This window comes from Leiobunum rupestre, chromosome 6 (genome assembly GCF_980474605.1).
Source record: "Leiobunum rupestre chromosome 6, qqLeiRupe1.1.hap1, whole genome shotgun sequence".
NCBI classification, from domain to species: Eukaryota; Metazoa; Arthropoda; class Arachnida; order Opiliones; family Sclerosomatidae; genus Leiobunum; species Leiobunum rupestre.
In genome coordinates, this window is record NC_143389.1 from 26,830,457 (window position 1) to 26,902,545 (window position 72,089).

General features: G+C 36.8%; 2 protein-coding genes across 5 annotated transcripts; one reads left to right on the forward strand and one right to left on the reverse strand.

Annotated features, from left to right (window-relative positions):
• Nucleotides 1-24,035: 24,035 nt before the first annotated feature.
• LOC149940537 (uncharacterized) lies at nucleotides 24,036-58,519 on the forward strand. 4 transcript variants are annotated; one of them, XM_090177546.1, is made up of 8 exons: nucleotides 24,036-24,251; nucleotides 27,220-28,124; nucleotides 32,903-33,063; nucleotides 41,347-41,520; nucleotides 52,909-52,944; nucleotides 53,511-53,603; nucleotides 57,453-57,555; nucleotides 57,918-58,519. In XM_090177546.1, exons 2-8 carry the CDS (start codon nucleotides 27,293-27,295, stop codon nucleotides 58,253-58,255), a joined length of 1,737 nt encoding a protein of 578 aa, XP_090033672.1. In that variant the 5' UTR covers nucleotides 24,036-24,251; nucleotides 27,220-27,292; the 3' UTR covers nucleotides 58,256-58,519. The 4 variants fall into 4 exon arrangements, with proteins under 4 accessions (XP_090033672.1, XP_090033674.1, XP_090033673.1 ...); XM_090177548.1 differs by having other exon boundaries at nucleotides 27,272-28,124; XM_090177547.1 differs by having other exon boundaries at nucleotides 24,041-24,086.
• A 3,872-nt stretch (nucleotides 58,520-62,391) lies between these two features.
• On the reverse strand, nucleotides 62,392-65,277 carry LOC149940538 (uncharacterized). Its single transcript, XM_090179295.1, has 5 exons — nucleotides 64,291-65,277; nucleotides 63,723-64,159; nucleotides 63,140-63,477; nucleotides 62,789-63,085; nucleotides 62,392-62,522 (listed from the first exon to the last, which is right to left on the reverse strand). Exons 1-5 carry the CDS (start codon nucleotides 65,275-65,277, stop codon nucleotides 62,392-62,394), a joined length of 2,190 nt encoding a protein of 729 aa, XP_090035421.1.
• Nucleotides 65,278-72,089: the final 6,812 nt, after the last annotated feature.

Genomic DNA, 72,089 nt, shown 5'->3' on the forward strand with positions numbered 1-72,089 from the left:
CGATTTCGTTAAGGAAGTTCTCAGAGTTAGGGTCAGACGCCATGATACCTTTATATAGACCAGAGTTAGCTAATAATCGTATTTTCGTTAAGCAGCGTTCAGACTATGTGAAAATATTACGTTTGCGTTGATCGTGTCGGTTCTTTCGATTTCTTACACCGTTCAGACTTCTCAACAGAGACTTCAAATTTTCGCGCGTGTCGTTTACATTTTTTCATTTTGTTGCGGACTGCCTAGATGACGTCTCGGTTTAAAGCTCAAAACGTTAAAAGCAGACAATTAGCCGTATGCCTCATCAGCGCTGACTCTAGGCAGTGGCGACCTTTAGAACCATTGAAATACTATCAGAGGTGGATAAAAAATTATTTCAATTTTTCCGCCGTTATTACTGAGCTCTGATTGGATGAACAATCACCTTTTATTTTAATTTCCGTGCAAGGTTGGTTCCTTTCTCAACAGTGAAATGAACGAACCGACGCGACCAACATAACCGAAATGACACGACCGATGCTAACGTAATATTTTCACATAGTCTGAGCGCTGCTAAACAGAAATAAATTTGTCTATCAATTCGAAATAGGTGGACCTCATCTGGTCTATCAGGGTTTTTGCTTCAGTTTCCCGTTTTCCCCGTTGTACTTGTTACCACAATATGTTTTAATCTCCTGTTAGGGATAAATTTATGTTTCCGTAAAGCTAATGGTTCGCTGTTACGGTCAGGTACTGCAAATAAAGACGATTCCGCGAATTTAGTAGCTTCTTCCCAAATAGAATCAAAACGTTCAGAGTTTCTACACTCTCCTTAGGTCTTAACAGTTAAGCTTGGCAAATGGCAACGGCTTCCGTAAAAATAACTTTGTAACTTTGTAAATATTTCGACAGGGAATTTGTTACACCTAATACTTCGTCTAATGCAATGACTAATTTTAAGTTGTTAAAGTTATCTAATTGGGATATATACCCATGACACTCGGCAGCCTCGTCGCGTTTTCCGTTTTCAATCACATTCTCTAAAGTTAAAACTACGGAATCGAGTCTATTTCTAAAATAGTGAATCCCCTTTTTTTGCTCCCTCATCGAGTGTTGCAGCCTTGTGGCATTTTCAGTATATCGTAGACTAGATCTATTTGGGAGTTTTCAAAATATTCACTTCTAATGACCGAATTGCTTTGAAAGTTGTAAATGGCTTGAACCAAACCAAGTAATTCCCTAATTGTCAATATTTCGGAGCAACAGTCAACCAAATCTAAATTTAAGCGGTGGGCGTAGCAACGAACGTACGGACAATGGGCACCTACTGCTTCTTCTACTTTCACCTTTACTCCTTTTACATGTCCTCTCATTACACTAGCCCCAACATAAGTCTGTGCAACACAATTCTCTATTTTGAAGCCGCATTCATTTATAATTGCCAAGCTGATACTCTTGGAATCAAACTTGTGTAAATCTGTGAAAACTAGAAATCGTTCTACGACACCTATTTCTACTTGAGTATATCGAATACAAAACTTAATTGGTCTACTCCCGCATTGTGCCGAGTTTCGTCAGCTTTTACAGAGTGGAATCCACCGGATTCATTGACCTCTTGAACAATAATTTTTTTCACTAAACTTGCCTTTGGTAGTGTACTCAGGTAATATTGATTTCGAGTATAGGTGGTTCAAAAGATAACGTTTTGTAAGGGCCATTTAGGACTATTGGAAATTGAAATTGAATGGAATTTTTTTTAGAGGGCTAGATGACCAATTTAAAAAAAAATGAATATCATTTTCGGTCACATTTGGAGGACCGAGTGGGTATTTTTTTAAACTTTTAGAGGCCCCTTAAATAGGCCTAAAATTTTTCAACATAGGCACGTGCCTACTTGTGCCTACTGCTGGCGGGGGCACTGATGGAGAGGTTTCAATATTGATTTTAAATATTATCCGTTAGTTCCGGATACTCCTCCTCTTCCATTGCATAACCCACAAACTCATGAGATTTACTATTCCACAAGACTTTTTCTAAAACTTTGACCTCGTCAAAAATTGTGATTCCCTTACCTGTAGGAACTGGTTCACCTTTTGCCTTCTTATCTGCTCTGTGTGTATCGTATTTTATCTTTTGTTCGGAGAAAAAGGCATCATTAATCCCAGGTGAGTTATTCAATTTTCTGGTTTTGTCTCGCAAAGTTGATACGGAAGGCAGGTCCAAAATCTTGAATGATTTTGAAGCTTAATAAGCAACTTCACTCCTGCTGACAACGGCTAAAGCCGTCCTTATAGTGACGGTGCTCCATTTATGTTTTTGGCACTTTTCAGAGATTGTTTTGCTCAGTAAAGAATTCCTTTTGGTCAGCCAAATGTTAAGCATTAGCATCCCTAAACCAATTAAAACCATGCATCCATTAAAAGTTCTTTACTGCACTCTTCCGATGATTCAATAGTTCCTTCTAGCTCCTTGCTGAGGACGGAGTTTCCATTAATGATTTCTATTATTTTAGTTAGTTCTTCAGAACTTACATCATTTAGCTCTACACCACGAGGTTTTACTTTTTTCTGCAGTTTTGAAACCTGAAATCTTGAAGTTAATTTTTTTCATTCGAGACAAGCGAATATTTTTACTAATAGGAGTTAAAAATTTAATTGGTAGTTACTCGAAGTTCTCTGCCTTTTAAATTTCCTATTTGGGGATTCCAGAGCTTTGCGTTTCCTTGTTATGGCTATATTGTTCGTTATATATTCACAATTGGTTCTTCATCACTGCACTGCCAATATACTTCACATTTGTCAGATTGATATCGCTGAAATGGATTTTCATTTGATAATACTCCTTTGGGTAATATGAATTTACTGTTCTCAACTTTTTGTACATATAACCCGGGACAAAATACACGACCTAAATGTCCATAAATTAATTTTAATGCTTTAATTAACTGTTCTTGGTTCATATTTCCTTCAATGTCTTGAATGCTGAATTTCATAGTTGATTTAAATAGTACTGAGAAGTTACACGTTCCATTTAACTGTATTATCATTTTAATTGGATCTTCTCCGAAACATAAATATTCGCTTGATAATCCAATGATATTTTCCTTAGAAATGACCATTACAATCTTCTTTTACCTAAAATTATTATTTTATAATTTTATGTCTATTTATTTAAAATAAAAAGCAAAACCCTTACCTCAGATAAAGATCGGCTTGGAAATCAGATACAATAATTTCGGAAATACTTGTACCAGCCAAAACTAGTTAGATGTTTCTACAGTTTGTGAACTTTAATCGGCCTTAAAATATTGTCTCAATGTTTCTGTACTGGTACTAATATTTTGCTTAAAACGTACCAAAGAATAAAAACAAAATGCATTGGGTACTTTTTCTTGAACTAGTTTTTTTTCGAAGGCTTAAGGTCAATTTTTAATTTTTGCTTGGATTTTAGGAGTTGGTTTTAAAATTAAAAAAAAAAACATTTATTTTTTGGTACCCCTTTGTCTAACAAATTTAAGTTGCATTGCGTACTTGCATTATTTGTACGTTTTTCAACAATTTCGATTTCATAATTGTTTTCAAAAGCTCACAGTCACGGCCATTTTTTGTTGTTTCCACCAAACATCGTCAGGTGGCAATGATAACTATTCGACACGGCGGCGATATCTGAAAAGAGGCTTTAAAGGGATGGTCGCGTAAGGAAAACGCGTCCAATGTGGAAAATATAGCGGTCTGATAACTTCGGTACTTTTACTTCTGATAAATCTCAATTTCCCAACGTAAAAAAAGACCACATTATTTGGGTAAGAGCGCTATGATTAGGGAAATTCCACTATTAACAACGAAATACGTAATATCAAAACATACCACGCACTTAAATATACCTCTCCTCGTAAGAGTTTTCCGGTGATATATTTTATTTTTAGTAGAGCGACATGAAACTCTATGGCACAGCGGTAAACAATCCGCCTGTTTAAAATACGACCCGGGTACGATTCCTGGCTACGACCGTATTTTATATTATAATAATTAATTACCTCTCCGAGGGGACAAAGTCCCCTAGGAGGGGTTATACAACGACCGTGTCTGTCTGTGGGTCTGTGGGTGGGTCTGTGGGTCTGTGGGTCTGTCAGGCCTGCGAACGCGTTCGCATTTTCGGTGCAAAGTGTAATCACTGCGTACGCAGTTTCTCGAGATCTCTGCGTTCGCAGTTGCTACTAATTAGGGAACAAAGTCGAAAAACCGTGTTTGCAAAACCATCGTGGGACGGTGAGCGTTAACGGATTAATTTGCAGTCGGGGTTGGTTTGGTGGTTTTTTTTTCGTCAACGTCCGCCGTCACGACAGGTTTAATTCAGTAGTTTGGCTATTTCGCTATTGTAATGTTTATGTGTAGGGTGGTAATGTTGTGTTATTGTTATGACGTTTGTGGGTGTTGAGTTTGTGGCGTGTATGTACGGGTGGTAACTCTCCAACTCTTTCTTATTGACTTTTGGGACGGACCGAGTGCTGAGTGTAATGCTACCTCTCAACATCCAATGGCAGGGTTTCCACCAATTGTTCACGGTATTCGTCTTAGTATCAATTTGCGATCGCATCGGGCGGGTTTCGAACCCGAGACCGCCTGTTTGACAGGCGGACGTTCTACTACAGAACCACCGACACTTATTACGTTTCATTGAAAATTAGACCTTCAGCTTTATCGAAAGCGTATTTAATAGAGCATGAAATTTTGGTTTAATTGAAATAGAGCAAGATTTCGTGAAAGATTTAAATTATTGCATCGAAGAAATTCTAATTTAGCGATTTCTCATTTGATTAAAAACAAATGCGTCACCCAGGTTTCGAACCCGGGCCGTTCAGTTAGGCAGTCGAGCGCTCTACCACAGAACCAACGATAACTTCAAGCTATACTGCAAATAAGACACTCATTGTAAGCATAATAGTTAACAAAGTTTTTTACGAATGAAATTGTGAAGGCCTAATGTGGTTTTTTTACGAAAAAATTATAAAGACTTAATCTTGTTTAATATAATAAGTTGCTTTATTTCAATTTGGTACTTTTGTTTACTGTTTTTTTAATGAATGGAGTTAAAGATTTTTTTCTTCTATTATTTGACGTTTTATTTTAATGAATGGAGTTTAAGATTGTTTCTTCTATTATTTGATGTTTTATTTTTGCGGTTGTATATTTGTTTTATCTTTTATTCTTTTAAAATTATTTACTTCTTCCGCAAAATGGTTCATTTTTTGGAGGAACCTTTTTACTTATTTTTTGTGTATTAATGTTTTGAGAACCTTTACGTTTGGGAAAGGATAATTTTTGACGGAACCTTCAAAGTGTATACGTCGCATTTTCAAAAAATTTAATGGTCAAATCTTGTTTTAGCGCAGTCAGCAGATAAGATAAAGGGTAGAACCCGTTAGTTTTTTGTAATTTATTTAGTTTTTTCAGTCGTATATTCTTATCTATTAGGTTTAGCGTATTGGTTTTCAAGCTTAATAATTCATTTATTAACAACATATCGAGTTGGTCTGGTTTTCAACTCGGTCGTAATTTATTTTAAACGTTTTCTCGGCTGATTAAGATGTTTAATGCAGTTCATCAATTGGGTTCGTTTGTGTTTATTTATAAAGAACCCTAACTATTCCCTCTACGGTCATTTATTGATATACGTTTAGTCAAGTGGCTTTCTGTGCTTTGTGAATGGTAAGTTTTTCGCTTCTTGTTAATAAGTTTTTTGTTGGTGTGGATATTTGGATATCTACGATTCCTAATGCAGTCATTGATATCCTGGGTGTGCGAGTCATTATATGATATTGGAAATTGGACGGTTTTGGTCTTTTTCTTGCGGTATGTGTCACAACGTCAACAGGTTCCGACAGTCTACGAGTCGTCCACTACCAGATATCTACGGTATCTTGATCGGGCGAACGTTGAAATAAAATGAGCGTTAACTATGCGGCAAGTATTTCGTAAGCGACAAAAATACAAATACCCTCTGTAGATATTTCTTCCATTAAAATTGGCTTCGTATTATATTTAACTGCTAAACTTGTACCGTAAATAGGGTTAAAGTCAATTGTGCATTGTTTTAGTACGTCTAACTCACTGTTGTAACTACTTAATTTATAATATTCTGAATAAATTAATCTCGGTTGTTTCGTCTCAATTATTTTAATTCAAATTAAAATTTTATACCGGGCGGGATTGAACCGGGATTACGTTATTAGTAAATAACTCTGAATTGGGGAGATATAACTTTGAGGGTCATCTCGAGAAATTAATACCGCTAGTTGTATTTTAATTTTGACTGTGTTGAGCTTTTGGGCGGTATTGTTGGCTTTAATTATCATTTTTTCGTGTGAAGTGGTGTAAAGAAGGTTTTCTGTGTTGTTATATCGTAAGCGATAAAAATACACATACCCTCTGTAGATATTTATTTTATTAAAGTTTGCTTCGTATTACATTTAACTGATAAAATTATTCTGTAAATAGGGTTAAATTCAATTGTGCGTTGTTCTAGTTCGTCTAACTCCCTGTTGTAACTACTTAATTTATAATATTCTGAACAAATTAATCTCGGTTGTTTTGTTTCAATTATTTTAATTCAAATTAAAATTTTATACCGGGCGGGATTGAACCGGGATTACGTTATTAGTAAATAACTCTGAATTGGGGAGATATAACTTAGAAGGTCATCTCGAGAAATTAATACCACTAGGGACAATGCTTCCGAGGAGAGGTATATTTTGGCTTGCCAACTTGTTTTATTTTAATTTTATTAAAAAATATTAAAAATATTATAACATTCATTAACGTTAATACGTTTATAAAAGCGTAAAGAAAAATATCGTTATAACGGCAAGCGCGTCTTTGGTTGTGTGGTAGTTCACATCGCGAACACCGCATTAGTTTTTATTCAATAGACAAGCCACAACATTTGAATTTCTTCTACGCAATAATTGAAATCGAACACGAAATCTAGTTATATTTAAATAAGAACGAACATGTAAAACTCGATTAATATCCGCTCCCGCTGAAGCTGAATTTCTAATTTGCAGGGAAGCGTAATAATCTTCGATTGTTCTATGGTAGAACACTCGCGTGTATAGCAGGAGGGCCCGGGTCCAGATCTTACCCGATGCTCTCGCAAATTGATAATAAAACGTATACCGTTAAAATTTGATGGAAGCCCTGGCATTTGAATGCTAAGACGTTTAAAGTAACACCAAGTGCTCGGTTCGTCTAAATAGTCAATAATTATAGTAGCAGAAAAATAGTAGAAACACGCACCAACATACACCATAATACACTCAAACAACCCATCCAAACTACACTCACAAAGACTCCAACATACGTCACCAAACAAAATCACAATACCCAATGGAAGCAAGATCAGTTTTTGGAAAACACAATTTCAAAAACTGCGAACGCGGTTTTCACACTTTGGCTCGATATATACTGCGAACGCGTTTCCACAGCCAGACAGACACACACAGACACGGTGATTGTAAAACCTCTACTAGAGAATATAAGTTCCTCGGAGAGGTAAAAACTGAACAATCTGAGGCTTCAAGGGTTAACGCACACAAAATAATTTACTTATTTCGTGGCCAAAATGCGAAATACCAGGAAAGTAAATTATCTGGTAAAAATTAAAGTCGTGGCAAGCATTTTTACGAATCTTGGCGTTTTCCCTTTCTCTAAGACTTTCCCATGAAGCGCAAATGCAAGCTGGAAGACATACACGCCAAACGAACTCAACCAGCCTCTCCGCTTACCATCCCCGCCTCGAAATTGTCCCTCTGACGCCCTCTCACTTGTTAGTAAAGAAAGACAGTCGTAGAACACGGCCCTATAGCCGTGAAGGATCTCGTTCGTGTTCGTTCGGTCAGACAGAGAAACACTCAAAACGTCGCCGATTGTAATATGATAACAGCGAAAGTTATCCCCAACGAGAAGCCCCCTACGACCCTTACCCCGCTCTAGAACCGAGTCCACAAAAGCCCGACCCCACTACGTTTAATTCCAGTGATTTCTCCCAGCCAAATACGGAAAGATATCTCCAAACCCTCTCTCTCGGGTTACAGGGTTAACTTTTTCTGCGAACGGAGCGTTGCTGCCATCTGTCAGCCAACCGAGGTAGCTTCTCCATTATTATCCGAGCTAGCTGCGAATGCGGCCGCGGCGGAATGGCCCTATCCTAAAAATTTCTTTAACTATACATAAGTTAACGAAATTAAAAAGCTATGGAAATAGCCGACGACCTACCACCATTTTTCCATGTCCACCAAAGACTATTAGGCCCTTATTTTGTTGGAGTTCAAATTGTATTTTAGCTGCCTAAATATCGAACTTAAGTCTCATAAAAGAATGCACAGGCAGTCTCCATAAAAGGTCTAAACGGAACGGTTTTATTGAGCTTTGGTAACAACAAAGAAAAATTCTGCTATATACAAAATGTGTGGGTGTGAACAAAGTTCACCGAGTTAGAGGATAGAGGGAAAAATAACAAAAACACAAAAGAAAAAACCAAGGAGGATTAATACATCGGGACAAACAAGCATATATATTTCCAACATTCCCGCTTTTTCCCGTGTTTCATTTATTCTCGTAAACCGATTGCGTAATTACAAAGTTCCATCTTATGACGCTCTACCGGTTTTGATAAAGCGTCTGCTATCATGTCTTCTGATGCCATCCAATGTACTTTGGTGTCTCCTCTTTTTATCGCTTCGCGTATAAAGTGATGTCTCACGTCTATGTGTTTGGTTTTGGCGTGATAAACACTGTTTTTGATAATTCAACTGCGCCCTTGTTGTCGCACAAAATAGCGATAGGACCATTAGCTCCTTGAATCTGTAGTTCAGTGAGACCTCGCCGAAGCCAAATTCCCTCGGTACACGCCGCTGTTAATGCCATGTATTCTGCCTCGGTTGTCGATAGTGCTGGGGTAGGCTGTTTCTTAGAGTTCCATGAAATTGCGCCTCCGGCCAATACGAACACGTATCCTGTGATAGATTTTTTATCATTTATACAATTGGCGTAGTCGGAATCTGTGTATCCTAAAAGTTCGGAGTTTCCTGACTTCGAAAATGTTAATTTATAGCCCGCTGTACCACGTAGGTATCTCAATAGACGTTTTGCAGCATTCCAGTGTGGCTTCCCTGGATTAGAACAATATTGGCTTAGGACTCCAACCGCGTGAGCTATATCCGGTCGAGTGGCCAAAGCTGCGTAAAGCATCTTTCCAATGAGTGACTGATATGGGCAATTTTCCATATCGGCGATTTCTTTTGCGGTCGACGGTTCCATTAGTTTTAATAGGGTTGTATTTTTGTCTAACGGCGTAAGGACTGGTTTGCTATCGTGCATATTGTATGCCTTCAATATGTCTTCTACGTAGGTTGACTGGTCCATCGTAATCGTCCCATTTTTACGATCACGTAAGATGCGAATGTCAAGGATATAATGCGCTTCTCCAAGGTCTATCATTTCGAAATTCTTTCGTAGTTCGGATTGTAGCCATGACTTCGCGATCTTGTCGTTAGAGAAAATAAGCAAGTCGTCGACGTACACCGCTACCATGAGCACTCTGTTATTTTCAATTTGATAGTAGACGCAACAGTCAAACGTTGCGCATTTTAGGCCAATGTTTTGTAGCATCCCATCTAACTTTGCGTACCAGGCTCTACCAGCCTGTTTCAAGCCATATAAGGCCTTTTTTAGCTAATATACCAAGAAATTACCGTTAGGGTCCCTTTTTTCATAGCCTTTTTGTTGTCTCACATATATCTCATCTTCTATATCGCCGTTTAAGTACGCTGTTACCACGTCCATTTGATCCACGTCCCAATCGAACAATGTTGCCAATGCTAGCAGTAAACGCAGCGTAGTGTATTTTACCACTGGTGAGAAAGTTTCTGTATAATCAATTCCGTCTTTCTGGAAACAACCCTGAACTACTAATCTCGCTTTATATCGTTTTACCGAACCATCAGCGTTTCGTTTGATTCTATAAACCCATTTACTTCCGATGGCTGTACGACCTTCTGGTAGTTGAACCAGTTCGTACGTGCCATTCTTTATTATGGAGTCGTACTCGTCTTTCATCGATTTCTTCCACATGTTAGCGTCGAAGTTTTGAATCGCTTCTTCGTATGAACTGGGTTCATTTCCACCGAGATTTTTTTCTTCGTTCGCGATTAGTATATAGTCGCTAAAAGACACAAGAGGGAGCGATTCTTCTCGTTTCTCTAAGGTATCAATGAAATCACCTGTTGCTTTGGCGTAGTCGGTATATTCATCTCGACCATAACGAATCGGGGACCTTCGGTTCCGTATCGGATACCTTCTCTGTTCAGGATGACGCTGTTCATCGTCTTGAATGTTATTTCCTTGGTCTTGACGAATTTAATTTCTCGGTTCGCCTTCTTGTATGAAGACCTCTATATTTTCACGTTCATCGTTGACCAAGACAGGATGTTCAGCCATACCAACCTCCTCTGGTTGTACGATAGGTAACGCTGCAACGGCTTCAGCTGCTGCGTCAGTTATCGGTATTTCTTCTATGAAGAATGATCCGGTATCTTCCTTTGGTTCGAGTGATCTCGCCATCTGAATTTCTACGAAAGTAACATCTCTTGAAACAGTAAATTGCAATGTTCTCGGATTTATCAGTCGATATCCTTTTGTCGTGGAACTGTAGCCGACGAACATTAGTTCAGTTGACTTTACGTCCCATTTCTTCCTTTTTTCTTTAGGGATGTGCGCGAACGCTCTGCATCCAAAAACCTTCAAACTTTTTAAATCTGGTCTTTCACCACTCCACGCTTCGTAAGGTGTTTTCTCCTTAACCGCTACCGTAGGTGCCCGGTTCTTTAGGTAGCAGGCGGTGTTGACTGCTTCTGCCCAAAATATCTTTGGTAAATTAGCGTCAACCAACATTGCTCGAGCTCTTTCAACTAACGTTCTATTTGTTCGTTCCGCTACACCGTTCTGTTCTGGGCAATATGGTACCGTTGTTTGATGTATAATTCCTTCAGATTTGAGAAAATCTTCCATCTTGGCGTTAACGTACTCCGTTCCATTGTCCGTCCTTAACTTCTTGATGTTTCTTCCACTCTCTTTTTCAACTTGTACTTTGAACTCTTTGAAAATTACAAGCACTTCTGTTTTCGCATTAAGAAAATAGACAAAAGTCATCGGTGTTAAGTCATCTATCAAACAGAACATATATCTGGCCCCACCGATCGAGTTTTCCGTCATGGGTCCACATAAATCAGAGTGAAGTAGTTCTAGTACGCTTTGTGCGCAATGTACTTTCTTCTTAGGAAACGCGGTTCTGTGTTGCTTTCCCATGATACAAGGTACGCAAACACTTTCTTCTGGAATTGACGAATATTCTGTTCCGTCCGCCATTCCTTTCAAGCGACGCATTCCTCCAATGCTTAAATGTCCAAGCCGTTGATGCCAGATTTTGAAGGTCAACTTTTCAGACACGTAACAAATCTTCTCCCAGGCGATATCCAACTGATAAAGGCCGTTGTCTTCTACTCCAATAGCAAGTATTTCTCCATTAGATTTGCGTCTAATTGTCGCCTCTTGATCGAATTCAATAATCAAACCATCGTCCCGTAGTTTTGAGACCGATATTAAGTTCTCAATTAAATACGGAACAACCAAAACCTTGCTCAAGTGTAAAGTAGCAACTTGACCTTTCACTTTTACTGGTAACTTGACGTCTCCAATTCCTGAGGATTGTAACGACCCTCGTCCACTCTGGATTATTTTAGTGGGTTCGGAGCGTAAATTCTCAACCCAATCTACCTGCGCCGTCATATGCGATGTAGCGCCGGAGTCGATTAACCAATCGCTTTTCCTGTCCGTCGTACCCGATTCATAATGAATGTGCGCCTTTTCGGAAACTTCCGTTTTTCGCCATCCTTTTCCTTCGTTAACTCTTTATCTTTCGACCAACAATTTGCCGCTTTATGGCCTACTTTGTGGCACTTGTTGCATTTCCCTTTAAAACGTTTCTTGTTTGAGTTTCCTTTGGAAATATGAGCTGACTCCACTGGCTTTGCCACCTCATTATCAGCTTCTTGCAACAATCTCGTTACCACCAAATCTGTCGTGACCGGTTGTCCGCAGTTTTCCAATGCCATCACTAACGGTTTATAAGTCTCAGGTAAACTGGCTAGGATAATACCAGCAAGAATCTCGTCTTCGATAGTTGTAGTGATCGCTTTAAGTTTCAATGCCACGGTTTTCTTCTTATTTAAATAATCAGACATGCCTTTGCAATCTTCGAAACGAATGTTGATCAATTCAGATATCATGGTCGCTTTACGAGCAAAACCCTTGTCTTTGAAGCGTTTCCTTAGTTCATCCCACGCCGCTTTGCCAGTCTTACTAGGTAGGTCTCGAATTTAGACGTAAATATGTGGCTGCACGCCCAGACCAATCGTCGAGTACGCCTTCTTAGCCTTTACTGCATTGTCTGCCTCTGTTTTTGTCCCGTCAACAAAATCCCAAAGATCCTTCTCAGTTAGGTAGATCTCCATTGCAAACTTCCATTCATCATAGTTTGATTTACCTTCTAATTTTTCAAAGTTCATGCCTCCGGAATTCGATCCTGCCATTGTTACGGAAATCACCAGCAAAAAATTATTTTTGTAAGTAACCGTACAATTCGACAGCAACTAGGCCTTTCCGATTTTTCGTTAATATTTCTTCACAGATTTCGCTAGGAAAATATAACGAAGATATCTCGCTAATTACGTTTGTAAAAAGTGTCCTGGGCCCATAACCTGTTGGAGTTCAAATCGTATTTTAGCTGCCTAAATATCGAACTTAAGTCTCATAAAAGAATGCACAGGCAGTCGCCATAAAAGGTCTAAACGGAACTGTTTTATTGAGCTTTGGTAACAACAAAGAAAAATTCTGCTATATACAAAATGTGTGGGTGTGAACAAAGTTGACCGAGTTAGAGGATAGAGGGAGAAATAACAAACACAAAAGAAAAAACCAAGGAGGATTAATACAACGGGACAAACAAGTTTGTATATTTCCAACATATTTGTCTCTCCGGGCTATTTTTATAGTGATTGCCGAAACTTTGATTTTACACGATTTTAGCATTGGCGGTATATGGAGTTAGATACTTCCTCCGAGAGGGGTTGTATTAAAAACTTTTGGTGGCTAGCAAAATCGGAGGTAAATTGTTATAAAACAAAAGAAAAAACTAGCGAAATGTGCTGACTAGTAAGTATAACCTCCTGCACAGCTACTTCTCGGCAATAATTATTCAACTGAGATACAGATTTTTCTGAAAAACTATGTTTTGCGGCAATTTGGCGCCGCAGACCGAAGTTGTATACATAAAAGTACACCATTAAAAGAATTTCCCTCAAACCGAGGTAATGGTTGGAAAAAAATGAATTTTTCAGAATTGAAACTTGGATTTGACAGCTGACGGACTCCTTTTGTTTCAGCACTTTTCGTCTTTTATCACAACGCCAAACGTACTAGTTGGTGGTTCTAGTCTGATGCCTATTCGACTCGTTAGGCTTTTGAACGACAAAAAAAGTCGTTTAAAAAAAATTTGTCGCTAAAAGATAAAAATGGAATTCTACTCGGTCGTTAAATTTTTTCTCGTTAGGTAACTGTGTGTGTCAGAATTTATAGCCCGGTGTACCTAGTAACAGAGACCATACCACCGGAGGCCTATCATCATAGTGCCCTACGCCATCGTCCCCCTAGCCCGGACAGGTGACAAATCCAGCATGGGTAGCAGAACCCTTCTACTGATGGCCTCACCTTTGACGCAAGCCACTCAACCCAGCAGAAGGTGCAGCAATGGGTGGACCAATCCCCACTTCGCACACAGCAGTGGGATTTAGAATGGATGCTATAGCCGACACCCTACCTATGAAGGTAAGGAGCCAAACCCTTTGGAGAGAGCTCCTAAAGGGGAACGACGAGCACACAGCAGTCGAAGTCACCTGGCACAGCTGGCACCGTATATCCCGGTGTGGTTCCCAAATACCGGGAAACAGGACCGCCGTGCCCGCATATGGAGGCCCGTCGCCCCACAGCAGGCTACCCAATCCACCGAGGTGACCAGTTTGCCTGGACCCTCTCCGTTAGCCTGAACCGAAGTTCAGTATCCAGCCCAAACCTGACCGAAGTCGGAGGTGGAGATAGGACCATTTGATCAGAGCTGACATCTCCCAGTGCGCCACCGCCCTTATGGGTTACAAGAGCCGGACCCCGACTCCCCGGTAAAGCCACCAGTTATTGCACACTCTAACCCATTTAGGTAACTACCAGAATTTATCGTTCGGTGAACGAAATGGTCTGATGGTGTAGTTAAGATCTCACCGACCAATATTCCCAATAAAATGGCGGAAGCAGTAATCGAATTGCAATATTAAGATTAGCTGTCGTCTAGATATAAGAAGACAAAGAGTGATAAGAGATTAATCACGGGCTTTCGAATTAAATTACACTTTTTTGTGGACCACTTCCATCGCTGTTTTGCATGTTAGCTAATGTTTCACACATTAAGCCTTTTTTTGTTTGTGAACGTTTGCGATTGTTTTGATGATAAAATCTCCAGATTACTACTCATAAAATTCACCATTATTTCTCTTTGTATATCCGATATTTACCCCGACCGTTTCCCATTGTTAGTTGCCATTTTAATTTTAATTATGAAATTAACCCTAAAACACGACAATATGAAGCCAACAATAACCACGTGTGACGCGGAGTGTTGTGTTTGGGTTTTTTCCCCAGCTGACCGGCAGCAGCTGATTGCAAAACCCTTTGCAACGGACGTCGTGATTGGCTAAATTCATAAGAGGAATTTTTGGTTTAAAATCTCCGTCGTTCATACCATTGAACGACTGATCTAGTAACTATATCACCGAATAAGAGGAGTAGAATACCCATTTCCAAAATTCAGAACGATTGTAGTTAGGGAGTGGTCTCTCAGTCCGTCGACAAAAAATTTATCGCTCGCTGACCGATTTCTGTATAATAGGCCTCCTGTTTGGTAAGAACCATTAAGTCGTCACACTTGGGACACGTTACACCTTTTGCAATTTCATTGAGGCTTTGCAGCCACTCGATTAATTTTACCGGATCCTAGGTAAGACCGTGGATTTCATACAGATTAAAGACTTATTTATTATACGTATATTGCGTTAAATAACGCTAAAAATAACTATCCTCGTCGCCAGAATTAACAGAATTAGAATCTTCCGAACTTGTGGAACTACGCATAGACCCGGTATCGGACATGGTTAGCGGGAAATGAATACGATTTGTGAAATGTTTCTTTCCTATCTTATAGTTGCCCACCGTCATTTCAATCCTTAAAAAAACAGCTTTGATTCGGGCACCATCGTTTTATTCCGTCTACTACTGTCGCCATTACCACTCCCAACAAATAAAGAAAGGCTGATTTTCGAAAGGACAAAAACGGCGCGACGGAGAGCTCTCTTCGCCGCGGAGTGAATTCTACGCCCCGAACCGTTCTGTTCGTACATCTTTAAAATTAGTATATGTTTAAAATTAATTATTGGCGCCTAATAGTTTTTGCACCATTAGGTTCCCCTTAATAAGTACGTTGGTAAGGTGGAACTACAAAATGGAAAAAATGTGGCGGGGCTATTGTTCAAAATAGCCAAATCGGACTTTCCTTATCTTTATGTAGCTAGCAAAACAGACTTCTGCCGTGTTCTCCGGAAATCAGACTTCTCCCTCTTTGGGGCTCCTTTTTTTGTTTTGTTTCGAGGATTATGGGGTGGAGTTGAAAATAAAAACAACAGGTGACCTCATATCGAATCTGGATCATTAATTGGTTTAATTAGATCTTATGACCTGTGAGGTGGAAAATGGCGTGGGATGAGTTATCGTAAGTCAAACTTGATTGGGTCCACGTGGTTGCGGGGGGGGGGGGGGGTTGAAGAATCAGAAAGGTACTTTCAGTTTCGTTTTCGAGCGGAAATTTCGGTAATCACGGAGGACCTGGACATTTGGTACCAGCGGGGGAGAACGCTGAAGCTGGAAGTATGTATTATAGAGTTGGAAAATCGCGCGTTTTGTTGTAGTCTCTTACCTGGTAGTAGGGATAAAGACGGCAAATCCGAAAAGGGTCCCATGGGATCGCTACGAGCTGAGGGAAGAGTGTTGGTCAAGTATGGAAAGTTTTTGGGAGACTAGTCTGGGAATGAAGGAAGGGGTATTGTCGCACAGCTAGATGACACATCGGAAAATACTTTTAAATCACCCATAGTGCGAGGGTAGCTTTGCAGAAGGCAGGGATTTTGTTTACGATTTATTCTCTGAACACTGTTTAAATGATTAACTTAATTTTATATTTATGGGGTAAATCGAATTCTATTATCTGTATAAACTATATTTAATTCGTATTTAGCATTCAAAAGCTATTTCAGTTTTTAAGTTTAGTTAATCTTAATTATCTGTTAGGTATTAGATCTTAGCATCATAAGACTTTGGGTATTTTGAACGTTAGGAATGATCGAGAATAATTAACTATCACAATTAGCGAAATTAATAAAATATATACAACCAACAATATGGTCAAGACCAGATAGATTCTATTCCTCGAAGACGTCTAAATGAGCAGTCAGAGTCTTAGACATAAAATAGACCCCCGATTTTACAGGGAGCACGTGTGCCAGCAAGATCAAGCAGTCGTGAGGTCAAAACTGCGGAAAGCGCCTACTATCAGTGACACGATTAAATAATAAATTATATAATCCCACGCATAGACATAATAAATAGGATAGACCCCCGGCGATTGGGTTGGCAAGCCTTTATTACATGCCAGTAAGAAAAAGCAGACGGGGAAACGCCGTTTCCCCGTCTGCTTTTTCTTACTGGCATGTAATAACGGCCGAAAATGCGCCACCTGCCGGTCGCAAAAAATATTATTATCACAAGAGCTTTGCGCCACTTATTGGTTACTGAAATAGATATCAAGCGCGAAGTTCAAGTTAAGCCTAACTAGACGAAAATAGTTGGTTACTTTTACTCGAATTTTTTTTTTAAATTGTGCATTTGTACATTGCCAAAATTATAAATTGACCACCACAAATCTAAGCATAAATGTTTCTTTTCCTAGGTTGTAACATTTTGTAATGATTTATATTACATGTAGCATGTAGGCCTATAATTGTTTTAAACTATAGGTTTACTTTCTCTAAACCTGAAACTCTTTCAAAGTGGATAAAAACTGTGCATCGTGATGCTGAGCACCCAACCAACAATGACTTTGTTTGTAGTTATAATTTTTTGTCCAAAAATATTCATATTTTAAATAGCAAACAAACTTTTACAAGACACCATTCCAACTGAGAATTTAGTTGATGAAATTGAAATGAGTGACACATTCTTTGATCACAAATCTATTCGTGTAGGTTTAAGCGTGAAAACCTTTTACTATGGAGCAGAAAGCTCTCTGTTATTAGGACAATTACTAGTATTTTACTAGGGAAATAAAGATATTCTGCTCCATGGTTATAGCAATAAGAATGTCATTGTTTTTCGCGTATCCTACAGTTAAATCATAATTTGTTGCAGAAATGTTACGGCAGAAGTGGTAGTGTAGTAAAGACAGACGAGTCGGGTTCAGAAGCGAGCGGTATTAATAAAGACAGTCTGGTCTCCTGCAATAAGCATACATCGGTGGCTCCGACCTCCAGTCTCCAGTCCTCCGACCTCTGAGTCCGGAGGCCAGGAGACCGGAGACCCCTTAGTCGTTTCGGAGGCCGGAGGCCAGGAGACCGGAGACACCTTAGTCGCTTCGGAGGCCGGAGGCCAGGAGACCGGAGACCCCTTAGTCGCTTCGGAGGCCAGGAGACCGGAGACCGGAGACCCTTTAGTCGCTTCGGAGATTTTAGAACGGTGACCCTTAGCCACGGCGTCGTCTGGCGCCTTATTCCTGAAACTACTGGAGTCGCTGCACCTAACTCAACTTCAACATACTTCGATGTAAATAATTTCAGAAATTTTTAAGATACGTCTACGAGACAAATCACAAGTGTCCAACTCTATTAGCTTAACATATATATACCTGCGCAGGCTCCCGCTATTTTTCACGTTTGGACTGGACTCACTGGAGCGGAACAATAATACGGGGTTCAATAAGTCGTCATAGTTACTTTTTAAATAAATAGATAGGGACCCTTAGTGATTAGAAACCAGATTTGGCCGTTAGGAATGGAGGACTGGAGACCGGAGACCAAACTTTCTAGTGGAGGTCTGGAGACCGGAGACCAAATCTTCCAGTGGAGGTCTGGAGACCGGAGACCAAATCTTCCAGTAGAGGCTGGAGGACTGGAGACCGGAGACCAAATCTTCCAGTGGAGGCTGGAGGACCGGAGACCGGAGACCAAATTTTCCAGCGGAGGCTGGAGGACCGGAGACCGGAGACCAAATTTTCCAGTGGAGGCTGGAGGTCTGGAGACCGGAGACCCAAAGTCTTGCCGACCTATGGCAATAAGATATCTTTGGCCATTGGGCTTGCAGTTTTTCGTAAGATAGTTGCAACAGATATTTTTCTAGATCTTACCGAACACATGTTTGATTCCGAAGGGGCGCATAGAACATCACCAAATAAGTTTAATTAAAAAGATTATTCATTTCTAGAACAAAGTTAGACAAAACAAACTTGCTACAGATAAAAAATTTTAATTGAAGGGAAAAGCTATTAAGACTAAATTTTCAAAATTAATATTATTTCAAGGCCAATAACTTTCTTTTTTGCTAACTTTATAGTTAAATGTCCACCAGCACTGTGTAACGTAAAATTTTATATCACAGCTTAGCTTAATATTATTAACTGAAACATTTTAAATGAATTATTTTAAACCAGAGATATTAATATATATAATTAAACATTTACATATAATTAGTATAAGTTTCCATTAAATCAATCTACTTATTCATGACTTGAAATTAATTAGTGTTATAAACTCTTTACGAAAGAACATGTGATTCTCGACCCTGCCTGTCACGCCATCCTTAACTTCGTAAAATACGCGAAAAAGTAGATTAGTCCATAATTAAAAGGGATAATATAGCTAAATCCTAAACAAATTTGAAGAAATTAAAAAACTTACTAATAACTCGTACCAATAGGTCTTCGAGCACAAAACGCGAAACTCGGATCAAATAGATCTTCGAGTAATAAAATAAATTAAAATTAAATAAAATAGCCAGAAATTCCAACGGTAGACCGGTTTCGTTCTATTTGGAACTCATCAGTACCGTGCGGGAAATCTGGCTGGCGACTGTCAAATCTAAAGGAGAAACTAAGCCTAAACATTAAAAATTTCAAAACGCGTTGCATATAGCAACGGAAAGCCGAAAAGGGGGGAGTGTGGTGGAGAATAGAATATACGATAAGTTAAGTTAGAAGAAACCACCTATGGACTGTGAGAAGGATGATAAGTTTTTTAATTTCTTCAAATTTGTTTAGGATTTAGCTATATTATCCCTTTTAATTATGGACTAATCTACTTTTTCGCGTATTTTATCATCCTTCTCACAGTCCATAGGTGGTTTCTTCTAACTTAACTTATCGTATATTCTATTCTCCACCACACTCCCCCCCTTTTCGGCTTTCCGTTGCTATATGCAACGCGTTTTGAAATTTTTAATGTTTAGGCTTAGTTTCTCCTTTAGATTTGACAGTCGCCAGTCAGATTTCCCGCACGGTACTGATGAGTTCCAAATAGAACGAAACCGGTCTACCGTTGGAATTTCTGGCTATTTTATTTAATTTTAATTTATTTTATTACTCGAAGATCTATTTGATCCGAGTTTCGCGTTTTGTGCTCGAAGACCTATTGGTACGAGTTATTAGTAAGTTTTTTAATTTCTTCAAATTTGTTTAGGATTTAGCTATATTATCCCTTTTAATTATGGACTAATCTACTTTTTCGCGTATTTTATCATCCTTCTCACAGTCCATAGGTGGTTTCTTCTAACTTAACTTATCGTATATTCTATTCTCCACCACACTCCCCCCTTTTCGGCTTTCCGTTGCTATATGCAACGCGTTTTGAAATTTTTAATGTTTAGGCTTAGTTTCTCCTTTAGATTTGACAGTCGCCAGCCAGATTTCCCGCACGGTACTGATGAGTTTCAAATAGAACGAAACCGGTCTACCGTTGGAATTTCTGGCTATTTTATTTAATTTTAATTTATTTTATTACTCGAAGATCTATTTGATCCGAGTTTCGCGTTTTGTGCTCGAAGACCTATTGGTACGAGTTATTAGTAAGTTTTTTAATTTCTTCAAATTTGTTTAGGATTTAGCTATATTATCCCTTTTAATTATGGACTAATCTACTTTTTCGCGTATTTTATCATCCTTCTCACAGTCCATAGGTGGTTTCTTCTAACTTAACTTAACTTCGTAAAACCACATGACATTTCATAGTTTTATTAGTTTCCGATAGGTGGTGTTTTCTAGGCGCTTTCCCCCGTGTCTGCTAGTTCTGCCTAGCGTGCGAGGCCCCCGTAAAATCGTGGGTCTATCCTATTTATTATGTCTATGATCACACCTGATTTCATGAAGGTCATGGGTGTCGAGAAAATGATTATTTGGTAATCTGATGAAGGTGCTATTTAATTTTAATTATGAAAATAAATATTTTAATTCGTAAAGAATGAAAGGTAGACAAATCGTAAATTATATTATTTTAAAATAAATAATAAAAATTAATTAAAAACTAATATTGAAATGTAAATTATATTTGACCGAGGCTTAAAAGTAGGTTACTAGGTTATAGTAAAATGATATATTAACTATAATTTGGAATATCCCTATATTTTCCCCATGGAAATATTAGATATGTAAAATGCACTGCTTGTAACACTAATTTTAACAAGGTAGTAATAGACTAATATTTATGCCTAAACCTACACGTATAGATCCGTGATCGAAGTATGTGTCAGTCAGGGCCGGATTAAGACTTCATGGGGCCCTAGGCCAAAGTTAATTTTGGTGCCCCCCTTTCAATAGCGAGCGAAGCGAGCTATAGGCGCTTCCTCGATTTATAATTGAGAAATGGAAGGAAAATTCATTTTGCTGCCAGATTTAGTATGTCGTCAGGGGCTAGACGGCGGTCCGTCAGAGAATGTGACAATCAAACGTTTTTGATTCATAGGGGTGGACGCATTTACTAAAATTACTCCGGAAAATATTTTGTGAAAAGCAAATGATTAAAGTTTTGTACTTTTATTTTTTTCGAACCTTCTTGGTGCCCCTTGCAGGCTTGGTGCCCTAGGCAGAGGCCTATTTGGCCTATTGGTTAATCCGGCCCTGGTGTCAGTAGTTTAAGAAATTTCCTTTGAAGATTCTACTTCAACATGAAATAAATTCTCAGTTGGATACAGGTCTCCGTTTTCCATTGAATATTTCCATAAGCCTTTCATAAGGTCCCCATAAGCAAAGGTGTTAATACCCGTTATTAAGAGGTCGGTATTCAAAATCTGCACCTCCTAGTGGTTATGTTCTTAACTAGTCAGGCGGAAGAAATCTCCGCCGCCAGCACTTAGCACCAAGGCTTATTCACGATTTTTTCAATTTCAAACTAAAATTTAACACTTATCGTTGCAAAATGATTCATCAGAACCTAAAACTGGCTTTTAGAAATAAGATAACTTGTTGCTGAAGGTATTTATTTTTTCAAATTTGAGATTTTTGTGTGGCATTTATCAACCCGAGCGTGGCTGCTGTACCAAGTAAGAGAATATGTCAGATGTAGAAAGTTTCAAAGATGGCGCTACTGCCCTATCGTCGTACGTTCATTTTCTTATCTCTAGGACAACGCCGTTAACATGGGCCCCTAGGGTAGACCTTTGCTTATGAGGACACTATGATAGGCTTATGATATTTCTATATTCGCGTCTAAAAAATGGTCACTACAAACAAAATCGTTCTCTGATGGATGCCAGTTATCACGGTTGACGGCCCTAATCCATTTTGAGATTGTTTCGCCGAAACAATCTCAAAATGGATTAGGTTTTCCTTCTCTAAACCCGAAACAGTTTCGGGTTTAGAGAAGGAAAACCTATAATTTAAAACAATTTTAGGCCTATAAGAAATAATATAAAACATTTAAAACTACTCCTGCTTATGAAAAGATAAGTTTGTGCCTAATTTATAACTTCAACAATGTGAAAACGCGCAATTCTAGACCGTTGTAAATACCAAACCTGTCGAATTCAGCGCTGGTTCTTTTTTGTATGTTGTTTTTAGCCATCAGTAGATGTCACGAAAAAGTTTTGGTAATTTCGAATTGTTATTTCAGATGGTGCAAAAAAAAAACTTTCGGAAATTAAGTAGGCGTAAATTAGACATTTTGTAGACCCTAAAAACTAATTTTTCTTGTTTAATAAAAATCACCAACTTTTAGTCCCTAGAAAACGTGTGCGGGGTCCTACTGTAATTCCTTATAAAATTGCACTTGTTCTAACACTTAATTTGTAAAGGTAAAACAATGCTTTGGCTCAAAACATGTTCATTTTTCACAGACAATCATTACAATAACTGAGGCGTAAAAACATTTGGGTAGTACCAACTTGTTATTTTTCATGACCTATTATTTCAGGGACAAAATGTACGATATTGACTACACCAACTCCATTAAAGGGTTTCGAGTATGTTCTACAACTTACTCATTGAAACTTTTCGTCTACCACCTAGCGTTCAAAAACTACAAATTCTAAAACCGTGACCTTTTTCATGATTTTTCTGAAATTCACAAATAACAACGATCTCCACCGAGAGAGTCAATTCCGAAAATTTCACATTTCTAGAAGGTATAGTTTTTGAGAAAAATTCCTGTATATCGATGTGGAACTAAAAAGGGGATTTATTCTAGCAAATGAGCCTCCCTAATTTTAAAGGGACCTCTTGGAGGTTGAAACCATAGAAATCTCATAGGTAACTAGAATGCTGCCGTGTAACTGGCAAATGGGCCAAACGCCGTGGCAGACGATAGCCAGATCTCAGCCAATCAGAGCTCAAAGAGTGGTTCTGCCAAGAATTTAATGTCACCAGAGAGAATGACGTCACCTATCTCCCGCTATAGTAGCGGATCCAAGGAGGATTATTATCCTCCTTGGCGGAACCACTCTACGGCCTCTCATTGGCTGAAGGTTCAAGGCGAACTGGCGTCAATCTCGGCCGTAGGCGGCAGCATTCTAGTTACCTATGAGATTTCTATGGTTGAAACTTAACTGAACTGAACTATTTATAAATTAAAATTACTTAAATATTTTTATATAAAATACGGTTGCCGGGAGTAGTGGCTCACTCCTGTAATCCCAGGCGTCCGGGAGGCAACGTTTGTGGATGGCCGTGTGAGGACGACCACCAATCCCCCACGCAACGGGTGGTCGGCATACTTCCGCCACGGGTGTCCCCACCCCTGTCCCCACGTATGCCCCCGTTGGCGTGGCCCTGATTAATCAGATGGTGTCTTCGCCGGGCTCGCGGTCTTCTCAGACTAAAATCAGCCCTTTCTTCTTTGAATAAAAAAAAATACGGTTGTGGCCAGGAATCGAAAACGCGTTATATTATCAGCAGACGGAGTGTTTACCGCGGCGCTGAGCTATTGATATTCATGTCACTGAATTGAAAATAAAAAATAGCAAAGCCAACTCTTACGAGGAGAGGTATATTTTGACTTGCAAGCTTGTTCTACTATGTTTTGTTTTGTGGCTGATAAGGGTATGAAAGACAATTTCGCTTCTAGTAGCTTGACCGAGCTAGTTTAATTCTCCATCCCCCAAAGATGTTGGAATTTTATTTTCGAAGCTTAAAGCTCTCTTCCTTTTTTGGGTACGGTGTCATTTGGTCGCTGTTCATTTTGGGTACGGTGTCATTTGGTCGCTGTTCATTTCAGTCTTTATTATTGGGAATTCTGACATCCCTATGTACAGCCCTTTACTGGTTTTTGTCTGCTAGATAATAGCTGTCCTCTGCAGCGGCTGTAGCAGTCTTAGTCTAGCAGATTGTTTATTAGACTGTATGTACACGTGGATTTGTTCAGTATTTTTAGGGTAACGTTATAATTTAATTTTATAGTAATTTCTTAAGAAACGTTTTGTTAGTTAATAGTATTGCGTTATTCGCTGTTCATATTTTTGTTTAAATTTCCAATGGCATAAGGAGAGAGGGGATTATAGTCACAGTCCAGAAAGTTATAAATACCAACCAATTTGAGGGTATTAAACATTTTTTACTGGAATTGAAAAAATTCTTACCTTGGGTGATGTCTTAATTCTTAGCTATTGACTTCGGATTTATGAAGAAAGTTCCGAATAATTGTGATATCATATGATTTTAATTTTAGTACAAATGACTTGTACCATCAAGTGAAGAAGTAACTAACTTTTTGTGATTGCTCGTAATGTTGAAAGAAATCGGTTGAGGTTTTACTCAGGTTCTTTGTAAGACACTGAGGAGTTGAAGGAGCGCTCCAGAGCAGTCAAATAGAAAACCATATTATTCTGATTTAAATATAAAAATTTGGGAGTAATAGTTTTTATAAATGTAAAATTTTTCATTAAATTTTCATTATTCATAGAATTTGTGATTGACCAATTCAAGTTTTAGCATAAGTTAATGATACCTCTAAGTAGACAAATGGCTATGCTGCCTATGGCGGATATGCTTGTCCAAATCGACCTATGTCTCTCCGTACTGCGTATCAAAGTAGCCTTAACATACACTTGGAACTGCCGAAGCTGACATTTCTTTAATCCCGTTTGGTGCAAGCCTAGCTTGAACTTCCCCAAAAGAGATAAATTTCGGTATTCCCTTAGAAAATTCGTTCCCCCCCCACAGAGGCAAAAGAACGTTTTTTTGCTTTTGGTTTATTTCTCTCAGCCCAATATAGGTTCATTCTCGACCGCACAGCGGCGCTGGGTCCGAGATATTTTTCAAGTCTTTCATTTTCGTGGAAATCGGAGAGACAAGATTTGACATCACATTTTCTGATCAAAGATTCCACCTTGAAAGGGCTTATTTGTCTACTTAGAGGTATCATTAACTTATGGTTTTAGGTATAGACATGGGCCAAATAATGATAAATCCAGGACATGACTCTTTGCGAAAAACCCGTCCAACAGCGCTAACACCCGATCACTATTGCCCCCTATTGGGAAAAATGCGCGATCGCGGACCTACGTCATTTTTGGGGCAACTTTTTAGGGGCAGTTTTCAAAAATAATAATAATCAGCTAGGCTAATACCTAGTAGTAAATATCCTGGAATATTTATTCACAGTTATCATATCTAGTGTGGTTATTAATGTAAGTACTTTTTTTTACGTACTAGGTTCATAATTAGTATAATATATATAATAATAATAATAAAAGGCTTTATTGGATGTCTCTTTCAGAAAAAAAAAATCTGATTTACAAAGAGGTCCAGAGTATTAATTTAAAAAATAAAATAAAAATAAAATAAGGAATTTAAACTCTGAAATATAGTCTCAATACAATTATATGTCCATGCTAATAATATATTTTGTCACATCTTCCCTGAATTGTTTAAAATGGTCTATTTGTTTTAATTCACTTTTCATATTGTTCCACAAACTTATACCACGATGTTTAGAACTCTTATTACGTAAGGATGTTTTTAGATGTTCAGAATAAAAGTCTAGTTTAGAACCGCGGGTTTGGTGTTTATGGACCTCAGCAGGTTTTCTAAAAAAGTCAAAAAGATATTCTGGACAGCGATTTTTTGACACTTTATACATAAGTATCAAGTTATTTTTAACATAAAGCTGTTTCAGTGTGAGCCAGTTTAATTGGTCTCGTGTATATGTAGCTGAGGTTCCTTTCTTCTTTCTGGCCACAAAACGTGCACCGTTATTATGAGCAATTTGTATTTTCTTTAAATTGGATTGACTAGCCGAGTTATAAAAAATATCACCATAGGTGAAAATTGGCTGTATAAGGGCTTTGTATAATATATTTAGGGTGTCTGTGTCAAGAGATGCTTGTAGCGGTCTTAGTATACGTAACCGACTGTTAGTCTTTTTAATGACGTAATCGATGTAATGTTTCCATGTTAGTGTATCGTCTATTATGACCCCAAGATATTTGTAGGATGATACCCTCTTGATTTCAGTACCTACGATCGTGTTATGGTCATCTGGTTGTAATGATTTTCCATTGGGGCAAAAAATCATATAATTATATAATATTAAACATATACTTTCCTAGAATCGTTAACATTAATCTAAAAATGAGGGGCCAATATGGCAGGATTTTCGAATTACAACTGCCACTTATTTCCGAATTTCGACTTAGTCAACACAAGATGGCGTTCGGGGAACCGGAAATTTCTGCTTGATTTTGCTCCCAATTTTTTTTAATTGCACCTTTTCCCCGCCTATTAAAATGGCCGCCCGTTACTTTTGGTGGATGACCGATTTAGTACGTGTGAAGGTACCAGAGGCATGTCCTGGATTTATCATTATTTGGCCCATGGTATAGACAATACTTCTTTCCTTAAGATTATACCACAACGTTTTATCCTCCCTAACATTGTCAGATTTTGACAACAGCTTTGGTGGTCTTTTGCAGGTTCAGTCTCAGTAGGACAAACCTATTATTGACTTTGATGAATATTTTATGGAAAAGTTATTTTACACTTTTTTTAACAATAGGAGCACTTAATATGTAGAATTCAAAAATTGCAACTTCGATAAAGAAACTATTAAAATGTACTATATCATAGAATTGCCAAGTTGGAAACTGGATTGGTTTACTTTAAAGACTCGCCCGCAATATGCTAAGTTAGCATTCAGCCTTTCCTCAATTAGAAGTCCATTTACAATCTGTGCTTTTTTTGTTATCCTTTTAAATATGTGATTTTACCTGGAACTTGAACAGTCTCCCGATAAATATGTCAAATCATCTATTGAGAGAAGGTCCGGATTTCCGTAATTCATTTTCTGGTAAGACTATTTTCTGAGTTGTGTCTTTCATTTTCATTTTGAGGGCCAGTTTTTTAGTGACAGCAGCTAGGCAATCAATTTGATGGAAATAGATCCTTAGGCATTCTAAGTGTATACATATATAGTTTCCTGATATTAAAAAAGTAATTACTAGATGTTACATTATTTGATTGTAGTATGCTAGCTCTTATTTAAGTAATATTAAATAATCTTTTTAATAGGTTCATGGATATATTAACTGAAATTTATAATCCTCATGATAAAATTTCTAAGTGAAATGAGCCATAGGGTCAAATGGAGTCGTCTCATCATAATAAAGTAACTGAGTATGCCGAATACAGTGATAAAGATATCTCCAGTGATATTGAAGCTGAACTCTATAGTTGTATATACCACCATGGATATTGTGACATTTCAGATGATTTAGAGAAAAATATTAATATATGTAATAATTTAGATAATATTAATCACATACACAGAGAATTTGACTGTGTACATAATTCTCACAAACAATTTTTGGATAATAATGCTCCACTAAATTCAAGTGAAAGTAAAAATGATTGGACCATCCTTGGCAAATGTGAAAAAAGAAACATTCTTAAAGGATTATCTACTAAAAGAAGCTTTAACTCCTTTGGGCGTTTAAAAGGAACAGACAAAACTTCAAGCTATACCATTAGAAAATCTCCCAATAACAGTAAAAATATTGAGAACTTGAGTACTGGGAATTCTTCAGAATGTGAAATTGTGCTAGAAGTACGCGAATCAACTGCAAGAAGTAAAAGTGATAGCTCAGTTGTGATGATTTCTGAAAGTAGCAATGATGATATAGAGTTATTTAATGTGGATGAAACTTCATCAGTCAATGAAAACTTTACCTTGAATATTATTAATAGCTCGGTTTCAAAATCAAGTTGGAACATTCAGAAACCTATGGCTTTTAATGTTGAAAATAAGGCAATGGATATCTATAAATCATCAGCGCTTAGATTTCCCAACTCTACGGCTTTAAATAAGTCAATTGACAGTATATCTCCCACATTGTTGAAACGCAGTATCTCAACATTTACTCAAGTAAAGCAACAACAGAACTATAAAAATTTCACTGGCTTGGGAAATAGTACAGGTAAGACCCCTTTTTAATGTCTTTAGCAAAAGTCCTGTGATTAATTTTTATTTCTTAAATTTCTAACCAAATGTGAGAACAAAAAGGATTAGGTATGACTTTGGATTTAAGCTGCAAGGAATTTTTCTGTTGCATTGTTGTTTATCCTGTCCATTGTAAGGGTTATTTTTGGGGCACCACATGATTGTTGAGGTAGCTCATAATTGCACAGAAAAAAATTGAAGGTTTTTAGAGGGGATGATCAGTCAAATGGAAAGGATGAACTGAAGCAGTAGATGGTAGTACCACAAGGGTTGTTAATGGATTAGGTATGACTGTGGATTTGCTGCAAGGAATTTTTCGGGTGCATTGTTGTTTATCCTGTCCATTGTAAGAGCTATTTTTGGGGAACCACATGATTGTTGAGGTAGCTCATAATTTCACAAAAAAATTGAAGGTTTTTAGAGGGGGGATGGTCAGTCAATTGGAAAGGATGGACTGAAGCGGTAGATGGTAGTACCACAAGGGTTGTTAAATATATGTTGCACTTCATTTTATTTTATCTAATGGATAAGTTGCATATAGTCCCCTCAGTTTCTTTTTGCGATTCGAAAGAGACTATTAAAGTATTCATGACAAAGCTCTATTTCCATGTAGCAACTTCAATCGAAATACTATGAAATCGAATTTATGAAGTTTTGTTTGATTTGATAAAATGGGGTTTGAGAAAGTTCTTTGATTTCTCATAAATTGTTTGCTAACAGTATTGATGACACAAGCAGAATATTTATCCACTTCAGTGGGTTTTCTGAATGGAATAGAAAGCATTCTGGTAACTCTAATGAACTCTCCTGTCAATAACAATCTTTATTCGTACTTAAACTGTATTTTATCTACTTTAGGGGGCTTTGTTATAATATTATACAGCTTTCTAGCCATTGAACTAGGTCTTTAGAGCTCAATGATTCTAGTAGTCAAAGAATGATAAAAAGTCAATAGAGATGTATCACGTCGTCTGCTCTCCCTAGCTTTACCAGTGGAAACGGTCGCCATGTTGTGGGGGTTTCTCTTTGCTAAAAAGCATTAGTGACGTTAGTCACGTGGTCACTAAAATATCTCTATAGGATCTATTTTAGTTACCAAGGAACCGCTCTCTTGGCTAGGAACCAAATTTTTTTTATCATCCAGATATTAAATTCCATTGAACAATTAACAGATTTATTAACTGACCATATAATTCGATTTAATGTCAAGGAGGACCCATATTACTGTTCAAAATAGCTTTATTAATAGTTAGAGAACCAGTATCAATGGATATAGCACCTGTAAAAATTAAAGGTTTGATAATTTAAATTTGGCCAGTCAACCCCTTTACAGAAAACCCCTTTTTTAAAATGCGTACCAGAGACATTTTTATGAGACAAAATGTTCTCGTAAATGCGTTCAGAGGCTAAAATAATAATTTTTTTGAAAAAATGGTGGCACATTTCTCAGTTTGGCAAGTGCCATCAGTGAACCAATCAATTTCACCTTTTGTACCAAGGACTGTTTTCCCAGTCCAGTCTAGCTGATTTGGGATGTGAACACTAAACCGCATTCATTTATGAAAAGGATTTATTACGAAGTGCTTAATCTATAAGGCATTTTATCATTGGTTGGTAGCTTGGAAATGTATGTGAACCTATACTAGTTTTGACCAATATCTTAATTTAACTGATTCTAATTCTGAAAATATGTATAAAAAACGTAAAAGTGAACTACTTTGGCCATTTGATACCTTTCACTGTATTAGCCATCTAAAATGAGAAGCTATAGGGGTGGTATAACTACCAAATGCAATAGAGCTATTGGAATAGACATCATACGTCACCAGACTTTGGTTTCTCAATGGAAAATAATTTAGTGACATAAGCATCTCTAGTGGGATAATTGTCTAAAAAAAGTTCAAAGTCGTCTGCAGCGTCTGTTTTTCCTTGAGTAATTAGCACAAAGAAGTCTGTTACTTCGTTTTCTAGTTTTGTTTTGAATTTGGACAGTAAAATTTAGTCAGTTTAATTATTCTTAATCAGTTAATTCAATTTAGGAATTGTTTTTTTTCTGTAGTTAAAAATCCCTCCGAAAATAACTTAAGCGCAGTTGGCTCTTTTGGCTCAACAGTATGACTAAAGAAAGTCATACTGTTGGCTATATAGTAGTACAATTATTACTAATTGTCATCCACATATTTCAGTAATTTCAGTACTACATCATTTAACGATCATAATTTGACCATTCTACCCAACGGGGGCGCATTCGCCGGATCGCGACGTTAGTCTCTCTCATTTTGGCCGTGAGAGAAAAACCCTGCGCGCGCAGGAGCGTACTACGTCACAAATTCCCCATTCCTCTGAGGAGCTAGTAATTCGGGAGGGCTAAGACGATATTTACGTTTGTCTCATTGTCTGTCTGCTGCAGTTTTTTTGAACCACTATGATAAAACAAATATAAATTTTTAACTGTATTATTTTTTTATTACAATTTATATTTACTTTTCTATTACAATTTATATTTAATATTATATTACAATTTATATTTAACTGTTTTCATTAAAATTTATATTTAATTGTTTTCATTAAAATTTATATTTATTTGTTTTCATTAAAATTTATATTTAATTGTTTTATTACAATTTATATTTTTTATTCTTTTACTTATCATTCTATTTAATTTCATTAGATAACTACATAAAATGTGTAAGACTTATTTAAAGTTCATAAGAAATAAATTATTAATAAATTTGTACTTATTTTATTTCAAATGGTTTAAAAACATACATATTTTTTGTTAAAAACTATTACAAATGATATCATAGCCAAAGCCACTTCTAAACAACCTTATTATTTTACAATTTTTAATTACTCGTATGTTACTCTTATCCGCCCTTCGTTGAGCGTCGCTCTCTTTATTGAAATGTCTTGAACACTCTCTAGAATTTTTAATATTGATGCCTTCTGGTTTACCACATTGTTCTAACTACTTATTTCTAGTATTTATATCTCTATGGAAGTTGTTATTTGTAGTATCTTGGTCATTAGTTTCTTGGTTGGAGTTGTTACAACCCAATACGCAACCGCAACACTTCATTATTGGCATAATTGAAATTTTAAATAGCTCAAACTATTCCATATTTATCCTGATATGAAAAATAATTATAAAAATCATTAACTGTAAGCCTAAAGATTCATATAGCTAAGAATTGTTTTCGACTTGTTAAAAAAAGTATTATCTAGCTGGGATTAATATACCTTTACAGTTCTCAAACAATTACATATTTTAAACTGAGGAATAATTAACAATAAATATTTATTTCTGTACTATATATTCTATTTATTATTTACTTAACGTACCTTTTATCTTCCAGAGTTCCAAAAGTTTATTTCATATCGTGCTGCGGCTTTGTTTGCATAGACGCAAAAATATTAGGCCTAACGGAGATTTTCGCGTTGCCGGCGGCCGTCGCGTGGATTCGGACGGGGTGATCTTGTTTCTTCTCTCTCGGAATTTGTGACGTCTAAAGCTCGAGGCGTGCCTCTTATTCCCGCCCCAAAGGTTTTCCCCCCACAACCGGCGTCCGCGTGAGCCAACCTTATAGTGCGGCTAGCATTTTTACGAACCTTGCATTCTACCAGTCCAGTTAGATCTAGGAGAAAAATAATAAATACCTAGCTCTATTCCAGTATTGGATGGTTTTGCTTGATATATAATGGTCCTGTACCAGTACCCATGTAAAATAAGTGTCAGATCCTTGCATCCTGATAACTCGATATCAGGGGGTGCCTCACCTCTGACAATCCGCACTGAATCCCTTCCACAACAGCATCAACATGAGGTACCTGGTTTTCCCCTCCTCTTTGAGCAATCCTGTCAAGGCTCCTAACCCTAAGGGTGGGACCTGTCTAACATCATCCTCTATCACAGGGAAAACTGGCAAATCAGGTTCTCGAGAATAAAATTGCCTGATCAAACTAACATTATATGGTCAAACACTCAAACCAGTTAGCAGATCTACCAGGTAAACAGACATAAAACTCACTACTTTTCCTACCTGATAAAATGTTCCCTATGGCACCATGCTTCCAACGAAAGATTACACCTTAGTAATATAGATTGTTTAACTGGGAAATCCAAATTTTTAGCACTAAATTCAACAGTTTTTAAAATATTAATTTAAAAAAAACTTGTGTAAGTTGCACATTTTATAATCGCCGAAAATACAGGTGTGTTCGTACAAATAATTCAAGAAGTATTAAAGGTAGTCCCATAAAACGTTTTACACTATAAATATAAGTGGTAGGCTAAATTTATTGAATTAGTTTAGTAATTTTTTTAATTAAAAAAATGTCAATTTTTCTTGAATGTCGCTAGCTAAGGTAAACTAAAAAGGTGGTTGTCGCGAAAGTATTAATTCTGAGACAAATATTGATGTTTTTAATAAGCATAACGGACCCAATTAACACGAAAATTGCGTTGAAAAATTCTAGGATCTGAATTATAGCTACTTAATTTTGAACTAATCCTTTTTTTTAACTACTAAACATGCTAGTGTTTTAGGGGGAATTTAATAAATAAGATGTATATGAGAGACCTTCAACCCAAATTAGATGCACGTACTTCTTTCCAATTAGTTTTATTATAATTTTCTCTAATTTGAATTTATAGAAAGTTCCCCTTTAACAAGTAAAAAACAAAACATTTTGCTTTAAAGTGTTCCAGAATTAATATGATTCAAGATTTAAGACTTTATTTTTTATCATTTACAGGATCTATTTCTAAAGATCTGTGGTCCTTAAACCAAAGAGATAAATTCAAATCAAGTTTCCAGGAAACAACCTACTACAAAGAAAAGTCTAAACTTAACAAGGTGAAGTGTCACAATTGTAAAGAGTGTGGGCATCTATCAAAGCACTGCAAGAAACCCAAAGTAATTTTAATTACCTTAAATTTTATTACACAGTGATATTTACAGTTTACTTACTATTTAACGGCCGGGTCTTCCACCACTTGACTAGAATACGTTAATATTCCCATTTTCATCCATGGTTCCAATATAACTTAAAAAAAATTGGTAAATTGAGGGAAGCACCATTAACAGCAAAGAATAAATTTTCTCGTGTGCTAATTTTAAAACCCATACTCCGGGGCTTGTTGATTTTTGGAAGAGGGACCATGTATGCAGCTTGACTGATGGTTCAGACTGTTCATGAATAAAATATACAAATCAATCATTAATGAATGAAGTTTCTTTGATAATCATTGCTACTGCTTTCCCTTATGAATTCCAAGTTTATAACCTGCGAGAACTAACTCCCATTGCATTACAAAATGGTTAAGAAAAATTGGTGGGTGCCAAGCATTTTGCCAATGCTAGCTGCCAGCCCATCTGTGGCCACACAGACAGACCAATTGATAGTGATTACTCTATTGGGTGCTTGCTCGTAGAGTCGTAGGCAAACGTTTGTAAGGAGCTAACTAAACGCCTCCTTGAAATGGCTGTCATGACATTAATTTAACATGACAGGTCACGAGACAAAATGCCACACAATCCTATTAAAAAATAACGTGACTGCCATCTAGGAGCAACAAACACAGGGAGAACGCAGCTAGCCTTAAACACGCTAACGAAGGGTTGTGTACGAATTTCATTGGACGAGCGTCACGAGCCTTTACGATGAACGTTTTACGGGCGGGGGGGGGGGGGAGGTAATTTCCAAATTTTCCCCTTCCCACGGCAGCAGGTGCTAAAGCGTCTAGCCAATGAAAAACGTACACAAGAAAATCCACGACTTTTGACGGGTTGCGTTCTCCTTGTGTGGGGTGTTGTATTTGTTGCTCCTAGCTGCCATGGGTGTCTTAATGTCATGGCTGACCAATGTGTTACCATGGCATACACACCCACGAGCAAGCTACAAAAGGATGCCTCTTTCAAAAGTTTATATGAATGTATATTTTTAAAGTATTAAATGTTTTTGGTCTAACTATTATTCTAAAATATACGAAATCCACATGTTATTCTAAAATCAGAGGAGTTCACCTACGTTTAAATTTAATATTCAAAATAATTTTATAAAAAGCAATTGTATTGAAGAAAGTAATATAAAAATAATGTGAATTTTTAATACAAAGTTATTGTAACACCTGCCAAGTAAAATTATTATTATATTTATATTTTCGTAGTTATTTTTCAAAGCTCAATGACACTACTTATCTTGTGAAATTCCACTTTGGGAAAGGCGAGCATCGCAATGTGATGTTTGAGTACTCTGGAAAAATTTCGCTTCAAGAGCTAGTGTTTGTACGGGGACCCCGACCCGGACCCCGACTCTGACATTTGCAAACTTAGGGCCCGTTCCAGAGACATTTTCAAAACTCTCGTAAGTTAAAAAGTTACGAGAGCAAATCTACGAGAACCGAACTCTCGTATCTTAAACAACTTTTCAAGAATTCGTAAACTCCCGCTTTCGTATCTTTGGCCTTTTTTTTTAATAAGCTCCGCCCCCTGCCATAGCCAATAGAAACGCCGGAAAATATCGGTGGGAAGCGGGTTGCTGCTTCAAGCGCTCAGTTAAGCCTTAGCTTTGACTTGTTATTTATTTCTTGTAAACAGCGGCAATTTTCCACTTTCGACTTTCAGTTATTTTACTATATATATTATTATTATTATATATATAACTTTATTTACATATTTTCAAATTTTGTTGTTATTTACATTTGTTTTTATATATCATTTACATTTATTATTCATAAGTTTTACACGAAATTGTTTTAAAAATGGGGCAAGCAAAGAGGGAGTGCAAAATGCAAAGAAGTTAAACCAAGGTTGAAGGAAAGGGAAGAAATTGTGGCTGGGCTAGAATGTGTTAGGTCAAAGAAAATAGTGAAAGGCCAAGATATCATAAGGATCAGAAAAGTCCACCACTAGCCAGAACAAGTGGTGTTTTTATTGGTATGCCAAGTGCGGGGTGTTTTCACATTACTCCTACGAGTACTCCACCGAGCGTGGATGGTAGTGCTCCCTTTCATTTGGCTTCAAAGAGACGGCAAAATATTTCTAGAAAGTAAAGGTTATCAATATTTAATTTAAATTTAATTGAGCTTCCCATATTGATAACAACGCAATGGAAAAAAAAAACAAAGATTGACAAAGCAAAATATTGCCAATGAAATGGGTATATTTAGAAAAAATCAGTTCAGGTATATTACTTACTAGCAGATATAGCTCAGTTACATTTTTAAATAGATGTAAGGGCTGAAAGACCACTTCTAGATCCGCCTAGGCCAACAGTACGAGAAAATTTCAAAAGTGGTATTGTTAACGTTGCTCTTTTCCTACATTCCCTGAAAAACAGATAATTTACATATAAGTAATAATTTGGTATATGTGTTGAAGGTGATAAAAGAAGCCATAAGAAACATCATACATTACCTGTGTCCTCCGAACCTATTGCTAGTAGCAATGCCGAAACGTTAGATAACGTTACCCTGTCGGTAGTAAATAATCAAGAACGATTGAATGGGCTTTAGAAAATGATTCTAAACGAAATGGTAGCTCAACATGTTCAATTTTCTCTCTCCTTTTTGAGTCATTTGGACAATACCAATAAAATTCTGGTGGCCATACACAACTGTCTTGTTCGGACTGAAAAGGAAATTGAAAATTTAATTTCAGTGATCTCGCCTTCATAAACGAATAATTAATAACCCTGAAACATAATTACATTTACCAGTAGTATGTCTACTCCTTTAAAATAAACTTAATGAATATTACTGATTACCTTTTCTCTAGCTTTTAGATGTAAAACTTCCCACAACAATGAAACTTATTTATTTATTATTGTCAGCTGACCAAAGTTTTGGTGATTTCTTTAACGGAGCTGTCTCCATCTGGTTTATCTCTTAATATCAGTTTGGCGGTAGATTTGAATTTCATTTGGATATTTTACAAAGGTGGTTATCACCTTCCTGTAATTTTTTATCCATAAAAGCAGTTTGGGCTTCAATAAACATTGCATTAAGTATATTTGGGAGTTTTTTATCATTGGGTATCAGGTCAAAAGGGTGATGTGTCCCCTTTCTCTTTAAATGATAGCTACAATTATAAATAAATACTTCTTTTTGAGGAATTAAAATAATTTTTATTTTAAGTGGAGCATATGTAAAAAAATACAAAAAATTATTTGGCTGTTGAAGTTTACACTGTGAACGATTCAACAAACACTCAACTTGATAATAATTCGCCGTCTTTCCAAAACAAATACAGCACATGATTATGAGGATCTGCAATAAGATAATTTTATTAAAAAAATTACTCCAAAAGTGACATTTTAAATAAACTAAAACGAAAAGATAGTTCTTTCTTCGTATCGTTTTATTATTAAATAAAAATTGTGGTAAAGGAATTCTTACCTGCGTAGCAGAATCTATGGAGCACCCATAGACATAATAAAGGAGCACCCTGCAATTCGGGCCTCGGCCATTCCCATTTGTAGTACAATAAACGCGGTTTCACGTAAATGTTTCATTGGTAGTGCCAAAAATCTTTTTTTTTATTAATTCATAGTATTGGGACACTCCCGATACATTATTTTCAGCGGGATGTCTGTTTCGATGTTGTTTACACCTTGATTTATCTCGTTAGCTTGAAGAAACTCCACCGCCATTTTCTAAAAAATGATTATTTTCGCTTCCCAATGCATTTACGAGAGCTCTATGAAAGCTCCTGAGCTCTTGTAGAAGATACTAGAATTTTTGTCTCATTAAAACGTCTCTGGAACGCGTTTTTGAAAAGTTTCGTATTTCTACTAGACACGCCCCCTTTTTCGTAACTTTACGAGAGTTTTTCGTCTCTGGAACGGGCCCTAAGTCTGGGTTTTCCATTTTTGGGGGTTTTGTTTTCATAGGGTAATTTTAAATTTTCGCGCTGACGCACCACGCTAAAATCCTAAAAATATAAAATTGGTAGGTTCCTTCTCTCCCTTTTTACGTAGTTCTCGCTTGACGCTTGACTCCGACATGAGTCGCTTTTTTAAGTTTTAGTTTCATAATTGCCATTGTCTCGGGCTCTCTCAGTCTCATTTAAGGTGTGTGAAGTTGTAAATAACTTGTGAATTTATGAAACAACTTACTTTAACAATTACAATGCCTAAGCTACCCTTACCAAAAAATAAGTTGGATTTCAGTTTGTATTTAGTTTGTATACACATTATTAGTTGATATTAACTTGGTATTAAGTAGGCTCAAGTTGTCAGAATATTTCAAGTTACTAGTTGAAGGGGTAATAAGTTGTTATTCAGTTGGTAGAAAAATACTTCTTTTGCTAAGTTTGTAATTAGTTGGTTTTTAGTAGTCAGGAAAATACATATTATTTTTAAGTTGCTTTTAAGTAGCCAGGAAGTTACATATTATTTTTAAGTTGCTTTAAAGTAGCTAAATGTAAATTTTGATTCTGGTTTAGTTGGAAATAAGTTGATTAATAAAGACGTTTTAAGTTATTTTTAGTTGGCATTTGTCCCAAATTCAAACTGAGAACCAAGTTGAAATACAAGTTAATCATATTGGTTAAGTTTTTACCATGGTTAATATATAATTTAAAAGTAATAAAATTCATGGTACCATGAAGTATCCGTTGTTGTGAAAATTTTATTACTTTTAAATGAAATACAAGTTGTTGTAAGTGCTTTTTAGCCAACTTATTTTTTGGTTAGGGGCTATAGACCTCTATTTTAATATCTACCTATCTTATCTATTGTTACTATTACTAAGAGTCCCTAGGCTCAGAGGCTGGCTTACACAAGATAACCCTTACCAAAAAATAAGTTGGCTAAAAACCACTTAGGACAACTTGTTTTTCAACTTGGTTTTCAGTTTGTATTTGGGACAAATGCCTACTTAATAATAACTTAAATCCTCTTTATTATTCAACTTATTTCCAACTAAACCAGAATCAACATTTACACTTAACTACTTAAAAGCAACTTAAATCCTACTAGGGAAACATCTAAAAACCAACTTAAAATATTATGTAATTTCCTGACTACTAAAAACCAACTAATTATAAACTTAGCAAACGCAGGATTTTCCTACTAACTGAATAACATCTTATTACCCGTTTAATAGTAACTTGAAATATGCTGACAACTTGAGCCTACTTAATACCAACTCAATATAAACTAATAATGTGTTAACAAACTAAATACAAACTGAAATCCAACTTATTTTTTGGTAAGGGAAACCAGTAAAATTTGGATATTTTTATAGTTTTTCTATTCATAATAAATAGAAAGAATTTTCCAACCCCGACCCCAACTTTGTTTTGACCCCGTACGAACACTATCAAGATCAACACTTGTTATATTATTTAGTTTTGGATATTTCTTTAAATTTGTACATTTGGAACTGCTCTTTAATGGACGTTTGATATGATATTCATTACGAATTAATTTATTTTCTTTACAGTATCCAGGATCTTGCAAATTTCTAGTTCTAGTCCCTTACCAAAATATAAGTTGGCTAAAAACCACTTACAACAACTTGTATTTCAACTTGGTTTTCAGTTTGTATTTGGGACAAATGCCTACTAAAAAATAACTTAAATCGTCTTTATTAATCAACTTATTTCCAACTAAACCAGAATCAACATTTACATTTAACTACTTAAAAGCAACTTAAAAATTATATGTAACTTCCTGACTAATTAAAACCAACTTTAAAATAATATGAAACTTCCTGACTACTAAAAACCAACTAATTACAAACTTAGAAAAAGAAGTATTTTCCTACCAACTGAATAACAACTTATTAACCCTTCAACTAGTAACTTGAAATATGCTGACAACTTGAGCCTACTTAATACCAAGTTAATATCAACTAATAATGTGTATACAAACTAAATATAAACTGAAATCCAACTTATTTTTTGGTAAGGGGTAGTTTCCTTATTGCTCCTAAATTAATTAGGAATTAATCTCTGAGAACATTATCTTTTTCAAATCATTGAAGAAATTGAATTTAAGTTATGTGAACACTGAAGTTATGAGGATTTAATGTATGAGTACCTTTGTAAAAATAATTATTTGGTGTTAAAACTGCTTTTTAAATTTAACACTTAACATTGTGAATTAAATCTTGCCACAACAACGTTAGACAGTGCTTAGGACTTTCAATCTGAAATAGATTTTTCCTTTTATATTTCGGCAAAAGTAAACTAAAGCAACCTCATCTTGTTTTATAATTATTACGATACGATAGTTTGACACGGAGATTACGATGGTATTTTTTAGGTCCGCAAATGAAGATTTAATGTTTTAATTTAACTGTAAAGTTTTGGCAATTTTTGCAAGTTCCTAGATTTTTGGTTGAAATTCTTTTTGTCGTGTGTTCTAAGACACCATACTGTTTTAAAAAATTGCTAAAGAACAGTTTTTCTTGTTAATATACGTATTGGCGCCGCACGTTCACTACGCTCTCGTGCTTCGGAGTGAACAACACGTGGTGTGTGCTACCGAAACTGAAAGTGTCGGCAAACACATGACGAAAATAATTACAAAAATCGTGAAAAGGCTCAAAAAAAGTTAAAATTTTAAATTAAATTAAGAAATTAAATAATCGTTTGCGGCTAAAAAAGACCAAACACCTAGAAATTTCCTAAAATTCCCAAAATTAAGATTTATTATATTATTATTATTAATGAAGGGGTGAAGGTCTAAGTACATGCCCGTTCGTGCACGTCGACCAGAGGTCCATTGTGCAAACCCAAACCTTAGACTTAAAAAGCCCAATGTCCGACACAAAACGGAGAATCCTTTTGGCTGGCATATTATAGAAATCAGAAGTTTCCAGCTGATGCATACCAAGATGCTCGAATCTTTGGGCCGCGTAGTAATCACACCTACAAAAGCACATAAGAGGCGGTTTCCTCCTCAGCCTGACACGCCCTACAGATTGGATCATCACTGATTCCAATCAGATAAAGATGTCTGTTAAGGAGGCAATGACCGGTTAGTAGGCCAATGACCAACCTGATATTAGATTTGGAAAGCTAGAGCAGCTCCTTAGCTCTCTGCCTAGAGGGACCCGAGATAAACTCTTTAGCCTGCCTTTGGCCATCCATGTCAAGCCAAAGCTTGAGTTGACGGTCAGTCATGGAGTTAGAGATAAGGCTGCGAACTATGCTAGAGGGGATAGGAACGACAGGTTCAGGACCAAAGAACCCAGCCTCTGCCCCCTTCTTGGCTAAGACATCAGCCCTCTCATTACCATAGTACCCCCGATGGGCCAGGAACCCAATAGAGCTGAACTTTATTGTTGGTGCCTAGCTCCGAGAGGAGGTTCAAACAGCTGTAAACCAGTTTAGAAGAGACCTGAAACTGGTTGAGAGCCTTGAGGGCTGCTTGACTATCCGAATAAATTTGGATAACCTTGTCATGAAGCTTCTTATTAAGACAAAAGTCAATACAGAAGCAGATAGCGGCAATTTCAGCCTGTAAAACACTAGCATAGACACCAAGGCTTTCAGAGAAGCCGAGATTGCTAGTAAGACAATACATCCCCGAACCAGAGCCAGAGCGGGTCTTAGACCCATCGGTAAACCAGACGATTTCTCCTCTGGCCCCTAGGGTACTATGATTGGCCCACTCTGTACGGCTTGGAAAATAAGTATTGAAAGACTTACTAAAATGTAGCTTCGTAGTCATCATATCAGAACCCATTAGGTAGACAGGTATCTGACTTGAAATTTCCCGAAAGATCTTGGTGTGGCTATTTTCCCAAGTATTCGCCTTCCACCAACCATTCTGGTTGAGCCTATAGGTTCCCATAGCAGCAGCTTCCTCTATGAAAATATGAAGAGGAAGAATGTTCAGGAGAATTTCTAGAGAAGCACTTGGGGCTGTTCTCATAGCTCCTGTGATGCTGACACAAGCCAGCCTTTGTAGGGTGCGCAGATCGCTCTGCACAGTCTTAGTTCGGACTCTTGGCCACCAGACCACTGCAGCATAAGAGAGCAATGGTCTGATGATCATGGTGAACAGCCAGAAGATTCGGTGATTTTACGTGGATTGACTGTCTTGTTCCCTGTTCATATTTTGGTTTCTGAAGTAAAAGAACATTCATATTATTTTGATTTTCCTCCACTTCAGCAATGTGGTCTGTGTAATGTAAATCTGAAAGGCCCCCCAATCATATCTTTTCAATGTACACTTTTTTTCAGAGATTCGACAGCTGCTATCTCTGTGGAAATGAGGGACACAATGGAGATTGTTGCCCTAATCCTATTTGTCCTCAGTGTCAAAGAGTTGGACATACTGCAAAATTTTGTTTGTGGGGCTCAGATGATCTTAAATTTCTCTGCTCTATATGCAAAACACCAGGACACCTTAGAGAGGTATATTTATCTTGTAATACTTTTTTAGGTGGTTGTGTTTTTCTGTGGTAATTTAATTTAATTGGCTGAGATATGGTTTGCAATTTCTGCCACTTAAGGGGCAACAAGTCATATCTTAGAGATAAAATTTACCTCTGGGTATGTTCCTATATTATAATAACAAAATAAATTTATAATATACAGGTACGTTGTTACCTAAAAAAAGATACCGGGCCAATAACTCGATGTGTTTTAGCTAGAAATTTTAAACTTTCAGGACCTATAGAATGTGCAGGGGGTCACTTGGCAATGGAAATGTTCATGACCTTTGTCTTCAAGGTCATTTAAAATTTATCTTTAGAAGCAATCCCTTACCAAAAAATAAGTTGGATTTCAGTTTGTATTTAGTTTGTATACACATAATTAGTTGATATTAACTTGGTATTAAGTAAGCTCAAGTTGTCAGCATATTTCAAGTTACTAGTTGAAGGGTTAATAAGTTGTTATTCCGTTGGTAGGAAAATACTTCTTTTTCTAAGTTTGTAATTAGTTGGTTTTTAGTAGTCAGGAAGTTTCATATTATTTTTAAGTAAATGTTGATTCTGGTTTAGTTGGAAATAAGTTGATTAATAAAGACGATTTAAGTTATTTTTAGTAGGCATTTGTCCCAAATACAAACTGAAAACCAAGTTGAAATACAAGTTGTCGTAAGTGGTTTTTAGCCAACTTATTTTTTGGTAAGGGAATTGAGATACAAAGTTGGTTTCCATGAGAAAAGTGTTCCCCTTCACATTTTAAGGTCATTGAAAGTTTATCTCGAGAACCCATGTATCTCTTATAAATTTTAAATGGTCATCGTAATTTCCGTCGTGACCCACTGCACGTTCTATGGTTCCTGAAAGTTTCAAATTTCTAGCCAAAATACTTTTGGAGTTATTGTCCTTGTATCGTTTTTTAGTTAACACCCTTTATTTATGTATAATAATGGAGAAATAAAAAGTTTCCTCCTTTAAATATCTGGGAGTAATTATAGATTATTATTATTATTATTATTATATTATTGATGAAGGGGTGAAGGGCTTTGCAAATGCCCGTTCGCGCACGTCGACCAGAGGTCCATTGTGCAAAAACCCGAACCCTAAGACCAGCTAATTTTTACGCCTTTTTAAGCTCTTGCGCCCTCCATCCTTTTTTGTGAAACTTATTAAATACCACGGCGCTCCTGTGTAGTTCCTTTCTTTCTCAATAGATGTAGCTAGAAATTGGTATTCTTTAGAGCATAGTAGAGTATGTGACGAAGAAATAGTACTTTTTATTTTAAACTAGACTAAAAACCAATATTAAAATTACATTGCCGTGTGTTGTTTTAACGAAAACGTGTTCTAATTTTTAAAATTTGATTTTCGTAATCCCATAATATCACATTTTTACGATGTTAAAAAATCCGTCAATCTTTTTATTTTATCTTTTTAATCCAGGTATCTAGTTCTCGTGTTTGATTTATTACTAGCTTTCTACCAGTAGCCTTTTTACGTTTTCGATTTAAAGCAAGTGTCGGCTCTAGGTGAAGTAGCTCTTTTTTTCAACAGATGTCGCTAGCGTCGAAATCAAAACCAGATGCTGAAGCTACATTTTGACCCAAAAGGCGCGATATAAAAGTATACTTTGCGTTGATTGGCTCGTTTGTAAACTTTTCAATAACTTCAATTATAGTATATTTATATGGGATCTATAATTTAGGTTAAAGTCTATTAAGTAGAGTAAAAGTTGCCTAAATATAATACTCTATAATGGCTCTATGACGACTTTATTGTTTCGCTATTTTGAATTTTAGCTTCCGTTCACATTAATAGATGGCTCCACGCTCTCCACGAAAGTCATTTTTTTCGAAGATTCGGATAGATTCATGGTCATCTCTAATAACAGGGGCCTTTTCATAATACAGGTGGCAATGACCCTTAACAAAAAAAGTTGGCTAAAAACCACTTAAGACAACTTGTATTTCAACTTCGTTTTCAGTTTGTATTAGGGACAAATGCCTACTAAAAATAACTTAAATCGTCTTTATTAATCATCTTATTTCCAACTAAACCAGAATCAACATTTAGATTTAACTACTTAAAACCAACTTAAAAATAATATGTAACTTCCTGACTACTAAAAACCAACTAATTACAAACTTAGCAAAAGAAGTATTTTCCTACCAACTGAATAACAACTTATAACCCCTTCAACTAGTAACTTGAAATATGCTGACAACTTGAGCTTACTTAATAAATAAATAAATAAATAAATAAATAAATGCTTTATAAGGGATAGCCTATTAAGTCGAAAGACTTATTTACAAGAGGGTCCACACATAAAATAATTAAATTAAAATACTTAGAGATACAGAAGATACATCATGTCAAATAATAAGTGTAGAAAGTCATAGGCCGAGTTTGGTTAAGTGTTGCGTTATGAGCTTTTTGAAAGAAGTTAACGTCCTAGTTTCTTTGATATCAGTTCTGAGATTATTCCAGAGGCTAATTCCGTTGAATTTGGTACTGAGATCCCGATACCTAGAATTACATTAATACCAAGTTAATATCAACTAATTATGTGTATACAAACTAAATACAAACTGAAATCCAACTTATTTTTTGGTAAGACGATAGAACTGACAGTCGCCTTAACATATTTATTTCTACATGGTTTTTCGCGAAGCAATGCGAAGAGGGTTCGTCTAAGGATAATCTAGAGAAGGATGCAAAATTGCGAGACGAGCTACTACCTGGCTAGCGAAAGTAGTCGTGAAGCTGCATAGTATAAATGGATATTGCCGAACTACTTAAGAATGAAATAAATAATAGCATACAAGCTAAGACAATGGATACATGAAATTAAACAAGACCTTTCTAATTGGCTCCCAAAAATGCCGGGGGAAATGCCCCTGCCTCATTCTTATGGCATCCCTGACTACAGTCCATGCTTAATATGCCGTCGTCATGTATTTTGCTGTAGCAAATATAAAGTTGCGACGTTGTACTAACGAATACAAGTTGTTATTTAGGGATCGTGTGAACTACATTTTGTAAACTAACATTGAAACAGTTAAACCGTTTTTAGCAGCTAGTTTAAAATGTACTATCGAATCGCTTTCGCAGTCGTGTGACCATGGCTACAGAGTCTGAAAAAACGTATCCTAGCTCGAAATGACTAATTTCACGACAGTGTCTGTCAGTCGCCATTTTCACAAATAGTTTATTAAAATACAAAATACGTGTCTATAACGCCTGGGAGATAGAAATCTGTAGTTTATCTAGAATATCACCAAATAACAATTTTTTTTTAGCATGTTACCGATAACTATACTTTTTTACTTGTATTTAACAATCTTATATTTTTTTATCGATTTTCTCTTGTTCTAGTTTAGAATCATATTTTGGTGGATTTAGAAATTTTGGGCACTTACAATGTTAATTCTTGCGCCCTTTTTTCCAGGATTTTTTGCGCCCTTTCAGGTTTCAGGTCAGGCCATGGCCCACCCTAGCCCTATCGTGTGCACGCCTATGCTTACAATCAGGGATCAATCAAATTGAATCTTACAAACAATTTTGGGATGAGCTAGTTACTAAATTTGTCCAAACTATACCAGATTAAACTTTGTGATAAGAGGGCTTTATTTAATTACTATATTAAATTTTATTTTTATTAAGTGTAAATCAGACTTGTCGGAAAGAATTATCCAATAAAAGCCTTTTATTATTTATTATAGCTTGGGCATTAAAAAACCACATAAATTACAAGGCTGCCTAGCTCCTATGGAGGCTAGGTGTGGAGTGATGAACAATAGGAAGGGTCTACTATATATACCCATTCTTTTATCTGGTCTACTGACCTTTACCTCTAAACCTATTTATTATCTACGTCTACTAAGGGTGGCGCCATCTAGTGGCTGTAATTTATTAGAAGGAACCCTTGGTCCTTACATCTCCCTCCCCTTTAAAAATAAATTTAGCTAGAAAAGTTTTACAAAAATAAGAAAATAAAATATATATATACAAAATATGTAGAGATAGTCACAATACAATTTCACAACGCATCAAAGTCTTCTTCGTCAGCTTCTTCGCACTCTATGTCCATGACGCAACCTGGTACATCTTTGTGAGATTTGTTTGGAGATTGGTCTGTCTTACAGAGGTTTTGATCTTTCGTCGTGCGTCGGTACAATGGTCTCAAGATGCCTCTTATGTGACCCTCGAGGGAATTCTCGACGTCTCTATACGCACTTAGGCGCTGATGACACTTGTTCGGACCTTGAAGAATCACTCTGAGACAGGATCCTTGACTGAAGACAGACACACAGCAGGCAGGCAGAGAGCACAACCTCCAAAGCAACAGATCCTTGAAAAACAATTGCCACACGGTCGCAGTGCACTTACAGGACAATTGAGTAGGTTGAAGTTTAGAAGTACTACACAGCAGCCACACTGTTGACTCTGGACTAAATTTAAAGCCGTCTCTGCCCTGTACATCCAATCCCCCGATGGGCCACCATATATAATGAACCTTGCTTCATTACTGAATTCGTCTCTGATGCTACCAATGTTAGGAGTCCATGATGAGACCAGCGGTTGAATATGGCAGACAGACTTAGAAGTTAACTTAGAATTATTATGAAGATATATTGTTACTAGCTACATTTTATTATAAAACCACATAAATTACAAGGCTGCCTAGCTCCTATGGAGGCTAGGTGTGGAGTGATGAACAATAGTAAGGGTCTACTATATATTACCCATTCTTTTATCTGGTCTACTGACCTTTACCTCTAGACCTATTTATTATCTACGTCTACTAAGGGTGGCGCCACAAGTTCTTGGTCCTTACAACGATGTGTAAAAATATACAGATACTGCAAAGTTGAACCAAAGGACTGCTGGTAGAAATACTAAGTTTTAAAGTTTGTATCACATTATCTTTAAAATTCAGTCGAACATATATTAAAGTGGTCATTCCTAGGGCTGTGCGATTAGTGGTTTTAGGCAATCGAGTTGGGTACTGAGTATCTGAAAACTTTTTCGTCGAGTATCGAGTCGGGTAGAATTTTTGTCGAGTCTGGTAATCAAGTAATCGATTAAGCCAAAAATTTCTTAATTTGAGTAGTCTAGTAGTTAAGAAAAATGTTCGAGTACTCGTTCGAGTTTTTTTCGGGTAATTTTCTTTAATTATTAATAATGGTATTCTTGATTATTCATAACTGTATTAAACTTGATACTTGATATCGAATTTAAAACTTACCAATTCATAGATAAGTTGACTGATTAACTCTATTATTAAACATTTAAACTACTAAATTGATACCTAAGTAACTTAAGCGCTGTAACCGCCAAAGCGTCATCAGAATTCAAGGAGACGAAAAGAAATATAGTATTATTGTTAATAGTGGTTCGTAGGATAAATTAACATACCAATTAAAATATCATTGATTTAATTTAGCATAATTAGTATTGATTAATCCATTACAAAAGTATAAAGTTATCACTGCCAAAGCTAGAGGACTACTGACCCACTATGTCTACTTCAGTGTTGCCAACTTTTTCTGACTATTTACAAAGACTACCTAATTAGGCCTACTCTGTATACATACACCATAGACTATACTTGTACCTCTACATGGGTCAAAAGCTATTGACTACACTATAAATAGTTCATTATGTCATTATGTCAAAGTTAGCTTTCAACACCCCCCCCTAATTTGGCATGATTAATTAAATTAAGAGTTTTAGTTTAAGTATTAATAAACACAGATTCGTATAACAATTAGGAATACAGAGTTACATTATTGTCGTAAATTGAGTAATCTAACACAATTGTCAAAATTGGTCTTATGAAGGAGTTTCGTAAAGATGTCAGCACAATTACTTTTAGATGATACATATTTTAAACTAAATAGACCTTCACTTAATTTCTCCCTAACGAAATGAAATTTAATGTCAATATGTTTTGACTTATGATTTTCTATATTGTTCTGACTAAACATAATGGCTGCTTGATTGTCACAATATATAGTAGGTTGTTCGAATTCAATGTCAAAACTGTTCATTCCCTTTAAAATCTGCATCAACCACATGATTTCTTTCGTTGCCTCCGACAAGGCGACATATTCTGCCTCCATTGTAGAAAGCGATACTGACTTCTGCTTTAAAGATCGCCAGGATACAGAACATGATCCCAAGAAAAGCACATATCCGCTTGTTGACCGTCTGGTGTCGATGTCCGAGCTCCAATCACTATCGGTGAACATAATGATATTGTGATGGTGTGGCTGATAGTCAAGTCCATAATCAGCAGTAGATAGCACATATCTTGCTAGTTGTCGTAACCTGTTCCAGTGTATGATGTAGTATCCTTAGTCTGCTCCACATATGTCTAGCCCCTTGGAGACGAAAGTGTCGTCTGCTAGGGCGTCTGCTTGTCCTTAGCTCAAAATGAATGTATATGTGCAAGTGAATGATTAAAAACTTTTGTATGAATGTTGAAAGCAAACACGAGAGCTTGTGTCATTATTATTATTATGTTTAATTAAGCCTGAGCCAGTCATTTATAGCAATAAGCAACATATGATACCTGGGTTGTTATTGAACTGTGCCAAAGCGGTCACAGTAAACATTATATCTGGTCTTGTTTTTTGTGATAAATACAAGAGACATCCAATTAAGGCTTGATATTCCTTGATATTTACTTCACCCGCAATATTTCGGCAGTCTTTTTTCGTAAGAATAATGCTCGGGCTCATAGGAAGACTGACTGGCACATCTGCTTGTATATTAAACCGTTCTGCAATTTTCTTAATGTATTTTGTTTGTCGTAATTTCATGCTGCCGTCTATTTGCGTTTCAAAGTCAACACCTAACAGTTGTTTTATGGGTCCTAGGCATTTAATTTCATACTGCCTAGATAACTTTGTTATTATCTCTTCAAGTATTTCGTTATTCTTGGCTAGCATCGCAATGTCATCAACATAAACCATTATAATGGCTTTACCAGGGATGAAGTATACACAATTCGTTCCGAGGACGTTATCAAAACCAAGAGTTGCAAATGTCCTATCTAATTCTTCAAACCATTGTCTCCCGCTTTTCGGTAAGCCATATAATGCCTTTTTAAGCTTTAAATAATAGACGTCTGTATCATGGGTTTCATACCCAGGTATGTGCTTCATAAACACGCTTCTGTCCAATGTACCATATAGGTAAGCGTTTTTAACATCAAGGTGTGTATGAACCCATCCATGATTAATGACAAACCGCAATGAAGAACCTGATTAAGGTGAAGTTAACAACTGGGGAGAATGATTCGTCAAAATCAATGCCTTCTTTCTGGTTAAAGCCTTGGGCAACAAGTCGTGCTCGATATCGGATGATTCGGTCTTCACTGTCTCTTTTGAGGGCAAAAACCCAACGGCATCCCACGATTTTATTGTTATTTGGCTTCACTACATTTTCCATTACTTCTCTCTTCTGTAGTGTTTCAATTTCATCATCCATAGCGGCTTGCCATTGTTCTTTTTCAGGTGTATTCATTGCTTCGGGATATGTGTAACATCTGAATAAAGAGCAGCTAAAGGTTCTGTTACCTTTGGCAATACTGTTGCAGTGGATAACATAGACTCGAGGTTCTTCTTCGAAAAATGAAATAAATTAATATGTGATAATTGTTTATTGTCAAGATATGTTTTAACTTCAGGCTTGGAGCGTAACCTTTTTCCTTCTGGGTTACGATAATATATATCTACTCCCCCAGCCGTTGCACCAGATTTCCTTGTCACAACCTCGTGACTCCATCCCTCAGGTAAGACTCTCTGTGTGATAGTCTGTGATGTTTCTTTTGTGACTTCTTCCTCTTGGTGTACCTCTTTTGAAGCAGTTGTTTCCTGTGGAGGTTCTTCTGATTTCTCTTCCACATCCACCACTATTTCGTCATTCGAAGTGATCGGCCAGTGATATACTTCGTTGTTTGTGGAGAGAAGGGATAGGCTCCCAAGCTGACTTTCATCAAAAGAGACGTGTTTTGTTTCACTAACGATATTGTCTTTGGGAAACCAAATTCTATATCCCTTGGTCTTTAAAGCGTAACCTACTAGGATACCTTGTATGGCTCTGGGTTCCAACTTATTTTTCCGTTTCTGTTTTGGTACATGAACAATGACATACACCCGATGCGCTTTAAGTGTCGAGCGCTAGGCTTACTATTATACCATCTCTCCAATGGTGTGGAGTCTTTTAATTTACTATGTTTCAATCGGTTTTTAATATACGCAGCGGTAGTGACCAACTCAGCCCATAATGTACTAGGCAGTTTCGCATCTTGTAGGTAGGTCCTCACCATATCCATGAGTGTCCTATTCACCCTTTCTGTGAATGATACCTTCTTGCCTACAATATTGAGTCATGCGATCGGCACAGAATTCCATTCCATTGTCGGTTCGAATCGTCTTCAACTTCTTGCCAGTCTGTTTTTCTACGTGCGCTTTATATTCTTGGAAATAAATAAGAACATCACTTTTCTTTTTCATAATATAGACCTTAGTAAAACGACTACAATCATCAACAAACGAGAGATAGTATTTAGCGCCACTTAATGAACCAATGGATGATGGACCCCATACATCCGAGTGAACCAATTGCAATATTTCACTGCTTCTAATAGTGTCCAATGGTTTATATGGTTGCTGTGTGCTCTTCCCTATCTTGCATGGCACGCAAGTCTGTAAAGTCCCGTTCACCGAACCAAGTCCCTCTAACATTCTATGGTTGATCATATATTTCAGATCCATATCATTTATGTGGCCTAATCTGAGATGCCACATCTCTATCTCAGAAATAGAACTGGCCACGCTATACGCTTCTTCATCGGGGGGCCCAGTCACTAATATGTTGGCATCCAGTACATAAACATTATTTTGTAACTTGGCTTCAAAAGCCATCCGCCCCCATGGAAAATAACCAGTGAGTTTAGAGTTTTCAAAGATATCTCTCCATCCTTGCTTATCCATGCGAGTTCCGGATAAAAGGTTCTTTCGCATTCCAGGGGTGTATATGACATCCAGTAAGTTAATATAATTAACCTCATCTTGGATTCGGACTTCTAGCCATACTGAGCCACGACCCTCAGCCGTAGTTGTGCCCTCACCTATTGCAACATCTGTAATTTCGCAGGAGCACGTTGAAATTATTACGGTGAAAACACAATTTTGTAAAATACACGTCGAATAGTCGAGTACTCGAACCTGTTGGGGAAAATAATAACCTGACTAATTCAGCAAGGTGGCTTATTAGAGTATTCGAGTACCCGAATATATAAATTTTCGATACTGGATAATCGACGAGTATTGTATTTTTTTTTTAATCGAGTTACGAGATTGGGTACTCTGTTGGGAATTATCGTCAGTGCCTGTTTAGGCTTAATGTCTGATGTATCATGGCAGAAAATCAATGACAACGAGGCATCCTTTTGTAGAACAATGTGTTACAATAAACTTCTTGTTTTGGTATTAAAAAAAACATAACGAGGCAATCTCTAGCAGACGACTCTTCCCTTTTTAGGGTCATGACATAAGTAAAACAAAACTATAGGAAATACACTACAGACTACACTCGTGATAATACGTGAAGCCTTTTCTTTAGTGCTTGTCATTTTGACTATCATACCTGACAGAAAAATATGTCGGGTACTCGATGATGATCGAGTACTCGCACAGCCCTAGTCATTGCATGTTAAACAAATTACTTTTTCATTTATAATCAGAGATTTTAAAGTGGGTTTTTTAAGGTTGGTGGGTCCCAAAAACCCAGTGGGGTTTTAGTTTTCAAACCATGCATGTACATCAAGTTTTATATTATATATGTCTACTTTTAACTTTGGATAGGATATTCTCGATCAGTCATAATGACTGTTTTACATGAGAATCTGTTTAAATTAAAATAAAATTACAGGTGTAAAAGCACATAGAATATAAGTACTTTATATATAACCCATCCTTTATCAAAGCACTAGCCATGCAGGTTGGGAAATCGACTGGTCTGGTTTTTTGCAAGCTAAGACTGGTTTTTGTTTTTAGCTGGATTTTTCAAAAATCATACATTTGTTGTGTTATTAAATAAAATCGTGTTATTTTCCTTCCACCACTATGATGCAATTCAGTCGCTACACGATACCATTCGGGCTTAAAGCTATCATAAGCTTCGTTGTTAAATCAGAACAAACTCACTCTTGGTATTATAACTGTTGAATCCATCAAGAATGAGGTACCGTAGTCATGCTTATACAACTATCGGGCAGATATCATGATATCTAGATTAAGTACTGCTACTTTTAAACTCCCTTAACCTTTGTGAATCGTTTGAACCATAAAAACCATTTGGAAATCTTAATTCTTGTGCCACACTTTCAATCTCATTACACACCTGATCATATTTGCTGAATGGCATCAAAACTAGTAGTGTTCATTATATTTAATTAACTATTTTAATCTTAACTATGCAACAATGTTTATTATTTTTATTTAATTTAGCAAGTTCCAATACTCAGTTCATTCCCCCTCTATTTCATATCCAGGTGTTATCTTGCTTTGATCCTCCTGTATAATGATTTGCGTTACTGTATAAGACAATGCTTATGCTGTGATTGCTGTCTACTAAAACGAGTTAAATATGGTCAAGAAAATTGAATACTCTTCGTATTTTCATAAAGCTCGAAAGCAGAGCCTATTATTGACATTGTGCCTGCTCTGTTTATGTAAATTCAGTCCTAATCATACTTTTCAGCTCATGTGAAACTATTATTTTGGCTTCATTGTGGGACTTGGTTTTTACTATTACTTCTTAAGCGTTTATCACTAAGGAAGAGAGAATTAATAGATGCAATCAAAAGTGAATATTATGTCGCACAAATGTCTTTAAACCCTAATTTAGCTTTGAAAATAGTACCAGTATGCTAAGCTCACAGAAATTCATTTCTTCAGAAGATTTTGATAAATTCCAACTGTCTTAAGATGCTACAATTACTTTGAATTATTTAAAACTATTTTCCTAACCAGTAAATTAAAGAATTATTATTTGAGTTAAGTTTTCAACAACCAAAGCTCAAATTTTAACAATCTCCCATACTTAGGACATGGAAACTAGTAGTAAGCAATAACACTTTTTGAGTGTTGTTTCTGTTGCATAGTGGTATTTAACAGATGCTTATTTTTCATGAGTACACCTAGCTAGTTCCAGTTTCAAACTGTAATTAAGAAATTGTTGCTATCTAGTTTTTTGAGTAGAATACAATTTTACATTTTTATTGATTGGTTTTTGTGCTAATGTAATATTTGAAACTAGATCTAGTTATAAGACTATTAAATGATTCATTTTACTACAGGAATGCCCTGATATGTGGCGAAGATATTGTTTAACTGTGAGTAGTTTTTCACCGTGCTTTTTATTATCTTAGTGCGCAACCAGCCAACCATGTATACTAGCTCTGTTTTGGGCCTTTCTGAATTGTGTAATATTACAAACTAGTAAAGGGTGAAACTATGCATGGACATGCCAGCAAAAGTTACTGTAATAAGAGTAAATATGGTTGGTGGCTAATTATTTAACAAAATTTGGTGGGTGCAGGTACAACTACATTTAGGGCTTGTTAATCTGAATTTAATAAATGTGTTTGTGATGATATATTTTCATTCTGGCGTGATAGTTTTTTTTAAATTAGTCAATCTGAGTTTAACCCTGTAGTTTTTTATTTTAAAATGTAGGTTTAATAATTAAGTTAAAATTAAATATCTTTCTTTATTTATCCTTCATTATTAACTGGGAACCCAATTGATCGATTGATGATCTTCTGAGATTTCTTACTTAATGTTATTTAAGGAACTTTTAAGGCCCAAAAGCTCTATAAAACATGTAACACATTTTTAATATTTATTTCAATTACCACGTATAAATACCTGGTATTTAAAAAAAAAATTATATTTATAGACTGGGATAGAAATAAATAGAGAGATTCATCCATCTAAACATCCAAAACATCAAAGTTGTTGCAATTGTGGAAAAAAGGGGCACACAAGCAATGTAAGTTTCTATTTATATTTTTACATTTAGTTCCAATTATCTAAAGCGTAAATTTTAGACTTTTAATTATTCGACGGCCATGTTGATACCATACAATTCTATTTCTGCTTTTGAATTCATTGCCTTCCTAATGTATGCCTCCCGGCCTTTCTCCCCTAAATTCTAACTTGCACTTTACACATTCATTTCAAAATCTCTTTTGGTCAAAGTAATGATCTGGTAGTAGAGATTAATTTAAAGACAGTTAACAGGGAAATGTTACCCCTTGTAATGAACATTATGTAAATAAGAAAAGAGGAAAAGTTGATAATGTCCAATGATTACATTTATTGCTCAAAGTATTGTTAAACATGACTTTGCAGCCTTTTGCCCAACCCCTACATTAAAAACTTTATTGTAGCCTACATCCCTTTGGCACTAAATGGTAGCCGTGTCTCATAATGCTATGTAATCCACGTTGCTCTGAAAAGATATGACGTTTAAAAAATCAATTTTGATGAAGTTTTCTGGGCATGTTTATTATTGGGTTCAGAAATTATGCTACACCCAAAAATATTATAACCCAGTTTTTTGTTTTTTTTTTGTTTCTTGTTGTTCAAGATCGAGCTAGGGCTAGATAGCCTTAACAGCTCTGAGATGGTATGGTCAATCTGTAATTTGAAAATAGTGCTTAGAAATTAAATAATATTAGAATTTATAGTAAAATTTTGATAAATTAATAATTATATTAAATGAAGTAGCCAAAGTGGAAAATAGGGAGGTAACTGAAGAGCTTACAAAAAACAACAATTTCTATAGTAATAAATATTAAAAAGAGGGGGAAACAAGTATATAAAAGCTAAGTTTAAGATGAGAGACCCTGATGTTTCTTTAACTGAATTTGAAAACGAGAAATGGACCTAAGGGAGACAAGCTCTTCAGGTAAAGCGTTCCAAAGTGGAATGGCTCTCCTGGTAAAAGACTGACCCATATATCTTTATTAAATTGATTTAAAAACAGCTTCCTAGTTTTTATACTTATTTAAATTTGTCAATTTCGTACCCATTGGTTATCCCACTCATTGGGCTGCTTAAGTAAATGGCGTGTTGGAAAAATCCTATCTACTACCGCTTTTTTGTTAATAAAGGTTTTAATTATATATTTTTTGGGGGTACATCATTCAGCATCTCTTATTGGGCTGTCAAAAAAGGTTTACGGCCGTTTTTATATTCATATATGTTAACAATAAGATCAGAAATGAGGAGGACTATAATAAAACGTCTAAATCATTCATTTATTTGCAAGTTAATAATATGTAAAAGTTAACACATGAAGGTAACAAGGTTAAGTGAGAGAATCTCTACTCGGTAGCAGATGACAAAACAGTTCAGTTCTTTGCAGGGTTACCAGTTCATGGTAAAGTTAATAGTTCAGGTTTAGTTCCATAGAATAATCATACACTTTAGGACAAAGACTAATTATAATATTTCCACAATATAGTCTAGGTGGCGTAACGCTGTTAGCTTCTCGGAGGTAGTGCATAGGCCTTATGATCTAGCGTCTGCTACAGATAAATTTGAAAGTCATTGGAATGTTTTTTCTTAAACTTATCATAATAAAAATTGTATTAAAATGCAAGTATAATTACTTATAAAGCCAAATTTACAAATAATGTTTAGGAAAAACTAATATTGTCTGCCTAAGCCGCTACCTATATAGGTTTCAATGGTGAACCAAAGGGGGCGTAGCTATAGTTTTTCTTCGTGAATAGCTTATCACGTCCTGAAAATTGTATCAGAATCAAAATTTTTCATAGTAACATGACAAGATTTCACATGAAATGACCCAGCTTATAATATGCAAGTATCAATGTGAACATAGTATATGGACTTATAATTTTCGTTTTCCCTCTCTTCAGTAAGAACTAGTAATTTTGGAGAATCTCTGCAGGTAATGTTTTTACCACCAGTGATCCCTGCGAATGCCATTAGTTTTTGATAGAGTAATTTATGGTTTTGAGGTAAAACTGTGATATTCTTGAATTTGCTCATTGCAGTTTTTTGAAGATAAAAGGAGTATTTTAAGTAAAAACAATTTTTATAAACATGACCATTACTAATTCTAGTTAGAAGTTTCATTTAAACCAAGGAATACCTCTGCGTGTGGTGCCATATGAATGATTTTTCTCAATCACTCTGGTATGGTTTAAATGAAAATTCTAATTAAAAATTCCTGCGTAATAACCAAAATAAATTATCATTACTAATTCTAGTACATGACTAGTTTCGCCTTATGTTCAGACGCTTTTTCAGGTCTGGTTAAAACGAGAGATATGTTACAATATATTTTTACTAAAGGTCAGCCAAAATACTCTATCTCTATTAAGTTTACAATTTTATATGATATGAAGTGATTCTCTTATATTTATTTTAAAAGCGTTATCTAAATATGCAATTCTTGTCAAACAAGAATGTGTGTTAGATTGTCTATGTTCGGCTAAAGCTGACGTTTTGGCCTTTTTATTTTTTATATCAGTTTTATGTTCATTGAATCTTTAATAAAAATTGCGAATAGACTGACCCATTTAGTTTTTACCATATGAACACCCAATTTCATAGTTATTTCATCTTTTAGTGAACCAAACATGTGTCTTATATTATTAGTAGGTTTGAACACTGGTTTAACTTTCTTGTTGCTGAATAGTTAGCAAGTTTTATTAAAAAAAATGGAAGGACAACTAAATTGAGTTAAATAATAATTTGTTTGAGATTGGTATTGTTTTTATTTTTTCCCGATTTAAAATACAGTTGAACCCTCTATTTATTTGGTGTACAGGAAAACCCCTATCTTTCGCAATAGCTTTTTTCATTTTTATTTCATTAGTTAATCTAATGGAGTAATAATATAATATAATCAGCTAGGCTAATACCTAAGGCTAAGTTAGAAAAAACCACCTATGGACGGTGCAAAGGATGATAAAATATGCAAATAAGTAGATTAAACCATAATTAAAAGGGATAAAATAGCTAAACCCTAAACAAATTTGAAGATATTTAAAAACTTACAAATAACTCTTACCAATAGGTCTTCGAGCAAACAAAAAGACGCGAATCTCGGATCAAATAGATCTTAGAGTAATAAACTACATAAAAACTAAATTCAATAAAATAGCCAGATATTCCAACGGTAGACCGGTTTCGTTCTATTTGGACCTCATTAGTACTCCCTTACCAAAAAATAAGTTGGATTTCAGTTTATATTTAGTTTGTATACACATTATTAGTTGATATTAACTTGGTATTAAGTAGGCTCAAGTTGTCAGCATATTTCAATTTACTAGTTGAAGGGTTAATAAGTTGTTATTCCGTTGGTAGGAAAATACTTCTTTTTCTAAGTTTGTAATTAGTTGGTTTTTAGTAGTCAGGAAGTTTCATATTATTTTTAAGTAAATGTTGATTCTGGTTTAGTTGGAAATAAGTTGATTAATAAAGACGATTTAAGTTATTTTTTAGTAGGCATTTGTCCCAAATACAAACTGAAAACCAAGTTGAAATACAAGTTGTTGTAAGTGGTTTTTAGCCAACTTATATTTTGGTAAGGGCTGTGCGGGCCAGTACCAACTTAGGCCAAGTCATCTAACGACTTATAATGACTTAAACAGGTGGCTGGGTCTGAGCATATATTTTCATATTATACAGATAATTTCAACAGTACAATACAGCATCAAGGAAGTCCTTTTTCCATATGCTGGCAATTAACTAGTGCACTAAATTTTAAATTATGTATTATATTTGTTTGTACAATTTTTTTATACATGGGCAGTATTAAACTTCCGGTCATAATTGTAATAAGCTTCCATTTTTATTTTAGAGTTGCTCTTCTAAAACAATGGATAACTATATTTTTCTTCCGAGTCTTAAAGTATTTAGTTATTCTGATCCTGGAGACTATGTCAATGCTTTTGGAAACAAAGGTAATTTTTAAATACACCCTTAATTTTTTTACTTCGATTCTCAATGCAAAGTGGCTAAAGTTTCTCTTATGCCTCACTGCTATGAGTAGCAAAGGTTTTCTTCCAGATTGAAATACGTTTTATGCATACATTGTAGCACAGCCCTGCCTTGAAACAGATATAATATGACATATTATTTTATGTCACTGATCATGAGGCAAAATGCCACATGATCCCATTTAGCAAATAATTACATAGCTGACATGGTTATTTTAAATTCATGACCAACTTAAATCCGTAACCATGGCAATGAAAATAGGCTACACCCACGAGCAATCTACAGGTTTGTAAAATACGTTAAAAAAGTATTGGTTTTTTTTTAGGTCAAAACAAAGAAGACAAAACCATTGCTTCACTTTTCTGTAAAAAGTCTTATCTGGCAAAGTTAGCGAATGAAAAATATAGAAAAACTGTGTATCGGAATGGTTCTTCCAAACGTACAAGAACCCAGTCTGATGATCCATCTAGGCACAACAAATTAACGCCACTCCGAAAAAACCTCAACTACAAGTTTCTAAAACATAGTGCTTCACTAAAATTATTAAAGAATCCTAGTGATAAGAGAAGATCAAGTCAGCCAATTAGTGAAAAAAAAGTTAAACTTTCTAGGCGTCAAAGACAAAAACTTAAGAAAAAAAATACAAAATATAAATTATCCTAATAAATGAAAGTACTTAAAGTAAGTATCATGTGTATAGTTTTTTGACGTCACCCTTCAGAGGCTGTACAGATTACTATTTGGTGTGCAGTGTGAAGTGTAAAATGGGTGCCAATGTTTTTTAAACTGTAGCCAAGTATGTGGGTCTTTAAATTGTTAAATAATTTATTTTGGCTTGCCAATTTGAACTTTTCCAAGCTATCGTACATACGTGGGTTTGCATTGATATTGTCTATCTTTCACATTGGGAAAATTGGTCTAGAACCTAGCGAATAAATGTATAATTTGAAAGTAAGTTGGAAAAATAATTTCAGCAGGCATTTTACAAAAGAATATCTTTGGTATAAATATTTTGTCCTCAATATTTCTTTTGCTTACTAAAACAGTTTTGAAATAAAATCACTTGTTGTGAAAGTATTTTATCAGGTAAAAATTAAATAGACACAGAAATCTTATTTTATAAGAAAGTAGCAAATTTTATGTTCACACTTTTGGTTAACAGAAGTACCAAAATTTTACCCTATCCCACTGTGTGCGGTATCCTGAGGTCAGAGTGCCCCTATTGAAAAGGCACTTTTTTTGCCTCTATCCGGTCATAAAATTAATATAATATTGCACTAGTTATTATTATTAAGTTCTAGTAGTAGTAGTAGTAGGGGTTGGGTGGTTGGGTTAAGCCGAACCTAGCAATTCGGCCAGTCTCAGAAATGAAGCGCAAGATCTGCTCCGTTGAAAAGATCTCTCATTTCCAACCTGTGCATACCAAGATGCTCAAACCTTTGAGCCGCATAAAATCACACACCACACAAATGACATGAAAGTCTCCTCCTCTGCAAGGCATTGCCCTGCACATAGGAATCCCTCTGGTTCCAATCAGATGGAGATACCTATTTATCTGACATTGACCAAAAGTGTGACAATCCCTGTACTTTTATATGCTAAAGGTTTAATGAATGCTCTACTCGAGATCGACTGCATAAAAGACTATTTATGGACGCCTTTCCCGATCTTTTATAGTCTTATGGTATTATATCGTAGGTAGATGGCGATAGCATCTCCACAGAACGATGAAAAATCAAAAAGTACACTAACTTTGACCAGTGCTACTTAGTTCCGTGTTATTTGTTAGTCTTAACTTCCTTCCCTCCCCAAGGCATACTTTTCCTTCTCCCCTCCCAACTTGTATTTCGCTCGTAACATTCAGTGATAAATACGGCCGATTGACACACTATTGCTAATTGTCACTTTTGTGTTGACTAATAGTAGGCCCATTACAACCAACCTTTCCTTTTTTTAGATGGCAAGAGCAACTTATAGTTACAAATCCTAGTAATTTTTAATGAGGAATTTGTTTTTACTATCAATAAGAAATTTAAAAGGTAGCTTACCCTTACCAAAAAATAAGTTTGATTTCAGTTTGTATTTAGTTTGTATACACATAATTAGTTGATATTAACTTGGTATTAAGTAAGCTCAAGTTGTCAGCATATTTCAAGTTACTAGTTGAAGGGGTTATAAGTTGTTATTCAGTTGGTAGGAAAATACTTCTTTTGCTAAGTTTGTAATTAGTTGGCTTTTAGTAGTCAGGAAGTTACATATTATTTTTAAGTTGGTTTTAAGTAGTTAAATGTAAATGTTGATTCTGGTTTAGTTGGAAATAAGTTGATTAATAAAGACGATTTAAGTTATTTTTAGTAGGCATTTGTCCCAAATACAAACTGAAAACCAAGTTGAAATTCAAGTTGTCGTAAGTGGTTTTTAGCCAACTTATTTTTTGGTCAGGGTATGAAGTTGTTGGTCTTTTAAAAGATGCCTTATAAGTTTTACTATGAACGAGGTTGTGGAAAACTATAAAAATATTATACATTTCCAATCAGTACCTTTTTGACCATAACAAATTTATAGAAAAGTTAAAACATCAAAAGTAAATCGAAATTTTATTTTCAAAACACTATTGGTAAACTAGGCAAAACTGGGACATGTTTTTTATAAAGAATGAAATAAATCTCAAAAATTATAAAAATTCCATCTTACAGAAGTAAAAAAAGACGATCGGAAGTGTTAATTAATTAGCGCCCTGTCAGTTAAGGCTCGCTTTTTCCACTTAAATGCCATCAAACCAAATTTAAAAAAAAATTCATATATTGTAATTTGATGAAAATATAAACTATGGTCTGATCAATAACTTATTTTTTTAGGTCGAAGGTAATATTGTTATATGTTAAGTTTCAAATAAAGTAAATTTATTTTCATGATGAAACATCTGGTAATTGAATTATAGGGTGAAGTTATATCTGCCGAAAAATACATGAGGCCGCTGAAGTTCAATTTTGCCGAATTATATAATTAGAAGTTTTATATTTTTATAGATTTTGTTAATCGTATTAAATCAATTTACCTTGACATTTAGCCCTTTCCAAATACCAACTTAAAACCAACTTACAAATATGTAATTTTCTGACCACTAAAAACCAACTAATTACCAACTTAAAGAAAAAAGTATTTTCCCATCAACTTAATAACAACTTAATACCCCTTTAACTAGTTTATTAAAATATTCTGACCACTTGAGCCTACTTAAAACCAACTTAACGTCAACTAAAATGTGTATACCAACTAAATACCAACTAAAATCCAACTTTTTTTGTAAGGGTTTACACTCCCCCCCTTTGGCGTATACTAGTATACGCCAAGTATATATAGCTATATATTTTTCTGACATTAAATTAACTAATTAACCTTATCTTTGTTAAACTTCTAATTTTAACATGGTTATATATTTAATAAAGTTAGTTTCGTTCACAATCTTCGTTAATACATCTGCCATGTTGTCATGCGATTCCACGTATTGTAAGTCAAAAGTATTTTTATCCAAGTTCTCCCAAACGATATGATACTTCAAGTCAATATGTTTGGTACGTTGATTCTCAACATTATTTTTAGAAAATGCTATGGCAGTTTTGTTATCACACAAGATCAGGGGGCTTTTCTAAACATACCCAAAAAGATTGTAATTCATTAATTATTGGTTGTATTATAATTATTATTATGGAACGGGGGGCTAAACCAAGCACTTCGACCTAAGGTCCATTGTGCATCCCCAGAGCCCTGACTCTAAAAGAGTCCTATTGCTTAGACAAAGTCAAGGATTTGCTTGGCTGAAATGTTGGAGACATCCTATGTCTCCAACCGATGCATACCCAGATGCTCGAATCTCTGCGCGGCGTAATAGTCGCAGCTGCAGAGTACATGAGAGGCGGTTTTATCCTCTGTAGAGCATGCCCTACAGATTGGGTTATCGTTAACCCCTATGAGACTTAAGTGTCTGTTGAGTTGGCAATGGCCTGTAAGTAGGCCAGTGACCATCCTAATGTTGGTCTTAGAGAGAGTTAGCAACTCTCTCGACCTCTTCCGAGACGGACCAGAGTGAAATCTTTGGCCTGCCTTTGACCACTCATCTCAAGCCAAAGCTTGAGTTGGCGACCAGCCATATGCTTAGAAACCAAGTCACGCGTCAAACCCCGGGAAATGGGGATTGCAGGTTGCGGTCCAATTAGCCCAGACCTTGCACCCTCCCTAGCCCAGGCGTCAGCATTCTCATTGCCCTGATACCCCTTATGGCCAGGGACCCAACAGAGAAGAACTCTGTTGTATGACCCCAGAGCATGTAGGAGATATAGGCAACTAAGAACAAGTTTTGAAGAAATAAATCTGGATAGCCTTACCGCGAAAGCCCTGTTTAAGACAATAGTCAACACAGAAGCAAATAGCACAAATTTCAGCCTGGAATACACATATCCCAATGCTTTCATAAAAGCCGAAATTATTTATCCCCGCGCCTGCACCTGAGCGAGTCTTGGACCCATCGGTAAACCAGACAACCTCCCCTCTGGTACAGAGGGTACTATAGGACCACTCCGTGCGGCTAGGGAAGCTAACCTCAAAGGGTTTACTAAAGTGTAATTTAGCAACCATCATGTCAGAACCCATTGTAAGAATCGGTATTTGACTAGAGATGTCTCTATAGAGTTTGGTGTGGCTATTTTTCCAATCATTAGCCTTCCACCAACCATTTTGGTTAAGCCTATAGGCACCCAAAACTGCCGCTTCCTCTATATATAAGTGCAGGGGAAGAATATTTAGGAGGAAGCGCTTAGGGCTGTTCTCATAGCTCTCATAGCTCCTGTGATGCCAACGCAAGCCAGTCTTTGTAAAGTGCGCAGTTCAGACTGCACGGTCTTAAGTTTGACCCTTGGCCACCAGACCACAGCTGCATAAGACAGGATGGGTCTAATTACCATAGTATACAACCAGTATACAACCAGTATACAACCCTAGGACTAAGACCCCAAGATTTACTGACTGTACTTCTTATACGCCAAAAAAGCATTCTGCCCTTCTTGACAATGGGGTCAAGGTGCGGCTTCCATGTTAATTTGCTATCTAGAATAACACCGAGGTACTTCAACTCAGTGCTTTCCACAAGATTAATTCCAAATAATTAAATATCATTAAAGGACCCTGGAATCCTTTTACGAGTAAAGGGAACGAGGACCGTTTTATTTGGATTGACCGTGAGGTTGACCTCATGGCACCAGCTCTCGACTGATGCTAGGGCCCTCCTCATTACATCCTTAACTGTCTTGGGAAATTTCCCTGTAATGATAATGGCAATATCATCTGCATAGCCGAAACAACGACAGCCTCCCTTATTCAACCTCCGAATGAGTTCATCCACCACCAGGCACCACAGCAGGGGAGAGAGAACTCTCCCCTGTGGGCAGCCACGGCTAGTGGTGACCTCAAGGGTGTCGCCCAGCAGGGAGGACATCACTTTCCGGTCAGTTTACATAGATTTGATCCAAAGGCACAACTTGTCATTTATACCAAATCGCTTAGCAGCCTTCATTATGACCGCACTTGAGACTTTATCGAAGGCCCCCTCAATATCAAGAAATACCGCTAACGCTATTTCCTTGAATTCAGTCTCAGTAGACCTACCCTTCTGATAAGCATATTGAGCGACAGACAGGGGATTGCTACTAATAACCTCTCCCCTGATATAGCTGTCCACCAACTTTTCCAGAATCTTTAGGAAAAATGAGGTAAGACTATTTGGCCTAAATTCCTTAGCCTCAAGGTAATTTGACTTACCAGGCTTAGGTATGAATATGGCCCGCGAAAGTTTCCAAGTGCTAGGTATATGCCCAAGGGCGATACAAGCCCTATAGATTCTCAATAAAAGGGGACAGAGAATATCAATACCCGGGGACTTAGGTTTAAAGGACTTTATAGCCCATATAAGTCTAGAGTGCGTGACGACCTTATTCGCCACCGCCCAATCCTCCCTTTTAGTATGCTTGATTCTTAAAGGGAGGGGGTGAGGATCACAGCTGTTCGTGATACTTGAATACGGAAAGTGTACATCTAACATGTGTGTTAGTGTCCTCTCCGGATGTGGAAAAACTACCTAATGGTGTCTCGATGTTTGGTATTTTCATGTGCCATAATTTTCATTAGTTTGGCCGTGCTGGGAACATCAGATATGTTCTCACAGAAGTTCCTCCACGAAGCTTGTTTAGCATCGCGGATGGCTTTATGGTAGGAAGTGAGGCTGCTTCTATAAGCATTCCAGTCACCTTCCCTCTTTGCTCTATTAAAGAGCCTACGAGTTTCTTTGCGCAGACCGCCAATCTCGTTAGACCACCAAGGAACTAGCCTTGGCCGGTTGACAGTCTTCGCGGGATAATTGTGTTGATAAGAGTCGATAATGGTATGTTGCATGCGATCAACAGACAGATCAAAATCCAACACCGATGCGAGCCTCGGTTTGTCATCCATTAGGAACATACCAAGGCATCCTTGTAACCAGGCCAGTTTGTATTCCTGGGGTTGCGAATGGTGGTACTAGCCCGAATGGGTTTGACCGATATGTTAAAGCAAATGTGTCTGTGATCCGAGAGTGACGGTTCGTTAGACACATGCCAGTTCATAATTTTGTCTGCGACATTCTCTGTACACAGAGTAAGATCAATTACCTCACTTCTGTTTGCTGTAACAAAAGTTGGTTCATTGTTCCTGTTTAAGACCTGTAGTTTTGTACCAACCAGGTACTCCACTAAGTCATTACCACGTTGGTTGCAGTCTAAGCTACCCCAAATATAGTGGTGAGCATTGGCATCACACCCTATGACTAGCCTATCCCCCAAACCCTCACAATGGCTAACCAGACTGATCAGCCCCTGCGGGGGAGGCGGAAGAGCATCATCATAAGGAAGGTATGTCGAGGCTACTGCAAACTCACCGCTTCCATCCGTAGATGAAACAATGAGTTTTACAGTAGAAATATCCCTAGAGGTGGATGCTGAGAGTGGAAGCGCATGAATGCCCTTGCGTATCAGCACACAGGCTCTTGGTTTTTCAGAGTTATAATCAAAGAATATATTACCTGCACTATGGAGACCAAGTATCTTGCCATTGGTTGTCCATGGTTCCTGAATGAGCGCTACATCGAAGCCCTCATTTGCGAACCTCCTACAGAGAACTGCAAGAACTGCAGTGGCTGCCTTGCAATGATGCAAATTAATTTGCAACACCTTTACACTCATCTTGGGTAAGGTGAGCTCGGTTGCTAGATATAGATGACTATTCAGACACAGTGGTGGTTGTGGAGACCCCAACACACCCACCGGTCCGACTCGCATCCCTAGCCTGCCCCCCGCCCCCCCCCCTGTTGCACCCTCCAGTGGTACAACCTCTTTATTCTCGTCGGTGTCCGACAAGCCAAAGGCCTTTAGGTCCCCCGCGAGAGTATCTTCCAAAGGAATGTCCTCTCCTGAGTCCCCGCCAGCCAGAGACTCATCTTCCATCCTTGAGATCTCTGAAGCAGAGGGTTCGACTGAACCACCCTCCTTGGCAGGAGCCACCGGAGCTGCCGCGTCAGGTTCATGAAGTATCTTAAAGATACCACTGTCCAGACCGCGGAAGGCTACCTTGAAGGGCTTTGGTAGGTCGGCGGCCTTCATTACTAAAAGCCGCTACCCCTCGGAGACCAATTCCTTCTGGTCAAATCCTCCCACCAACCAATCCGCCGTAAACCCATCCTTACAGAGGTAGTGAACGGCGCCTCCAATCAGCTGAAAGCTCCCAAAACGAGGTAGAGGGTTGCCCGAGGGTAACCCATCTAAACGCTTCAGAATCTCACACTGAATAGTGCCCATTTTCTCTGCGGAGATGGTTTTCGCAGGATAGCCTTCTTTAACGATGGCCATCTTTGTGGAGCTTAAGGTTTCGCTATAGGTTTGGTCGTGAGACTTCGCCTTTTTGGAAACCTGATACTGGGAATCGGGGGAGTCATTATCCCTAGATGGTTTTGGAAGTGATGGCGGGGGTCGTCCTTACCAGAGACCTCCTCCTGCCTCAATTTTTCCCTGCGGCGTCGATTCCGCCTTTGGGTTTTTTTCAGGGGCGTATCCCCTTCGAACCCTTGCTTCACCGACTGGTTCTTGCCAGAGGCAGACCCTTGAAGGCTAGGCCGTGTTCCTGTAGGGGTAAGTCCCCCCTCAAGGTTAAGAGCAGGGGGGGGGTAACATCGAACCCTCCCCTTGCTTAAGGCCGGATTCTTTCGAATCCTTACCCGGTTTTTTGGTTTGTTTTGTTGTGCTTCCATTTTTGGTCCCACGGGAAAAGAGGAAAGTAAAAAGTCACAGCGCTTAATCCTCTGTCCGGGCGGAAGGCTAAAATACAACGGGGTGTCGCTTGGTGCCCCGAGGGGATCGTTCACGATACTGTATTTTCGCTTCCCCGGTACAACTCAGCCCTCAGCACGATACTTCACACCTTGGCTTAAGGAAGAAGCAGAGCCTTAGTTGGCCAGCATGAAGGGTTGCCCCTCCACCTGTTACTCCCTTCCACCACGAAGAGGTACAAGGTTGCAGTTTATGGAAGGGAATTATTGGTTGTAACCAAAGCAATTCTTTGATGGTTTTGGTTAGCGCAATATATTCTGCTTCAGCCGTTGACAAGGCCACAGACTTTTGTTGTACGGAGCGCCATGATACCGGCGAGGAACCAAGGAAAACAATATACCCACTATGCGATCGTCGTGTATCTTTGTTGCCCCCCCCCCCAGTCACTGTCACTGTAGATGTTAAACTGAGGCTCCATCTCACTGCGATAGATTAGTCCATTGGTAAGCTGACTAATATCCAGAATAACGCCAAATTTCTTAGCGACCATGATGATGTATGAGGTCTGTTTTATTTTCAAACTCCCATCTGGTCGAAAATCAAAGACGATTCCTAAAAGCTTATGTACTGGACCAAGATGCTTAATTTGGTATTTTGTAGAGAGTCTCTTGAACGTGTCTTGTATCGCTTCTTTATTCTTGGCCAATACCACTAGGTCATTGACGTAAACAAGAACAATAACCTTAAAAGTTTTATAATAAACACAGTTTGTTCCGAATAATCTGGTGAAGCCCAATTCTGTGAAGGTCTTGTCGAGTTCAAGGAACCACTGCCTCCCGCTCTGGGGTAACCTGTATAATGAATTTTGTAAGCTCAGGCAAAATTTATTTGGACCAGCTTTAATGAAACCCGGAACTTGTTTCATCAGTACTTCTTGATCCAATGTCCCATATAGATGAGCATTGGTGACGTCAAAGTGACCATGCGTCCATCTTAGACACACGACGAAGAAAGAAAGAAATAGTCTTATAATGGTGAAATTGATTAAGGGTGAAAACGACTCTTCATAGTCTATGCCTTCTGTTTGCCCAAAGCCTTGGGCAACGATCCTGGCTTTGTATCTGATAATATTGCCACTGGGATCTTTCTTTAAGGCGTAGACCCACTTACATCCCCTGATCTTACCGCTTGGATTTTCAACAACCTTTGCCACTTGTCTCTCTTCTAATACTTCCATTTCGCGGTTCATTGCTTGCTGCCATTCGTCTCTTTGTGGTGAATGTTGTAACCGATTTATCTTCCTCAGTTACATCCTAGTTCGATGTTTCCCTAACCACGTTAGTGCGTTAGAGTGAGAGAGCATTACAATTTAAGAAAGTACCAAAGAAGTTCCAATCATTATTTATTTTGAGGCGATTTAGGTAGTTGTAGCAATATCAATAATCAAAACATTAGAAAGTAACATTTCTTCAATTACGTACAATAATAATTTAAGATGAAAGAGTAAAAAACACAAAACATCATACCCGTAGCGTTACCATTGTGCAGCAGAAATATCTATAGCACTAATATAAAGTAATATTTACCAACTTCCTCCGTAAGAGTGAAGAATGGCGAGGTTATGACAAGTGAAAAAAACACTAACTATTTCTAACATATAATAATTTTACCTAACATTACAAAATACACTTATATTTACAACTTAATAATAATATACCCTAAGAACTACCTAATCAACCTACTCCAACAGCATCATCACTATCAATCTCCCTCAATCCTAGCTAACCTCCCTTTATATACAGCCACTATGGGCATACATGTGTCAGATTTATAGCCCGGTGTACCGGTAAGATTCAAACCACACCACCGGAGGTCTGTCATCATAATGCCCTACGCCAGCGTCCACAAACCCGGACAGCATGGGTAGCAGAACCCCACTACTGATGGTCGCACCCTTGACGCAAGCCGCTCAACCCAGCAGAAGGTGCAGCAATGGATCGACCAGCCCCAACTTCGCACACAGCAGTGGGAATAAGAGCGGATGCTCTGGCAACTCCGGCCGACCCCCTACCTAGGAAGGTAGAGAGCCAAGCCCATTGGAAAGAGCTCCTAAAGGGGAACGGCGAGCACACAGCAGTCCCAGTAACCCAGCACAGCTGGCACCGGATATCCCGGTGGGAGTCCAAAAGGCCGGGAAACAGGACCGCCGTGCCCTCATACGGAGGCCCGCAGCCCCACAGCAGGCTACCCAATCCGCCGAGGCGGCCAGTTTCCCTGGACCCTCTCCGTTAGCCTGGGCCGAAGCCCAGTTACCAGCCCACACCAGACCGAAGTCGGAGGTGGAGATAGGACCATTTGGACGGATTTAACATCTCCCAGCGCGCAACCGCCGGTATGGGTCACCGGTAAAGCCACCAGTTATTGCACACTCCGACCCCTTGTACTATGGGCATAAATACAGCCAACAGGTGTAAAAAAGGTAATTTAAAGACGTCATGAGAGACGAGCTCTAACGAGGAGACGACCCGAGGTGGTTTTCACCGATTTGTTCAAAGTTGGGGGATTGTTAGACCTAGATGTAACATGAAACCCGTTAAAGGTAAAATTTACGCTGGGGTTCCGTTTTGCCATGGCAACCAAAAATGTTTTTGATAAAAAGTCTATGTAAAATAACATGCGGAAATGACAAATTCAATAAATAAAAAAAAAAAACATTATTTTTTAAAAAAATTAAAAAAATAGTAAATTTTACATTTTTGGATTACTTTGGACAAATATGGGGGAATAAAAACCATTTTGGGTAAACTCGAGCTAATTTGAATAAATAGGTCAAAATTTTAGGTATAATACAAAATATTTGCAAAACTTATGCCGTGATAATTACCATATATTTTCGCCATAAATATTAAAATTTCTACATTACATTATCCGAACGATGTAAACAGATTTTTAATTTTCGATAGAAAAACGACACCATTTTATAAAATGGCGGATACAAATATAAATCATGGTGCAATAAGTTAGGTAATTTGTATCCGATTAACCTGAGATTTTCTACGTTACATTATCTGCCCGAATAAATTCGTACTTTACATTTTTATAGAAATCCGACATTTTGTAAAATGGCGGATATCAATAAAACTCATCGTGCGATAAGTTCCGTAAATATATTCGTCGAGTAATCAGAAATTTTCTACGTTTCATTATCTGCCTGAGTTAATTAGACCTATGGGTTTTCCAATAATAATCCGACGCCATTTTGAAATATGGTGGATATAAATATAACTTATGATGCGATAACTGCCGAAATTATTTGTCGATTTACGTGAAATTTTCTACAATACATTATCTGACCGAATAAATAAGCCCCTTACACTGTGATAGAAATCTGACGCCATTTTACAAAATGGCAGATATCATAATGCGATAACTGCCGAAATTATTTGTCCAATTACTTGAAATTTTCTACTTTACATTACCTATTATAGATAATAAATCCTATTAATTTTAATAAAATTCGAGGCCATTTTGCAAAATCGCGGATGTCTAAATGTCTCACGATTATATAAGTTCCGTAATTATTCGACGATAAATCTGAATTTTTATGTTTCATTAAATGAACGAATTAAAAATTCCTTTCTATTTTGAAAGAATTCCGAAGCCATTTTGCAAAATGGCGCATGTCTGAGAAGTTCCGTAATTATTCGTCACCTATTGTGAAATTTTCTATTTCTGACCGAGTAAATTAGTCCTATTTCTTTTGAAATAAATACGCCGTTTTTTTAAGATAAAGCACATCAACGTATCCCTTGGTGCGATAAATTCCGTATTGTTATTGTTATAAACAAAATTATAGGAAACGTTCAAAAACTCGCTCGAATTTGGGTCTGATGCGCAAAGTTCTTCATAAATAGAACAATTTTCTAACAATCTTTTTTTTCATTTCTAATACGAATCTATCTAAAATTTCAAAATAAGTTGCTTTAAGTTGGTCGCCAATAGTTTTGAACTCCGTTTCCCGACTTCCTATAGTACCCGTTATTATGGTACCTTTTAACCTTTTGTTTTGAATAATTTTTCTTTTCATGGGTACTTTGACGGAACTATTCTTTTCTGGTACTGGAATTGAGGCTGAGAGAGCTAATTGTTTCGCAACATCCCAAATTTTATCGAATCTTTCAGAATTTCGGTCTGTTTCTAACTTTTTTATTGTGGCACCGCAAATTGCTACGGCTTGAGTTATAACTACTTTTGGATTTTGCAAATATTCAGACAACACATTTGTTACGCCTAAAATCTCATCTAATGCTACGACCATTAATAAAATGCTGAAATTTTGAAGCTGGGAATGGTACCCTCTACATTCGGCTGCTTCCTCAGATTTGCCACTTTCAATTAAGTTTTCTAAAGCTAAAACTACAGCATTATATCTAGTTCTAAAAAATGTATACATTTTTTACTGGACCATCTAGTGTCACAACTCTGGGGTAATTTTAATATTACATCGTATTCAAGCTCTTTTTGGGCCTCTTGAAAATACTCACTTCGAAGTGACGAATTACTTTGAAATGTATAAATTGCCTGTAACAAACCAAGTGTTTCACGAATTATTGGTACATTCATACAGGTATCCACCAAAACTAAATTTAGGCGATGGGCGTAACAGTGCACATATGGACACATCCCACCCACAGCATCCTTAATCCTAATGTTCACTCCCGACTTACTTCCACTCATTACACTCGCTCCGTCATATGTTTGCGCTACACAGTTTGATATTTTTAACCCATTTGATAAAAGAATATTAATAATCGCGGAAGATAAAGATTCTGCGTCAAATTTATGTAAATCAACAAAAGACAAAAACCTTTCAAGAACCTCTCCCTTAGTGGTGGTAAATCGAACACAAACACTTAGTTGTTCTACACCGCCTTTGTCCCTAGTTTCGTCAGCAATTATTGCGTAAAAACCACCCGAATCATTAATATCCTGAATAATCATTCTTTGAACAAGTGCACCACTAGTGTTAATAAGCTCGTTTTGTATTGATCCGTGGGTATATTTTGCTACATTGGGCATGCTATCTACTTTTTTCTTTAAGTCAGGTGAAATGCGCTTTAACAATTCTAGGATTTCAATGAAATTTCCACGATTTTGCTGATCGTCGTTCTCTCGATGCCCTCTTAACGCGATATCCTGTTGAGCGCATGTTAAAACAATTTGCACATGGGCGGATAAAACTTCTCTGTTTCGAATAGTATCTAAACGGTGTTGCTTATTTATCTGTGAAGTTATAGCTCCTCGTTTCTTAGACTGTAAAAAATTTATGTACTTCGTTTCCGCTAATTGGTGGGTCGATTTCTCGGAATTAAAATATTCGTGAAATTTCTCATTCATATTTTTCCAATTTTTAAAACCAGTTGTGAAATATGTTTTTTTTTACCACTGCTTGGAAAATGACGGCAGCAAAAACAGTATACCGTGTCATTTTCTACAGAATATTCCAAAAAGGGATATTTTACATAATAAATACTATTGAAACTTCGTTTTTGACCCCTAATAATCGTTTGGGGAAATGATAAGAGCCTTGGTTGAGCGAGTGGAGAATCCATGTCGATACTAATGTCAGGAATAATTTGAGTTGCATTTAAATCAGATAGAGCAGGAGTTAAATGGTGCACGATACTGCTATTCTCATGGAGTTCTCGGGAATTCCTGGAAGCGACAAATGAAAGTGCAATGTCATTTGGATTTTTTTATTCACTTTCACTAGGAGCTCCTATTAAGATATTATCAATAACTGATTCTTCAATGCCTTCTACAACTTTATCGAAAACATTTTGACTCGTTTGCAACATAGAATGTTTATTTATAACATCGTTCGATTTATTAGTTGAAAGATCACTTTCAACATGAACCCCTATAGCGTCCTTCAATAAGCTTATTTTATTGTCAGTACTATTTTGTTTTGGTTCGGATTCTAGCGATTTGTTTTCGTTGTGGGAAAGTTGATTTTTTAAAGATTCAGTAGTGGTTGGTAAGTCAAGTTTGTTCGCAATTGCATTTAATTGAGTTTGTTCTAAGACTGGAATTGATGTTTTGAAGTACTTATTTAGAGCCCCTTTTTGAGAATTTAAAAATTCTTGACT

Coding starts and splice junctions, on each gene's coding strand:
- LOC149940538 (XM_090179295.1), bottom strand. CDS start 65,277: ATGAAGGCCGCCGACCTACCAAAGCCCTTCAAGGTAGCCTTCCGCGGT. Junction 64,160..64,290: donor TTACAGCAAACAGAAGTGAG/GTAATTGATCTT, acceptor CATTCGGGCTAG/TACCACCATTCGCAACCCCA. Junction 63,086..63,139: donor GAAGGCTGCTAAGCGATTTG/GTATAAATGACA, acceptor CTGACCGGAAAG/TGATGTCCTCCCTGCTGGGC.
- LOC149940537 (XM_090177546.1), top strand. CDS start 27,293: ATGGAGTCGTCTCATCATAATAAAGTAACTGAGTATGCCGAATACAGT. Junction 33,064..41,346: donor AGCACTGCAAGAAACCCAAA/GTAATTTTAATT, acceptor ACTTTTTTTCAG/AGATTCGACAGCTGCTATCT. Junction 41,521..52,908: donor CACCAGGACACCTTAGAGAG/GTATATTTATCT, acceptor ATTTTACTACAG/GAATGCCCTGATATGTGGCG.